This window comes from Lolium rigidum, chromosome 2 (genome assembly GCF_022539505.1).
Source record: "Lolium rigidum isolate FL_2022 chromosome 2, APGP_CSIRO_Lrig_0.1, whole genome shotgun sequence".
NCBI lineage: Eukaryota > Viridiplantae > Streptophyta > Magnoliopsida > Poales > Poaceae > Lolium > Lolium rigidum.
The window spans coordinates 192176124-192248212 of NC_061509.1; the positions used below are offsets into that span (position 1 = coordinate 192176124).

General features: G+C 42.3%; 4 long non-coding RNA genes across 4 annotated transcripts; 3 read left to right on the forward strand and 1 right to left on the reverse strand.

Moving 5' to 3' along the window:
- Positions 1-12770: 12770 nt before the first annotated feature.
- LOC124687895 lies at positions 12771-14598 on the reverse strand. Its single transcript, XR_006998342.1, has 2 exons — positions 13862-14598; positions 12771-13040 (listed from the first exon to the last, which is right to left on the reverse strand). It is a non-coding gene; the product is annotated as an uncharacterized LOC124687895 (long non-coding RNA).
- A 6868-nt stretch (positions 14599-21466) lies between these two features.
- LOC124687896 lies at positions 21467-23327 on the forward strand. The gene is made up of 8 exons (XR_006998343.1): positions 21467-21561; positions 21728-21775; positions 21961-22018; positions 22145-22225; positions 22330-22507; positions 22716-22773; positions 22870-22941; positions 23141-23327. It is a non-coding gene; the product is annotated as an uncharacterized LOC124687896 (long non-coding RNA).
- Positions 23328-23554: 227 nt separating this feature from the next.
- LOC124687897 lies at positions 23555-27356 on the forward strand. Its single transcript, XR_006998344.1, has 3 exons — positions 23555-23928; positions 25419-25535; positions 27038-27356. It is a non-coding gene; the product is annotated as an uncharacterized LOC124687897 (long non-coding RNA).
- Positions 27357-28482: 1126 nt separating this feature from the next.
- On the forward strand, positions 28483-30111 carry LOC124687898. Its single transcript, XR_006998345.1, has 2 exons — positions 28483-29240; positions 29810-30111. It is a non-coding gene; the product is annotated as an uncharacterized LOC124687898 (long non-coding RNA).
- Positions 30112-72089: the final 41978 nt, after the last annotated feature.

Sequence of the window (72089 nt, forward strand, 5' to 3'; positions counted from 1 at the left end):
ACCATGTTTGTACATGCTAGGCTCGTCAAGGCAACCTTAGTATCCGCATGTGCAAAACTGGCTTGCACCCGTTGTATGCACATGTAGAATCTATCACACCCGATCATCATGTGATGCTTCGAAACGACAAGTCTTAGCAACGGTGCATACTAAGGATGAACACTTTATTATCTTGATATTTAGTGAGAGGGATCATCTTATAATGCTACCGCCGCGATCTAAGCAATATAAGATGCATAAAAGGATTAACATCACATGCAATTCATATGTGATATGATATGGCCCCTTTGTCTTTGCGCCTTTGATCTTCATCTCCAAAGCACGGACATGATCTCCATCATCAACGGGCATGATCTCCATCATCGTCGGCGTAGCGTCAAGGTCAATGGCGCCGTCTTCATGATTATTCTCCCATGTAGCAACTATTACAACTACTTTGAAATAATACTCAACATGAAATTTAAAGACAACCATAAGGCTCCTGCCGGTTGCCACAATACAATAATGATCATCTCATACATATTCATCATCACATCATGGCCATATCACATCACCAAACCCTGCAAAAACAAGTTAGACGTCTCTAATTTGGTTTGCATATTTTACGTGGTTTAGGGTTTTCGAGTAAGATCCAATCTACCTACGAACATGAACCACAATGGTGATACTAGTGTTGTCAATAGAAAGAGTAAATTGGATCTTCACTATGGTGGGAGAGACAGACACCCACAAAGCCACTTATGCAAAACAAGTTGCATGTCGAGCGTGGAGCAAATCTCATGAACGCGGTCATGTAAAGTTAGCCCGAGCCGCTTCATCCCACCATGCCGAAAGATGCAAAGTACACGAACTAAAGACAACAAAGCATCAACGCCCACAAAACAATTGTGTTCTACTCGTGCAACCAATCGATGCATAGACACGGCTCTGATACCACTGATGGGATTCGTAGCATAGAAAACAAAAAATTTCCTACCGCAAGAACGAAAACCAAGCCAAGATGCAATCTAGAAGATGGTAGAAACGAGGGGATCACGAGACTAACCCTTGAAGATTTCCAAAGCCTACGAGATTAGATCTCGTTGTTGCAGAAGATGATCACTTGCCGCTTTCAAAAGCGCGTAGAAGATCTTGACGGTGCTACAGTCGGGCAGCACCTCCGTACTCGGTCACACGTTTGGTGTTGATGAAGACGTCCTTCTCCCCGTTCCAGCGGGCAGCGGAAGTAGTACATCCTCCTCGGAATCCCAGCAGCACGACGGCGTGGTGGCGGTGGTGGTGGAGATCTCCGGCAGGGCTTCGCCAAAGCGTATGCGGGAGAGGTGGAGGAGGAGAGGCGGCTAGGGTTTGGGGAGAGGGGGGCGCCGGCCACTAAGGGGTGCGGCCAAGGAGGCTTTTGTGTGGCCGGCCCCCTCCCCTTGCTCCTCATTATATAGGTGGAACCCCCAAGAGTTTGACTCAAAGTCTTCGAATAAAACCCCAACTCAAAACTTGCCATAAGGATGAAACCTACCCAAGGTGGGACTCCTACTCAAGGTGGGACTCCCACCCCTTCCTTGTGGGGGGTGGCCGGCCACCATGGGGTGGAGTCCACCTGGGACTCCTCCTCCCTTAGGCTGGCCGGCTATGCTAGGTGGAGTCCCGAAGGGACTCCACCTTCCATGGTGATTTCTTCCGGACTTTTCTAGAACCTTCCATAAGTGCACCGGATCATTTTCAAACTTAGAAAATGACTTCCTATATATGAATCTTATTCTCCGGACCATTCCGGATCTCCTTGTGATGTCCTGGATCCCATCCGAGACTCCGAACAAAACTTTGAACTCCATTCCATATTCCATATCTACTTAAACGACATCAAACCTTAAGTTCTTCACCCTACGATTCGTGAACTATGCAGACATGGTTGAGACTTCTCTCCAACCAATAACCAATAGCGGGATCTGGAGATCCATAATGGCTCCCACATATTCAACGATGACTTAGTGATCTATTGAACCATTTACATACGATACCGATTCCCTTTGTCACGCGATATTTTACTTGTCCGAGGTTTGATCATCGGTATCTCTATACCTTGTTCAACCTCGTTGATACGTCTCAAACGTATCTATAATTTCTTATGTTCCATGCTAGTTATATGACAATACTCACATGTTTTATATACACTTTACATCATTTTGATGCATTTTCCGAGCACTAACCTATTAACAAGATGCCGAAGCGCCGGTTCCTGTTTTACTGCTGTTTTTGGTTTCGGAAATCCTACACAGGAAATATTCTCGGAATTGGACGAAACAAAAGCCCACGGTCTTATTTTCCATGGAGCCTTCCGGAACACCGAAGAGGAGACGAAGAGGGGACGCGAGGCGGCCACACCATAGGGGGGCGCGGCCCCACCCCTGGCCGCGCCGCCATATGGGGTGGGCCCCTCGGGCGCCCCCCGACTCTGCCCCTTCGCCTATTTATTCTCTCCATCGCGAAAACCCTATGACCGAGAGCCATGATACGAGAAAAATTACTGAGACGACGCCGCCGCCAATCCCATCTCGGGGGATTCTGAAGATCGTCTCCGGCACCCTGCCGGAGAGGGAAATCATCACCGAAGGGCTCTACATCACCATGCCCGCCTCCGGACTGATGCGTGAGTAGTTCATCCTTGGACTATGGGTCCATAGCAGTAGCTAGATTGTTGTCTTCTCCTCTTGTGCTATCATGTTTAGATCTTGTGAGCTGCCTATCATGATCAAGATCATCTATTTGTAATGCTACATGTTGTGTTTGTTGGGATCCGATAATATGGAATACTATGTCAAGTTGATTATCGATCTATCATATATGTGTTGTTTATGTTCTTGCATGCTCTCCGTTGCTAGTAGAGGCTCGGCCAAGTTGATACTTGTGACTCCAAGAGGGAGTATTTATGCTCGATAGTGGGTTCATGCCTCCATTGAATGCAGGACGATGACGGAAAGTTCTAAGGTTATGGATGTGCTTGTTGCCACTAGGGATAAAACATCAATGCTTTGTCTAAGGATATTTGTATTGATTACATTACGCACAGTACTTAATGCAATTGTCTGTTGTTTGCAACTTAATACTGGAAGGGGTGCGGATGCTAACCCAAAGGTGGACTTTTTAGGCATAGATGCATGCTGGATAGCGGTCTATGTTCTTTGTCGTAATGCCCTAAGTATATCTCATAGTTGTCATCATGATATGTATGTGCATTGTTATGCCCTCTCTATTTGTCAATTGTCCAACTGTAATTTGTTCACCTAACATGCTATTTATCTTATTGGAGAGACACCACTAGTGAACTGCGGACCCCGGTCCATTCTTTTACATCTGAAATACAATCTACTGCAATCATTGTTCTCTGTTGTTCTTTGCAAACAAACATCATTCTCCACACCATACGTGTAATCCTTTGTTTACAGCAAGCCGGTGAGATTGACAACCTCACTATTAAGTTGGGGCAAAGTATTTTGATTGTGTTGTGCAAGTTCCACGTTGGCGTCGGAATCCCTGGTGTTGCGCTGCACTACACTCCTTCACCAACAAACTTTACGTGGCCTTCATCTCGTACTGGTTCGATAACCTTGGTTTCTTACTAAGGGAAAACTTGCTGCTGTACGCATCACACCTTCCTCTTGGGGTTCCCAACGGACGTGTGCTTTACCGTCACAAGCAACTCTTTTTCTGGCGCCGTTGCCGGGGAGATCAAGACACGCTGCAAGGGGAGTCTCTCACACCCAATCTCTTTACTTTGTTTATTGTCTTGCTTTACTTTATTTTATTTTCTGTTTTGTTTGCTTTCTTTACATCAAAAACACAAAAAAATTAGTTACTTGCATTTACTTTATTAGTTTACCTTTGTTTATTTCATCATGCTTTTCCCTAAGTTTACTCTGAAAGATATATCGGTAGGGCATGGGTCCATCATTGGAAGAGATAATATAGAAGAATTTTCACTCATGTTAGTACGGTAAAAGATTTTGAAGATAGATCCTTGATGGAACTTGTTCCTAATTATGAAAGTGCTACTGCCTCTTTAGTGCACATGTTGGAAGCTAGATTTGTTAATCTTAATCCTATAATGCAACATATGTTTCTTACACTCTGTGATATGGAAGAAGGAGAAAAGAAAGATTTTGTTTTAGAAACCCTTCTTAGAGAATTTGGAGATGTAGCTAGAGAAGCTAGGAAAGTCTTTATTAAACATAAGATGCTTGGGTGTTTTACCAATTTTGCAAATACCCTTGAAAAGATGGAAAAAGATAGGCTAAACTATACTAATAAAACCAATTGTGAGGGGGAGATTAAAATACCAATACCTAATAAACTCAGAGGAATGCATGAGGCACTAGAAAAGAATTTTGCTTGGATTGTTCCTGAAAATTTGTTTGAGGAGGATAGTAAGCCTAATAGTAACGAAAGAGGAGTTTCTTACATAGATAAGATACAATGCATAGTTGAAAAAACTCCAAACTCCTCTGTTAATGCTTCTTCTCTTGATAATACTTGATTTGCACTTTCGCGCCTAGGCTGAAAGGCGTTAAAGAAAAGCACTTCTTGGGAGATAACCCATGATGTTTTTATTTTACTACTGTTTTGTTGTGTCTTGGAAGTTGTTATTACTGCAGCAACCTCTCCTTATCATGTTTATTTCGTTGTTGTGCTAAGTAAAGTCTTTGATAGTAAAGTTGATACTAGATTTGGATTCCTGCGCACAAACAGATTTTTACCTGTCACGAATTTGAGTAGATCTCTCTGTAGGAAACTCGTAAAATGCTGAAAAAATTCATGCGTGATCCTCAGATATGTACGCAACTTTCATTCAATTTGAGCTTTTTCATCTGAGCCTGTTAAGTGCCTTGAAAAAATTCGTCTTTACGGACTGTTCTGTTTTGACAGATTCTGCCTTTTATTTCGCATTGCCTCTTTTATTGTGTTGAGTGGACTTCTTTGTTCCATTAACTTTCAGTAACCTTGGGTAATGTCAAGAAGTGTTAAGAATGATTGTGTCCTCTCTGAACATGTGAATTTTTGATTATGCACTAACCCTCTAATGAGATTGTTTTGAGTCTGGTGTGGAGGAAGTTTTCAAGGGTCAAGAGAGGAGGATGATATGATATGATCAAGAAGAGTGAAAAGTCTAAGCTTGGGGATGCCCCCGTGGTTCATCCCTGCATATTTCAAGAATACTCAAGCATCTAAGCTTGGGGATGCCCAAGGCATCCCCTTCTTCATCAACAACTTATCAGGTCACCTCTAGTGAAACTATATTTTTATTCCGTCACATCTTATGTGCTTTACTTGGAGCGTCTATTTGTTTTTTTATTTTTGTTTATGTTTGAATAAAATCGGATCCTAGCATTCCTTGTGTGGGAGAAAGACACTCTCCGCTTTTTCATATTGAACACTGGTGTTCTTAGCTTTACTTTAATGTTCATGGCGAAGTTGAAAGCCGCTTCGTTGATTGCTATTTTGTTGGAAACAGAAAATGCTTCATGTGGTAAATGGTATATTGTCTTGAATAATTTGATACTTGGCAATTGTTTTGAGCTCTCAAGTAGATCATGGTTAAGCTTTTGCATCATGTAGTTTAAACCTATTAGTCGAGAACTACTGTAGAGCTTGTTGAAATTTGGATTGCATGATTGTTCTCTCTAAGGTCTAGATATTTTCTGGTAAAAGTGTTTGAACAACAAGGAAGACATCGTAGAGTCTTATAATGCTTGCAATATGTTCTTGTGTAAGTTTTTGCTGTACCGGTTCATACTTGTGTTTGCTTTAAACAACCTTGCTAGCCAAAGCCTTGTACTGAGAGGGAAAGCTTCTCGTGCATCCAAAACCTTGAGCCAAAACTCATGCCATTTGTGTCCACCATAACTACCTACTATGTGGTATTTTTCTCGCCATTCCAAAGTAAATTGCTTGCGTGCTACCTTTAAAATTTTATTCCTTGTCTTTGCAATACATAGCTCATGGGAAAGTAGCATAAAAACTATTGTGGTAATGAATATGTCGCTTATGTATCTAAGTTCTTATAAGTTGCTTGTTGAGCGGTAATCATGTTTCTGGGGACGCCATCAACTTTTTAAACCTTTGTTGAATATCATGTGAGTTGCTATGCATGTTCGTCTTGTATGTAGTAAGGGAGATTTCTCATGATTAAATGGTTTGAGTATGCATATTGTTAGAGAAGAACATTGGGCTGCCAACCAAAGCCATGTATCATGGTGGAAGTTTCGACTTGGACATTAATCCTCAATCTCTTATGAGAATATTATCTGTTGTTGAATGCTTAAAGCATTAAAGAGGAGTCCATTATCTATTTTCTATGTTGTCCCGGTATGGATGTCCTTAAGTTGAGATCTATCAAAATTGAGAAATCAAATGTGATCTATCTCCTTGGACCTTTGTACAGGTGGCATAGAGGTACCCCTTTGTGACACTTGGTTGAAACATATGTAATGCAATGATAATCCATGGAAGTCCGAGCTAATTAGGACAAGGTGCAGGCACTATTGGTATTCGATGCATGAGGCTTGCAACTTATAGGAGGTTTTATGCATAACACATATGAATTATTACTACCGTTGACAAAATTGTTTCCATGTTTTCAAAATAAAAAGCTCTAGCACATGAGTAATCCATGCTTCCCTCTGCAAAGGGCATTTCTTTTACTTTATGTTGAGTCGGTTTACCTACTTCTTTCTATCTTAGAAGCAAACACTTGTGTCAACTGTGTGCATTGATTCTTACATGTTTACTTATTGCACTTGTTATATTGCTTTATGTTGACAACTATCCATGAGATATACATGTTACAAGTTGAAAGCAATTGCTGAAACTTAATCATCCTTTGTGTTGCTTCAAAACCTTCTATTAAGAATCTATTGCTTTATGAGTTAACTCTTATGCAAGACTTATTGATGCTTGTCTTGAAAGTACTATTCATGAAAAGTCTTTGCTATATGATTCGAGTTGTTTAGTCATCATCTTTACCATTGCTTCGAATCACTTCATTCATCTCATATGCTTTACAATAGTATTGATCAAGATTATGATAGTAGCATGTCACTTCAGAAATTATCCTTGTTATCATTTACCTACTCGAGGGCGAGTAGGAACTAAGCTTGGGGATGCTTGATACGCCTCAAACGTATCTATAATTTCTTATGTTCCATGCTAGTTATATGACAATACTCACATGTTTTATATACACTTTACATCATTTTGATGCATTTTCCGGCACTAACCTATTAACAAGATGTCGAAGCGCCGGTTCTCGTTTTCTGCTGTTTTTGGTTTCGGAAATCCTACACAGGAAATATTCTCGGAATTGGACGAAACAAAAGCCCACGGTCTTATTTTCCACGGAGCCTTCCAGAACACCGAAGAGGAGACGAAGAGGGGACGCGAGGCGGCCACACCATAGGGGGGCGCTGCCCCACCCCTGGCCGCGCCGTCATATGGGGTGGGCCCCTCGGGCGCCCCCGACTCTGCCCCTTCGCCTATTTATTCTCTCTGTCGCGAAAACCCTATGACCGAGAGCCATGATACGAGAAAAGTTACTGAGACGCCGCCGCCACCAATCCCATCTCGGGGGATTCTGAAGATCTCCTCCGGCACCCTGCCGGAGAGGGAAATCATCACCGGAGGGCTCTACATCACCATGCCCGCCTCCGGACTGATGCGTGAGTAGTTCATCCTTGGACTATGGGTCCATAGCAGTAGCTAGATGGTTGTCTTCTCCTCTTGTGCTATCATGTTTAGATCTTGTGAGCTGCCTATCATGATCAAGATCATCTATTTGTAATGCTACATGTTGTGTTTGTTGGGATCCGATGAATATGGAATACTATGTCAAGTTGATTAGTGATCTATCATATATGTGTTATTTATGTTCTTGCATGCTCTCCGTTGCTAGTAGAGGCTCTGGCCAAGTTGATACTTGTGACTCCAAGAGGGAGTATTTATGCTCGATAGTGGGTTCATGCCACCATTGAATCTGGGACAGTGACAGAAAGTTCTAAGGTTGTGGATGTGATGTTGCCACTGGGGATAAAACATCGATGCTTTGTCTAAGGATATTTGTGTTGATTACATTATGCGCAGTACTTAATGCAATTGTCTGTTGTTTGCAACTTAATACTGGAAGGGGTGCGGATGCTAACCCGAAGGTGGACTTTTTAGGCATAGATGCATGCTGGATAGCGGTCTATGTTCTTTGTCATAATGCCCTAATTAAATCTCATAGTAGTCATCATGATATATGTATGTGCATCTCTATTTGTCAATTGCCCAACTGTAATCTGTTCACCGAACATGCTATTTATCTTATTGGATAGACACCACTAGTGAACTGTGGACCCCGGTCCATTCTTTTACATCTGAAATACAATCTACTGCAATCTCTGTTCTTTGTTGTTCTTTGCAAGCAAACATCATTCTCCACACCATACGTTTAATCCTTTGTTTTCAGCAAGCCGGTGAGATTGACAACCTCACTGTTAAGTTGGGGCAAAGTATTGTGATTGTGTTGTGCAGGTTCCACGTTGGCGCCGGAATCCCTGGTGTTGCGCCGCACTACACTCCTTCACCAACAACCTTCACGTGGCCTTCATCTCCTACTGGTTCGATAACCTTGGTTTCTTACTAAGGGAAACTTGCTTTTGTACGCATCACACCTTCCTCTTGGGGTTCCCAACGGACGTGTGCTTCACGCGCCATCAAGCATTTTTTTGGCGCCGTTGCCGGGGACCTGAAGAAAAGTTACACCACAAAGATTTCTATCTCCCACGTCAACTGCACGCCAGCAAGCATTTTTCTGGCGTCGTTGCCGGGGAGATCAAAACACGCTGCAAGGGGAGTCTCTCACATCCAATCTCTTTACTTTGTTTATTGTCTTGCTTTACTTTATTTTATTTTCTGTTTTGTTTGCTTCTTATATCAAAAACACAAAAAAATTAGTTACTTGCTTTACTTTACTTTATTTAGTTTGCTTTACTTATTTTTATTACTGTTAAAATGAATACTCCTGAGAACACTAAGTTGTGTGACTTCACTAGCACCAATAATAATGATTTTATATGCACTCCTATTGCTCCACCTGCTACTACAGCAGAATTTTATGAAATTAAACCTGCTTTACTAAATCTTGTTATGAGAAAGCAATTTTCTGGTGTTAGTACTGATGATGCTGCTGCCCATCTTAATAATTTTGTTGAACTTTGTGAAATGCAAAAGTATAAGGATGTAGATGGGGATATTATAAAACTGAAATTGTTTCCTTTCTTCTTATAAGTGGAAGAGCTAAAGATTGGTTGCTATCTTTGCCTAAGAATAGTATTGATTCATGGACTAAATGTAAAGATGCTTTCATTGGTAGATATTATCCTCCTGCTAAAATTATATCTTTGAGAAGTAGCATTATGAATTTTAAGCAATTGGATAATGAACATGTTGCCCAAGCATGGGAAAGAATGAAATCTTTGGTAAAGAATTGCCCAACCCATGGACTAACTACTTGGATGATCATCCAAACCTTCTATGCAGGATTAAATTTTTCTTCGAGGAACCTATTGGATTCAGCTGCTGGAGGTACTTTTATGTCCATCACTGTGGGTGCTGCAACAAAGCTTCTTGATGATATGATGATCAACTACTCTGAATGGCACACTAAAAGGACTCCTCAAGGTAAGAAGGTAAATTCTGTTGAAGAAACCTCTTCTTTGAGTGATAAGATTGATGTGATTATGTCTATGCTTGTTAATGGTAGATCTAATGTTGATCCTAATAATGTTCCTTTAGCTTCATTGGTTGCTCAAGAAGAGCATGTTGATGTGAACTTCATTAAAAGTAATTTCAACAACAATGCTTATAGGAATAATTTTGGTAACAACTATAGGCCATATCCTCCTAATAATGGTAATGGTTATGGTAATTCTTATGGTAATTCTTACAACAATAGTAGGAATACACCCTCTGGTCTTGAAGTCATGCTTAAAGAATTTATTAGTACACAAACTGCTTTTAATAAATCTGTTGAAGAAAAGCTTGGTAAAATTGATATTCTTGCTTCTAAGGTTGATAGTCTTGCTACTGATGTTGATCTTTTAAAATTGAAAGTTATGCCTAATGAAGATAAAGATATTAAGTCATTTGCTACAGCAAACTCTATACAAGTTCGAATTAGTGACAATATTAGATTGATGGCTGAATTGCATGCTAGGTGGGAAAGAGAAGAAAAACTTGCTAAAGAGAATAATGTAGCTAAAGTTTGGACTATTACCACCACTAGTAATGTTGATGCTTTACATGTTGCTAAACCTCCTACTATCAATGGTAAAATAATTGGTGTTGGCAATGTTTCTACTCCTACTACAAAGCGTGCAAAATTGCTCGAAACTGCTGAAACTGTTTGTGATAAAAGTGCTGAAATTTTTCAGAATGCTGTAGATCATAATGGTTTAGATTTTGATAATTGTCATATCACTGAAGTTATTAAGTTCTTGCAAAAACTTGCTAGAACTAGATTTAAATGTGCGCCTTGGCGCACGATCCCGTGAAGGTCTTGTTGATGTTTATTTTTTAAAGTACGATAAATAGTTTTGTAAATCGTGCCTTTTTTTTATTGTAGTCTCGTTGGTGGAGGAAAGTTCTTTTATGAGAAGAAATGATTCACACAATGGTTTTTGAACAGAAGCATGGTCTTAAGTTATGCATTAGGATGTTGCTAAACAAAATCAGAAGGTAATATCAGATTTAACATTGATGAACAAAAACACAAAATGCATCTAATTTATTAGAGGGGAAATATCCTAGAGAGGAACAAATGTTAGATAAAGATTAGGTACACACAACTTACCGCATACAGATATAGAACTAAAAGAAAAGAAAAAAGAAAAAAGAAACCAGAGGGAAACGAAGGAAAACGGGCCGGCTGGGTAATTGCACTTTTTATAACAATCATTTTATAAGAATTATAAAAATTGGGTGGGTAACATGTTTTCTTTGGTTTGACAAATGAAGTTAATAGAACTTTAGGCGTCGCGGCTGTGGTGCTATATGTGAGGCGGTGATCGGGTTAAATAATTATATAAAATTAAACTATACAGAATTAGTTAGCGAGCTTTAACAGCTTGTGGGGTGCTGTGGTTGAACTATAGCTATGAAAGGACTATCATCCGTGATTTAAATAAAAAAATGTTGATCAACAGGGAAGATTGATTCTCTTGGCTATACATTGTTAGATAGATGATGAGATCTCTTCAGTAGCACATTTATATACGCTAGATAATACCTCGTTTAATTTGGTTCCCTTAGAATTTGAATCCGGGTGAGCTAGCTGCGCACCAAGTCTTGCCATTGAGCTAGCACTCAGTTCTCATCAGTTATTTAAATAGATAGCAGTGCAACATATAAACAGGCACGGGTGCAAAAAGAGATTGTTACATAGTAGATTCTTTTGCAATGAATTATTTAAATGGTTTTGTTTCATTACATATCAGAGTATTCGTGGCCATCTAAACATATCTGGTTCTATCTAGTCTAGTGTTTAATTATAGCAGGAGAGTACATATGATAGCATTGGTTACTTTACGGGCAAACAAAAGTGGATCATGTATTCATGTCTATATATGGGCTACTGTTTTGGCGTGACGGCCTACTGGTTCTAGACTTCTAGCTATAGTGCTCTTTTGGTATTACCTAGTGGAGACAGACTTATTTGTTTTTGAGTGGTACCTGGCGGAGACAGTCAGACAAGTACTCTGGAGAGGAACCTAAAGATTCAGAGCGGTGAAGGTGAAGACAAACAGAGAAAAGAAAAACAAGTGAGCAATTAGTGAGAGAAAAATGGTGAGGATCTTGTGCACGGGAGGTGTAGAAGGGGAACGGAAACAATCGGACCGGCCGGCCGTGAGGCTTCTGGGCAGCATACCCTCCGCTCATTTCTTCTTCAACCCCAGTGCCGCCTCAGGTAGGACGCCGGATCCGGACTCTCCGCAGCTGGTCGGGGCTCCACTTTGCGGGTGCCGAGGCTGGCCTCCGTCAGCGTAGACGCCTTCTGACTCGGGGTGGATTTTGGTGCTGGAGTTGCTGTGTACGCCCTCGTCCGTTGCGGAGCAGCCAGCGAGGCTAGGAGCGCTATTTGAGCGAGGCCTTGTGTCGGGGAAAAAGAGGCATGTAGTTGCAAGCATTTGGGGATGAGCACGAGCCAGCATGGATTGAGCCGTCACTTACTGGTATGTTATCTTTTCCTGTAGCGTATCAAGATCTCTGTTCATGTTTGCTGTACTTAATGGGTAGATCCGAATCAAGGTTGTCGGGCCAAAGAAATTGAAGTGAAAAAGATAGAGGGAGAAAGCAGTTATAATATCTTTGGAATATACCATACCGTGGTTGCGAACCGAAAACTGAAACAAAAAGGTTCATTTGGGTGAAATTACACGCTGGTACCGCGGTTGCTAACTGAGATCCGAAGCAAAAAAAAAAAAAAAAAAAAAAACTATGCAGTAGCTTAAAATCTATCAGTCGATAATTAACTGACATACATGTAATTTGCTTTATCAGTGGTCTCTCCATCACAGTCTCCCTACCCAGAATCTGTAAACTAAATTAATTAGGTGGTTTTAGTCATGTAGATGGCCTGAAATTGAGAGATCACAACCGTGAGGCGTAGATTCATTGAGCTGAACCCTAGCGTTGCCGTGCCATGGCACATATTTTCAACAACAATGGTAACAGCATAAAAGCAGGGTACAGGAAAAAAATTATATACTCGTGCAGTGTACACATGATAACACAATATAGAACAAATAGCTGGAAGGAGTGGTTCTCAGGTATATGCCTTTTCTGTCGCTTGAAAACTGACAGAGAGCTAAGCATTGGCCATATACCCCTTCTATTTAAACAGAGTGCATTAAGCGACTTTAGCTCTTCAGCTCCAGCATATAACTTTTGAATGGACTAACCATTACCGTGAGCTGCAGATTTTTTTAGTTAAGCTCCTGAATACGACCTTGGACCTGCAATTTGCTTTATGTGGTTAGCTCTGAGCTCGTGCGTTTTAATAGAAATAATCAAGCAAAATCGATTCTGAGTAGTTACCATATAGAAGTACTTAAATAGGAAGAGTTTCATTTATGATGGCATCAATATATAGGAATAGATGCAGCACCGTCAACTTGCACTTGCTATCCTGATATATCTGGGATCAGCTACATGCGATGGTACAACCATAACTTGCAGCATTTTTTTTTCTCGAACACACGCCTAGACGTGCATCATTATATATTAGAGAAAACCGCTGAGAAGGCGGGAGCATACAAAGTTATAGAAAGGCTACCCGAATTTGAGAGAAACAAAACGAGAACTATACAGGTGACTACAAGCAGCTAACTTTGGTACAACCTTAACTTGCGGCATTTTTTGTATAGCTTGAACAGCAACACACCATGCGGCGCACTTGTAAGAAGTAACCGTATTTCCTAGGTTTGATGAACTGTAGTTCGTCACCGTAGCATGAGGTTTTAGCAAGGCAAACTGAGCTAGGATATACTCGATTATTGGCACTGTATTTAGGTTGCAGGGCAAGCCAGATATCCTCACCAAGTGAGTAGCGGCAACACTTAGACTTAACATATAACCACCCAGTGTGAATCCAAAGCACACAACACAAAGGGGACATATGACATGGAAACTTAAAGATAAAGCGAACCCCCTGGTGACAAAAGCACAAAGAATAAAAACATTAAGCAACAGGCTAAAACAATTTCTACATAGAGAACATAAGAGCTAAGAAAATAAACACACACTGAAAACTTGAAAAGTAGGGAAAAATAAGTACCTATCTGAAAACACGCGCGTGTAAGGAGCAACGTCTACAGATGGGTAAGCACCTCTTGAACAATCATTCCCTGTACTTAAGTTGGTCTCAAGATAATTTAGGGAAGAAAAGTAAATCATATACCTCAGAATCTTAGGTAAAAAAGATAATTTGCATGAGGTGTCTCAGTTTAGCAACGGCAGCCTGAATGCATTTTTTGAGTCAATTATAGTAGGGGGAAAGGAGAAAATATATTTGCATTAAACCAAGTGATAACCTGTCACCTCGTCGACACAGGTATATCTAGCTTGACTTTACTCCCACATGTTAGAAACCAAGTCAGAGAAATAATACATGCCTTTGAGCATGGCATACAAAGAAATATGATGTCCCGAAAGCATAGTATAGCATTGACATTATATATTCTTGACATGTAATACACAACATGCAAGATTGTACAGAAGAATTAGTCAGAAGATTTTTCTTGTACTAAAATAGGAAACAAATACCAACCACTTTGTGAACTTAAACAACTAATCATGCTTACGTAACCAGGGTATATACTCATCGCAAAAAATTATATGAAGTAAACCAATAATGTATTCATGGTGCTTGGTAACATTTTGGCCCATGTAGATCAACGTAAAAATACTTAGTATATTGTACGACATACTGTCTGTGATACCACCGATAGCTGAAACTTGTCTGTCTGTGCCGATCTGCTGAGTATATCAGGTGTAAACCAGAAACTCTATGTACCTGGGAAATGTATGCCCTGAAGCGTCTCCAATAGAGTAACAACACAGAACATGTAGGTGAGAAAGAACCCGACTGATAGAATAGAAACCACACAATGCAAGGATGAGGTTCAGCTGCATTAAACACAAAACATACTCGAGCAAGGACCTGCTCCCCATCCTCACCGCGGCCAGCTGCTGCCGATCGCATGCTTGCCCAGGTGTGGCGAGCAGCGGGGGCTACGAAGTTAAGATTGAATTGCTGCCCCAAGAAATTGCAATCAAATGGGATAAGTGGCGACAACACACAATGAATTCCTTGATCCTATTGTATCAATTTTTTATCACATTAAGCAAATACTCCAATGACATGAATCTGAACATTGTAAGCTTGTGAAGAAATAGAATGCACACACCATCAAACTTCACTGAATCAGCCTCTATGCTCTAATACATGTTCACAATAACCTAATACCAATAGCAGAAGTTTGGTTCACTATCTCCTTATATTTCTCTACACTTGCAGCTCAACAAAACTCCTCTGAACTCAGCTCGCTGATAATTAGCAAGGGAAAATTAGCTCGCCTAGTAAAATTGTGCCATAAATGTGAAGACGTAACACGTAGCTGGCAAGATGGGGCTACAGACCTTCAATGATCACATGGCAGAACGGAGCACGCAAAGCGGAAGGACCAGTCTAAGCCAATGGTGGCATATCTCCAGACTCCAAGTGTGCCACTCAAGTCTACCTCTGTCAACAACTGAAGGCTATAATTAACTAAAGGTTTATCAAATATATGGATCAACATCAAGGGAATACAACAATTAACTAAAGCTTTAGCAAATTTGTGCAGCTATGATTAAATCAAGACATCACCAAAACAAAGCTTCAACACGGCTGCACTACACATATTTGTACGGCTATGCCCGAACTGAAACATTACTAAAACTTGTATTGATAAAGACGAAGACAAAGGTAGGCGAATGCAACACAGGAGGCAAAAATAGGCCATTGGAGCTATCTTTGTTGAGACGATGGAGTCCAAAGTGTGTGGCAGCTGACCATGTAAAGGAATAATATAATAAGACAAAGGCAGGCCAAAGCGCCCGAAATTAAAAACAAAAAATTTCCTTATTTAGTGCCAGTGTAAATCCAAATGCGAGCCTTATTTTATGAACTTTTTAGTTTTCAGGTGGAGTAAGAAACTGAACCCTGTATCCCGGGGCTAGAGGAAGATCCATAGGTAAACCAAAAAAAAAAAAATCATTTCCACAAGCACCTTCTGCTAACTTTTTTAGTATATCTGTACAAATAATAAAAAGAGGTACCAACTACTCATATTGTTATTTAGTAAAGAACCATAGAGGCAACTACTCATATTGTTCAAAGTTAAATTTTAACACTGGAAATGTAAGCAAACTATTCAAGTATGCAGAAATCAGAACCATCATCAAATACAAGACATGAGGCAAGACTGGAGCAAAGCTACAAAATAAGAGATGCAACACATGAGGCAAGAGTGGGCCATTGGAGATACCTTTGCTGAGACGATGGAATCCAAAGTGTCGGGCAGCTAACCATGAAAAGGAAGACTGTAATAAGAATAATGACCATACTTTCAGTTTGAAATATTAACAAAATCACCTAAAACGATAGAGAAATGGAAGATCCATCAGTTCAGTATTATCCAGTTGATAGAGCCCACATTTATGTATGATCTAGAACACAAACAATCAATGATTTTGGCAACCAATAATCATATCTAGGTTACAACCAGGTAAATCAGGACTGAAAATAACCTGAGATGAGGGGAATGGTGAAAGAGATGTGCTATTTGTCTTTGCAGTCAAGGGGGACAAAAGGTTGGGGAGCAACGATGGCGAGAGAGGCGCAATTAACCCCAAATACATTAGATACCAAACAATAATAAATGCATCTTTTTCCTCCAAACACACCTGAACCAAAATAGACAGAGAGTGAAATTAGATCGACATGAATTTTATCTTCAAAAGAATATTCAAATTTACATTATAACACACACGCCATCACGTGTGGGCCGTGTCAACAGATTAATGGAGGATCTTAAATCTCATGAATTAGTATCATATAGTTGGAACACTTCTAGAGGTAAAAAAGCTTTTGAGGTTATTTACCTTGAACATCATCGACTAAAATTTGTTGGTGTCCTTGAGCATGCTTTACTTTGTTTCTTCCATGCAAGGAATATTGGAAGATGAACCATGACCCGCATAGAATAAATTGGAGAAAAAAGAAATTGATCTCCATCTGCGTGACATAGTTCCCTACCTAGAGATGCCCTACCTCACGAGTTAATCATCATAGTTGCGAGGTACATCAACCTAAGTAAGTAAACACTCACGAGAGGTTTGCAAATAGATGTTTTTTTGTTTTTGAATATGAAGGAATCAAACTTCATGTAACATCAAGGCAACTTAATCAACCTTAAATTTTGCAACCAAGCTGATTCAAGTGCTACTTATTCTCAACTAAAATTCAAACTAATGCGAGAGCTACTTATTTATATGAACCAGATCAAGAGAATTTATATGCTTATTCATATTTTCAAAACTAAGAACCATTATGTGTACAAAGAAGTAACCGACGTGGAATGGGGAACTAAAAATATCCTTCACCTGAGCTTGATTCATGCACAACTTGGTCCTGATCAGCAACCCCTCACCTCCCTTTTGACCTCCTGCTACATCGATGACAATTATGATTATCCTCCAACATCGCTAATCCTATTAGACTGTAAAATGTACAAACAAGTCAGAAATTGTTCTAGTAACAAACTACAATACAGAGAGCCAGCATATAGATAGGAAGAGCTCATAAAGCTCGTAAGTGAAGAAATAATAACATAAAAGTAAAATTATAATTAGGTAATTTCTGAACATAACCATTCATTGTAATTCTTTTTATGCCCCTGAAAAAGAAAAATAGGACAAAGAAGTTTCTCAAAGGGGATCCCCATAAATTGGAGAATGCAAAACTTGTACAAAATAACAACCATGATTCACGAATCTTAATGATTGAATTACCGGATTGTAATTCATGTTATTGACCAAACTTAAACATTCATATAGATGTGCATGCTCTCATCTACTGTCTATACCTGACCATACTGTAATATAAACTTCAGAAATATAAGTTCAATCTTTGTCAGAAGGCCTTGATGCAAACATCAGCAGAAATAGAGAGAATATGTCAGGTATAGACATTATATTTCTGAAACCATATAAGTACATGTCAGCAGGTCAGAAGGCCTTGGCAGATCATTGATTGGAGTTAGAGCATACATTCATTGGGGTAGTCCATGAGGCTATCATTGATCTCCTGTGCAGATGTGTATCTGCCATATCCAGTACAGAACATATTACATAGTGAAAAATATTTAACTATATTCAAGGCAAATTATCACTTTGGAGGGAAAATTTCTGGAAAAATCCTTCACATAGAGACAAAGCATGATAATGCAAAGGTGAAGAACTGCATTTCTTAAGAAAGTATTCATAGTAGAGGTATCTGGACAACCGTCTACCTTTAGGCATATAATGTAGTGCAAGGATGGGTATAATCGATTGGGAATCAACAATATACATGGTCTCCTCAACTAACCTTACGTGGCCATATTGTTCACATGAAGAAAGGATAGCTATGTGAACTCTGAAGTAAAAAATTCAGTAACACGGAAATAGAAGTAGAACAATAGTGAAAACCCGTACCAATCAGGTTTATTGGTGACAGATAAAATCCCTCAGCGACATCAAAGGTGGGGTTTGCCGCACGAATCCCTACCATGGATACCACACCTGCAGTATGTGCCCCTTCGAGATCTTGGGTACCTTGCTATTCTTCCATCGACTTTGGGTTCCTTGTGTGACTAAGCTGCGGGTCGATATGAAGAATGCATTAATTAATAAAAAATTATACTGAAGGTAATTGATACAAATGCTACCAGCACTAGTGGCAGCTTGTTTTTTCCTTTCTTTAGTTAGCGAGAACTATTATATATCTATCGACATCCTAATTAAAACATTTTATCTACTGTTTCAAGTTTTATAGAAACCAAAAGGCAAAATAGACATGACCCGCTGCAATTAAATGTTGGCAACTATAGTTCTTCTGGTACCTAGAAACATGGATACGTTCAATCTAACAGCAGAAACAAGATTTGTCCGTGAAAAAAATATCTAGTACTTACTAAAACCCATAGGTACATGAAAAATTCAGTAGATGAAACTGCTTAAATTTTAAACCTGTTTTATGATTGACAAACGAAGGGCACCTGCAAATCTGGATGGTAGTTGTTGGAAAACATGTAGCCGCTTCAAATCACGTCTTGTTGAATCGTTGGCTGAAACCATATCATCCCAAAATTAGCAGCTCCAGATCATCTCCCACGGTATTGATTTCATAAACCTAGTGTAAAACATGACGTGAGTGCTCAAGTTTGGTTGAATTGGAGCCAAGCAGAAGGGTGATGTATAACTAACATGTATCCATGTCTTGGAGTGCCAGTGGAATTTGCACCGTGGTTGGTTTCCTCAGTACCTTGTGCGCCGGCAGGGATGGAGGGAGAGCAGGCCAAAAACTGCAAGAAATCCACAATACCTTGTGAGCCGGCTGGCAGGGAGGGAGAGCAGGCCAAAAACTGAAAGAAACACACAAGTGCATGCCTACAAACATGCATAAATTGACTCTTTGAATATAAAGAAGCAGTTCATATGTGATCAAATAGAACATAGATTTTTTAAGATCTTTCATGATATATAAACAGGTATGTAGACAAATACAAATATTTCTGAGAAGCTACAATATGTACATATGCAATTTGCAACTATTTCTCAAAAACAGACAAGAACCAATCATGACCAGATAGCAACCAATCTGATGGGAGGAGTAATATACTGCAGGTTCTGGCCAGAGTCGGGTAGACTGCCATGTGCTTCGTGTCCTCCATATCTTTGAAATCTCATATGCGTTGAGGAAAAACCAAGAGGTGAATCAATTCGATTCCAGCCTCGTGAACAACAGAATCATCTAGATCCAATAGGGGATTAACAAAAAAAGGCTTTACCTTCATCTATCACCTCATGTGGAGTACCGACACGCTCCTCCGGGCGACAAGACAGCGCGTGGCGGCAGCTCCAGGAACAGGCGACACTACTGCCGCAGGCCATCGTTCTGCTGGCGGGCTTGACGTCGAGGATCAGCAGTCCGTACTCCTCCTGCCGTGGGGGCTCGACGTCGTGGCGTAGCAGGCCGTGCTCCTCCCGCCGGGCGGGCTCGGCGTCGTGGCGCAACAGCTCGTGCCCCTCCCGGCGACGCCCGCCGCAAAAGAGGAGCGCCGTCCGCCGACGTCGCCGGTCTCATCTTGCCGCTGCACGATGAGGACGGACGTGGCTGGAAGAACCGGTCCCCAGCCGACTATCACTCTTGACAAGGAGAGAGCCAAACATGGTGAAGGCACGGGGAGGAGAGAGGGGCGGAGGAGAAGGAAGGTGGCGGCGATGGGAGCTGGGAGATCGGTGGAGGAGGGGATTGGGCATGGGCAAGAGGCAGGGGATTGGGAAGTTGGACTGCGCGAGGCGATTGGGGGTTAGTGGTTAGGAAAGGCCTACTTTACCCCTACAGATGGAGATATTTTTCAGGGGCTGATGCCACGCCTGACCAAACCAACCAAATCCCACCCACAGCGACCGACGAGCGGACCCGACCAAAGGTGGGACCCATAAGCAGTCTCAGCGGGTAACATATGGCCATTGCATAACTTTATCTAGGAGGAGAACCAACTCAGCTCAGAACGCACGGACGAGATGTGTTTCATGGGAAGATCCGACGGCTCAGAAGCTTAGATCGCTGTGAGAGCCCCATGGGGGTGCAACAATTATACCTTTAGAGTCCTAATGCTAGTGCTATAAATTTGGTCTTTACAAAACATCTAAAGTTATATATGATGCCCCCCATAGGGGGCCTCACAGGGCATCCACGTTCCGCCACAAGGCAAGCACGGGCTGGGCAGTTGCCTCTTTTTGTTTCCACCGATTGGGCCACTTTCCATGTATTTATTGGTTCAGCTGTGGGAAAAAAAAATAGGAAGAAGGGAAAAAAGGTCACGACCATCCAAACCCTAGCCAATCCCCTACCTGCAGCTTGCATCACGATTTATTCCTCCCCTTCTCGCCGCCGCGCGGCCACCACTCCATGAGCTCGCCAGGGCGTCGCCGGTGGAGCGACGAGGCGGGAGAGGCGCCGCTGGTGGAGCGCAGCGCGCAGGGGAGGCGCACCGGTCGAGCGCGCCACGGGCGCGCAGGAGAGGCGCCGGCGATGGAGCGCAGCACCGGGGGAGCGGCGCGCCGGTGGAGCGACGACGTCGATGGAGCTGAGCACCCCGACGATCGTGGCCAGCGGCGAGGCGCCCTTGCGCTATACGGCCACGACGGACAACCGGGTGCCACCAAAGAGATGGAAACGAGGACGACCTGATGAGGTACGGCACCGCTGATTCGTGCCCAGATTTTAATGGGTTGTTGCCATCACTGGAGCCGGCAAGCGGCGGGGGATTTGATGCTTTTGGGCCGTTGCTGCGTTTCTTTCTCCTCACTGACACCCCGATACCCTTTTTGCAGGAAGAACATGGACATACGGCGGTCCGGAGATGGACGAGGACGCCGAGCCGTGTAGAGCCGCCACTGATTCAGCACTCAGGACATCCCTGCGGCCATGCCTCAAGTGATCCGGCAAGGTCCGGAAATGTCCTCCCGCAGTGTTAGAGGCAGGACCTCAATGGTGCATCACTTGGAACTTGAGAGAGCAAGTGCGCCTTCTAGACCTGCAGATTGATACAAACAATTAATTGACTGTGGATGATTTGTGCAATGGTTTGTGGTTACTGGTTTGTATTTCGCTTTCTCACTCAGTCGAGAGACCATGGATGAATTGCAAGAATGAACCAGATGGTGAGCTTGATTTTATTCTATGCGATGTCCAGAACTTTATGGGACAATTAATCGCGTAGTTATATATGTTTTACCCTGTCTTATTTTGGACCAGGATTGCTAAATCTAATATATTCATTGATCATCTATGATGGTCCTTAACACTGTTCTTTTGCTGATATTTCAGGGCATGCTCTTCTTATAAATATGATGACCATTGACAATTATCTCTTGGGTAGGTTATCAGTTTGAATAAAAAAACAATTTATAGCCATGTAGTCAATTTGTCCCTGTAAAAATTCGATTTGCTCAGTTTAACTTGAGGTTGTCCTTTCAAATTAAAATTCTGTTGATTGAAAAATGAACTTCTGTTGACTCAAAATGTGTTACTGTTTCTGTTATTGCTATTGTTTCCAGCAGCTATTCCTATTCTGGTGTATTCTAGATGAAGCAGATTTGATGAAAAAATTATATCCAGGTGATTTGCTTTTCCACTACTCATCTATCCTTATTCTTACATTATTAGTCAGCATAGCAACTGTCAGTAGCTTTTCCACTACTCCTCTATCCTTATTCTTACATGGTACTGTGGGTTCTTCTGTAGAATGTGTTGAGACGCATTATGGAGAATCATTCCGAAGTGCAAGATTGTTTATGTTATGCAATTATAAATTTATAACAGGAGGTATTGCATCGATAAGATCCTTTTTTGTTTGTTCTGCACTACTTTGCATTTAACTACTTCACTTTGCATTTAACTGCTATGTTTGGATCTGTTTTTGTTTGCAGATTTAAGCTTCACGGTTCCAGTATTTCATCTCTTCAATAATTTCCTTTGGACAAATTAGTATCCCTATCTTTCCCCTTCAGTGGCTACTTATTTAAAGAGCCAATGCTGGTAGTTAGTTTTGGCTTTGGGAAAGATCATGTGCCATCGCCACCGCACCTATTGCCAGCGCCTAGCAAGGTACCTTCCCAAGTCCCAAGTTTTGCTCTCCTCATGGTTGCTTGTTGTGTTTGACCATGCGCGCTTCGCTAGCTGCTTGATGGCTGGTGTGCTGATGTTGATATGCTAGCTTTGTTGTAGCCTACTAGGTTGTGATTGGTGTTGCTGGTATTTTACTTGAGGTTGCATGATCCACGATCGATTTATGGTTTGGGTGATCTGGTTATAGATTTTGGCGCTTGGCATACGGAGCACGACCCGCCGCATTTCCATGGCATTGAGACGAGGTGATCCTCTCTTCCTCCTTAATTATCCTTTGACCATATTTTTATTTAATCCCCATAAATCTCATCTATATATGATATTTGATCTGTTTCCACAAGGTGTGTGAGAATAATCCAAAGAGGCCGCACTACACAATTAATCTATGTGATACTTGAATCTGCAAGCTCTAGGTGAGTACCTACTCTATTTGATTTCTTCGTGTGAATTATTGTGGATAGAGCTAGAAGAAATCAAAAACTTATTAATTTGTAATTATGCAATGCTGAAAGGGGAGGCTACAGGGTTCCGCCTCTTCTAACCCAACCCCTCATGGTCAAAGTTGATGAAATAATCTATGCGAGTGTTCTTACCCTGTTTAGGAAACTGCAGGTTGTCAAGGAAGCGATTGTAAAAACTTGGTGGATACGGCGCTGCTAGACGAGAGACAGTTAGGAAAGCAGCCCATTGTCTAAATTTAATAAAAGGAGGCTGCTATGACAGCGGTATCTCTCTTTTCTAATTGAACTATGCAAGCTCAAATATTCGTTTTTTGCTACTAGTGAGTTTCTTCAAAGACCATCAGGATCTCTCTCAAATGTACGGGAAAAATCTAATCTTTGTTTGTGCAGATCCGTTTTAATCTGCTTACAAGGTAATTGATGCATATATGCTCAGGGACTTAAATTTGTTCATGTAACCGAGTCCGGCTGTTCCTACTTTTTGTCTACATATACAAAACAGAGTCACTGATGCCTAGAGTATTCCACTCGACAATCTGCTGCCAAGATAAGTGCCAGGTTGACCTCAAGACAAAAACTTATTCTGAACTGGTTGACTTGAATATCTGGGAACACGAGGTGTGTGTCCAATTTTTTAGGGTCTATCTATTGTCTGTCATCATCTTCTGGGGTGCTTAATCTTGGCATTTCTTTGCAGAAAACTAAGTTTTTCTATACTATTGTCATCACAATATTTAGCCCCGACCAATGCTATTGGTTCTCTTCTTGTGTAACTTGTCGTAAATATCTCCCCAACTACACATTTTTTGTTCTGTACTTGTGGTGTAAAGAAACACTGACATATTGGTAAACTCTGTTGGTAATTTGACTTCAAATTTGCTTATATGGCTTAGGATCAATGCGACAACCTTGGATTCATAAGGTGTGCTCATGTTTTAGGTTTGTACTCTTCTATGATGTTTTTCAGTTATTTTTTATCAACTTCTCCTGGTGCTTCATGTAATTCACATAGGTAACAAATATTCTAAATTCTGAATGATACATATAAGTATCAAATAATCTTATTATCTGGTGTCTTAATTGTGTTAGTATTTACTGAATTTTACTGAATTTTCCGGAGAGTAGCTTTTCTTAGCAAACCTAAAAAAAATTATGCAAGATAGTAAACGCGGTTTATTTCAGTGATGCATATGCTATTTAAGATTCAATCGCTGTGACCTGAAACTGATGGGCTTTATTTAAGTGTTTGGTTTATAAGAATATACTATTTCAGAATCAAGGTAGAGAGATAAGCACGCAGTGTCTGGATTATGCAATTTCCTTTTTTTCCCTTACAAAATGCTTAGTCCTATCCATGATTGTTGACAGTGCAGGTTTGTGCAGGCTGACCGCCTGGTAGTAGAAGGATAGTGCAAATATTTTAATATGGACAATCTTCTCTAGACAGTGGACACATTGTAGATTCTTTCCTCTGTCCGTTCAGATGGAGCCTCAAATTTAACTGAGGCAGATAGTTCAGACCGTCTGTTGGGTGTTGATAATGCAGACTGATCACCTGGTGGTCGAGCATTCTACTTTCTTGACATAAGTGCACTGTAGAAAAATCATAACTCATGCTCGCTGTTAGCGTAGATGTGAAGAGCTCTTTTGGTTTTCATATCTATCTCATTTTGCCTGATTGCCTAGGTAATACAACATTTTCAAACAGGCTTATAACATTTGTGTTATCTTCTCAGTTACAAAGCGTGGAAAACCAGTGATTGTCCCCTATAATCACTCTAGCACAAGAAATTTCTGAGGTTGTTTTCATTAAATAACTTGTGCAATATAACTAAAAGGACCCATTTGGACCAATGGCTAGCTTTCAGGGAAGTTTTTTTTTCTCGAAATGGGGGTTTTAGGGAAGTTGGAGTAATTATTTTTGTTCCCTACCAACGAGGAAATTCCCTCATTCTAATTGGTGAATTAAATGCATCTCTAAATTTTTTTACATGGGTGAGCTCTTCTAGCACAGATAATTTGTTTACCTCAGACCTTTTTTAGTGCACCAAAATCATGTGTTCGACAATTTTAGTGTTTCCCTAGAGGCTTTCTTTATAATTTTACATGATTGCTTTCTTGCTAGATTTTGTTGTTCCATCCCAGTCATGGTTTTAGGGATATTCGTTAATTTTCACTGCTTTTTCTTTATGAAAGTTCAGTATTCATTGGATGGATGATCCCGCTGGGCGCTCTTGCTTATGAGCCAAGCTATGACTGCTAATACTGGTCATGTTAATTTCATTGCATGGATACACACCAGGAGATGTGACCTAAGAGGAACTCGCTCACATATAAGTTTGAGGGCAATGATGCTATCAACATACTATTCTTGTTTTTGTTGTGCTGCAATTGGTTTTCTCACCCCGATTGTTTTGAATTCCAAGCAGGGACAAGCTTTTCGGCGGTGGATTCCACAATGAAGAGAACAACTGGACCATCTCTAATGGTGCGCTCAATGGCAACATGGAGCTTCTACGTCTGATGCGCCATTTTTCCTTACTGAGGTTTGTCTCGATCTGGTTTAGGTCGTATATTGCATATATACATACTATTGGTGTGATCCTTCTTCTCCAATTCTTTTCATGTCAGTAATTTATCTGAGAAGAGCATGTTGTCTTTATGTGTTAGAAACTAATTTCATTACCATTCGGTTTCTTATCATACTCTACCTCAAGCTTAGTTCCTTTCAAAATCTGCTGTCCCAACTTTTGTTCAATTTGTTGTTCCTCTGTGTAATCCTGAGATAAGCACTTTCAAAGTACACCAGTCGATGAAATGAACACTGTAATCTTCCATCGATGAAATGAAAGCTGCACACATGTCTGACTGGTTTGGTTTTAACTTGTGCACATTCAGTTTACAGTAGTTAAGTAGCATGTCAGCCCATACCATTGTATGTAAGTTGATCAGTTTTCTCCTCCACATGCTTACCTTTCACCTAGCTCGTTTTTCTAAATTACAGCTAAGCTGTGTAATAATAATGTCCAGTCTATTGTTTCTTTCACGCATGCAATTTTTATTGTGTGAATCTCAAAGTGATGAACTAATGGACAGTTATTTTCAAAGTGACACCATTTCGATATCTTATCAATTATTTGACACACAATCAAGACACAGACCATCAAAAAGACAAACCCAGAAAAACATGAGTGTTTATATCAAATCAGTAGAGGAAAACGTACCGATCTGAAGGAGGCTGTGGCGGCCATGTCGCCGGTCAAGATGGCCGTGACTGCCACCTTGATGGCCACCGCCGGAAGAGCATGGAAGCCCTGCCGAAGCTGCCCCATCTGCTTAACCACTCCACCGCCTGCAAGTTCACCCTGAAGAAGAATGGGTGCGTTCCGTGAGTACAGCGCGGCCACACTGTCGTCGGCATCCACCACACACATATGCTGCAGCGGAACAAGCAGCACCGCTCTGCTTGATAGTCACTGAGGCAGAGCAGCGAGGGGATATGGTGGCCAACCGCGCGCATGTGCTTATCGAGGAAGAGCATCAAGGGGATCTAGTGGCCAACCGCACCATGGACTGAGGCTCACAGTGGCCATAGCTCTGTTCCAAGCTGGGGTGGAGATGTAGTACGGGGGGAATCATGGAACATGGAGCTTGTCCTTTTGCTCGGGAGAGAGAAAGGGGATGAAATGGAAGGTAGGTGGCGAGAGAAAACACAGAGAGAGGAATCTTCTGTCCTAGACTATCTGAATACTGATATAGACTTCTGCATCGATCAGTGATGCCAGTGAATTATGGGAGAACAAATGGAACCCATTCACCACTGAGTTCATTGGCTTGATCCCCCTTTCTTTCACCCATTTATACTTGCACGTTGGAGTGTTTACAGCTGACGGTTACGGTGCATTATATAACAAGATGACTTTAAATCTCAATTGCAATAAAAGGCCATCCAATATAGTTTGCTGCATGCAGAATTTACATGCAAGATGATTTTTCTCCACCTTGAATACGTATTATTAAGCTTTGCTGATCCTCAAATTTTATCCAGGTTGAAAGATATTTAACCTTTTAAAGGGAGGAGCACGGAAAGAAACTTCTCAATTTGGTATCATCACATTGAGTTTGACAGATCTGGAGAGAGCTTCGAAGGTGCTGCCGTGTTTTTGTTGTTTTGCTAGCTGTTGGCGTTGTATTTCAAGAAAAAAGGAACACAAGCAGAATTTTTATAGTTGAGATTGTTTCTAGATTTTGTTGTGCTGATTTGAGAGAGATATAGAGGATAAAGATATTTGGTAGTTTGGGGAACTCATTAAAATATGTATCGTTGGAATTTGCAGATTCATAAATTTAGTGAGGCCATTGGAGTGGATTATCAGGGGCATCAGCATATACTTTGAAATAGAGAACATTGGCTAAATGTTCTTGGAGCGCTTGAAAGATATCATTTATGCAATTATTATTTTTCTTCAGAATCAAACTATTTTCTGATTGCTGAGTGGGTTCACTAACTTGCTATGCAGCTGGTCGAGATTGTGCTTTCAGCTATGGTTCTATTTATCCTTAGGAAAGTGCCACCAAAACGTGAAATCACACAGTACCATCCTATCCATTAGAGCAGGCTTGGCTTGTACAGAGAATTTTTTTACAGAGTTTATATAGCATGGTAAATACAGGAATGATAAAGTAGAAATCAAGGCGCTTGCCCAGGTTTTATGTGAGGAAGCCTTTAGAATTTAAGGTTACTGTTATGTGAGAAAGAAGGAAAGAAAAAAATTGCAACATCTCTCTCTACAGGTCTAGAAATTGTAAGTTATCTATGTAATAATAATAGTAATACCTTTGTTCTTCTCTGTGCGTAATCTCTATAGCCCTGTACACGTTTCTTTGTTCTTTGACCGCTTTTCCCTGTTCCACCTTTCTGGTGTGTTAGCTGTATTTTAGGAGTCCATGGATGCTGTGTCAGTATGAACCAAACTCGATCATCAGTTATTCGCTGGAGAGCTGCTGCATATACCCAGTACCACACCTGCAAAACTGAAAGTTTGAAAGAGAAAAACATACGGACCGTTTGCTCTGCGTCAGTGGAGTGAACCATTATACATGGCCGTTGTGGTGGCAACCAGGGCGGCAGTGACTCGCGTGGTCGGGATGGATGCCACCTGCTGTCTTGAAAATGCGGTCTGGCTAAGCCACCATGCACGCGATGACCCTCGCCGTGGAGCCGTACTGCGGAAGAGCGGCTGCATATGGAGCAGTGGAGGAGCAGAGCATGGATACACTACAACAAGAACCCCTCTATTGCAATACATACTTAGCAACGGCCTAGATATTCGTTGTAAATTTTTATAGTAGATACAGATGATGTATGCGTTGGAGGTTATTCCGTTGTCTGCTCTACATATTGCAGATGATAGAAATAGAAAAGAGGCCGGCCCACTGACCACGTCTTGTACATAATGTATCTAGTCACCACCCATCAGGGGATCCCCATCCACAAAATCACAACCGCACCGAAAGTTCTGCTCCTCGCCTCCTGTAACCTAGCCGCCTCCCTCCTCTCACACAAGGAGCCATGGCCGAGCATGGTCTCCCTCGCCGGTGACACGGCTCAGGTTTGGACCTCCCACCCCTCGCTTCCCATAGATAGGATTCAATCAAGGACAACTCGATGAGATGAATCGACCACAGGTTCGCGTACCATGAAATTCGGATCAAGAACACTTCCGATGCGGCCAAGATGGATTTGGAATAATCCGCGATGTTGTAGTTTCTAGAAGAAACGTGTCGATGAGATGAACCTGGCGGAGAAAGGGCTCGACAAAGATTCAGGTTTAAGGATTAATTTCTCTATTCCACATGTCAAACCCCTCTCTCATTATCCCTTTGGCTTGATCTGTGTTCGTCAGTTTTCCAGGATTTTTGTCCATCCGTCCCCATTCATGTGGACAGCAGCTCATCATGTGGAGGAATACTTTTCTTGTTTAGATTGGTTAGACGAGGAGCGTCATAGAGTCTTGCAATGTTTCCATCTCGTGGTTTTCCAAGTTAACTGTATTGGACGTGTTAGAGCTGACATTATCGATGCAGGTTAATGGTCACTGACTAATGGAATTTGCCAGATATCTTCCTTTTGCTTGACAGGGTGCGGAACTGCGGAAGAGTCAGCAACAATGGCATAACTTCATTGCTGTGCGGTAGTGCTACCACCAACAAATTTTTGGTCTTATTAGGGAATGTACCAAGAATATGAGGTATAGCTCTCACGGTGATTTCCAATCACCATCTCCCACGTCTTTGTCACTTTCAGTATTCTTAGTGCACCAACTAGACTACCAAATGATAAGTACTCCTTTTCGCTAAATCATACTGTCCCTATGTTTCACTTGATGATTACTTCTGTCAGCCAGTGCCCTGCGATTTATGTACTACTACTTGTATTCTTTACCTCGAGCTACTCCTGTTATCGCAAGCAAGACATGAGTGATACAGTATTGACCATTGTATTAATTAGTTAGTTACGAAATTTTATCCTCTGTTAGATGGACAATCTACTTATACCTATCAGATTAACTGTTTTGCTTTATGATACAGTATTGACCATTCTGCTGATTAGTTAATTAAAAAGTTATCCGCTGCTAGATGGACAATCTACTTAATTAAAATATTTTGATCTTTTCTTTCATTGATTTGTTCAGATCCTTCTTATCTAGTATTTTTTTGTATTTCAACCAATCGGGCAACCGCTGTGACGTGTTGGTCTGATGAGCTATATCAATGAATAGGAAAAAAGCCTTGGGCTAACTTAGCTTTGTATTTGCAGGTCACATACGTCGGCGAGAATTGCTATTTGGATATCAGCACTGGATATGGTAGAGGAAATATAAGAAATACCATATATAGACTAGGGTGGATATGATATCTTGATGTAAGATCATAAATTGTCAAATTCAGACGATTTTGATGTATTGAATGGTGTCCCACAGAGTACATAGGACTATGTAGTGTATCATATTATGATGCAAGATTGTAAAATGATTACTCTTCAGATGATTTTTGTGTATCGAATGGTGTACACTAATAAATATTCAATTATATGTGATGAAATGCATACATATTCTTTTATTTGTGCGTGATGTGGATGGTCTCACATTATTAACTTTGTTCTCGCTGAGAAAATATTTCTATCTTCTACAATGAACCAACCATCTAGTTCTGAGAATAGTATTTTCTGGAACTAAATTTTCAATACATACATGATGCATCTACCAACGGATATAGCTGTTGCTTTGATTTCGTAGCTATTTTGCAACGCCTATCCACATGGTTACCAACGCAGGTATATGCGTTGCATTGTACCTTGCAACACCCAAAAACGCAACGCATTTTTATCCGTTGGTAGAATCCCTAGCAACGCCAATATAGACATTTAGATACGCATATATGTGTTGCTGTAGATGGAGTTTTCTTGTAGTGATAGTGTATACCCGCTCCTCCCCAGTGACGAGACGCTCCTGCTGGCCACCAGCCCAGGTTCCCGCCGCCCTCCTCCTCCCTAGCCGACGATCCTGCCTGCGGACAGCCGAGGTTCCCCGCCGCCCCTCCTCCTCCCAGCCGTCGCTCCTGCCGGCGGCCAGCCCGTGTTCCCCCCCCCCCCCCCATCCAATGCCGCGGATCCGCCCCTCTTTCTACCTCGCCTACCGCTGGTGGCTGCGGTAATCGTCGGCCGAAAAGATCACCGAGACAAATCGCAAGAGAGGGGACAAATCACCAGGTCAAACTGAGGAGACGACATATTCCATGGCAAGCGAGAGAATGGGTGAGAGCAAGAGAGCGAGTGAGAGAATGAGTGAGACCAAGAGAAGAAGACAAATACAAAACACACACTGTTATTCGTGCAGTTTCACCGGATGCTTTGGCCGTTTAAAAGGATGCTCTTTTCTTTTCATATACTCCCTTCGATCTATATTACTTGATGCTAAACTAAAATCTATCTAGATCAAGTAATATGAATCGGAGTAGAGATTTTGGTCATACATGATTTTGGTTCTGGTCATGTACCTATGGTCATGTCCGTTTGTTTTCGTTCATTTTCCACCATCAGATCAGAGTGGATGGACGATTATTAAAAATACCAACCATTGTAAAACTTGAACTAAACTTAAGTGACTCTAAACTAAGATATATTCAAAGATAATACCTCATAATTTTCAACAAAGAATGCACTAAACATTAATTAAGTATGTGTTCTTTCACCACTTATTTTATTTGCCTTCAGCTTAGCCGTTTGTTAAGTTATCTTTTCTTTTGCAGGAATATCGTCTTTTCGTGACGCAACTACCTATTAGGTGTTTATTTCCTGTTGGCCATGCCATGTACTTGAAAGAACATGTTCTTTCCTTAATGATTGGTCTCTACATATGAAGTACATACCTATGCGTGTTGTTTCTACACTTCCTTTTGTAACGACTAGGTGTTGTGTCTTCTACACTTACCACTTAGTCATAATAGATTTTCATACATGGTTAGTATAGTGATTTTTTAATCATTTACAGGTGTGAACTCGGGAAACACACACCAAAGCAAGCCTTAAAATAAGTGTTTTCTACTATGTTTGTAATTTTGTGTACTTTACCTAAGTTCATCCTAAGTTTTATCGTCGTTATACAAAATGTGTATCGACACAAGTTCCACGGATCACACTCCAAGGTGCACCCCTACTGCCTATGTGGATGATGATTTCGGTGTTCCTTCCTTCTTGCTATAATATATTTTCCTCTTGATTTCATGGTTGTATATAAATGGTTGTTTCGCTTTACTATGGTTCGCTACATTTTGTAAAACCTAAAAAGATTTATTATCATTTACCACCTACACACGAGTCCCAAGGTGCAGCCCCCATGGCCTAAGTACGAGGATCATGCTGTTGGAGAAGACTAACTTGTGAGCAAAGTTATATCATATCTTTTTGCATAGTTTCTCCATCCCTCATTCCCCTCTGGCTTGCTATCAAGCTGCCTAGCAGACTCTTTGATGTCTATCTATGTTATCTCATAACCATATCTTCGTACCTACGAGTAATATATTTTCCTACTTGATACTTATAATTTGCAGTGTGTTTAATCCATGATATGTTGTGTTATTTTGCTCCTCTTCATCAACCGGCAATTCTTCCCTGCATCGAGGAAATGAAACGGATTATTATTCACTCTTGATTTAATGTTGCTTATCATTGATGTTTATAAATATCCAAAATAGTGAGCTACCATGGTGGCTAGCTGTGCACGCTCCAGCAGCCGTCCGATATACTGCATATGATACTAGATGTACACTTGAGAGCACAGCTTGCAAACGGATCAAGTTAACGCTGCCTCTCACACAGCTGTCCAGGAGCACACTTTTCAAATTCTGAATCCACACAATTACATGCAATACACTTTGCAATACACATAGTGCTCAGTTATCAAACACTTTGCAATACACTTTGCAATACAATTTGCCGTTCTATGAAACTGCTCAGTCTGGCATGGAGAAGAAAATGCAACGACTAGCATATGAGTTGCAAGCAGAGCCATGGAATAGTGGTTTAGAGTCTTCTTCGTGACAGAATAAGACCACCTCATGGCCATCAAATATCTTAGTTATATCATCATCGATATTCTTTTACCTTGACGGAAATATTCCGCACAGCGCAGATGCAGATTATGCTCAGGTACGGTGCATTCTCAAGAAGAAAGTGGATCTAGGCCTTGCACGTTTTCTTGTATTACAAATAAGCACTTAATTTAACATAATGTTTTCTCTCATATTTGCATTTTCAGTGCGTGCATGTGTGTGTACAGGGAGAAGATGAACGGAGATACGCCGGCAGCAATGATTGACTTCGTCAGCCAGTACCGCGGCGGCTACTCTACGGCCTCCAACTCCCAAAGGTTTGCCGCGATCACAGGCGCCGCCAACGGCATCGGCAAGGCGACCGCCGTGTAGTTTGTTAGGAATGGTGCCAAGGTGATCATCGCCGACATCCAGGATGACCTTGGCTGCACCGTCACCGCCGAGCTCGGATATGATGCCTTTTACGCCAGCTACAATGTGACCGACAAGGCCCAGATTGCTGTTTCAGTCGACCTCGCGGTGGCGTGCCACGGCCGGCTGAAAGTCATGTACTACGATGCCGGGGACTTCAGGCCAAAGGCCATGGACTCCATCGTCTCCCTCGTTCTAGATAGCCAACACGATGTTGGGGATTGTCCCGAGTATCACCTCATGTACTGTATTTCAAAGGCTGCGCTCATGTAAAGTATTTAGTCTCAGTTGCTAAAGATTTAGCATGGTGTCTAATTTTGATCCGAAACAAATATATTGGATGATCCATCAGTTCTTTTCCTCTGTAAAACACATGTTAGTTCATCATAATATCGGCAGAACAGAAAAATATAGCACTTCTTTTTCTATTGCCAGATCTTTGCTTTTAAGAGAATACATATCTAGAGAACACTAAAAACACATGATATGTACCACGTGCCAACGAAACATCCAGTAGAACTGCCGTTTCAGTTGCAATTTGAAATGCCCATACACATGGGGGACTATCTTATCTATTCCATTGTAATACGTGCGGTACAAAGGAAGGGAGCAAGCAGGCATGTCAAAATGGATGCAGTGAGAACCGTAGTTTCAAACGCAGTTTCGAAGGTAATCTCATCCTTGTTGCTATATCATTTTTGTTGGTACAGCTAGCAATGCAAAAACTGTCAAAACGGAATGCGTTCTATATGCAATAGTAGCTATGCAAGCTAAAGAGCCCATCCTCACTGAGAGTGTAGAAAAAAATGTAGAAATCATGTGTATTATCAACCGTATTTATATTGTACTACAGTTGAAGTTGCACTTCACTTATTTGCTCAGATTCTACATTGTAGAATACAGCTTTGCAATTCGGCCAGCACTAACGGCTGTAGATGCCCATTCATATTTCCGTTAGCTCACTCCACTGCTAGACATAGGAATCTTGATCTCTTAATTTTCTTGCACACTATATCCAATGGCTAATGGTGGGTGCATAGCTAGCCACCATGGTAGCAAATCCGCGTCGAATATAAATATATACAAAATAAATATTGACATTAATTTTACGGGATCGTGCGCCAAGGCGCACATCAAAATCTAGTATTACAAATGCTCTCCATAAAGCTAGAGAAGAGAAATTAAAACTTGAAGCTTCTATTCCTAGGAAGTTGGAAGATGGTTGGGAGCCCATCATTAAAATGAAGGTCAATGATTTTGATTGTAATGCTTTATGTGATCTTGGTGCAAGTATTTCTGTTATGCCTAAGAAACTCTATGATATGCTTGACTTGCCACCATTGAAAAATTGTTATTTGGATGTTAATCTCGCTGATAATTCTATAAAGAAACCTTTGGGGAGGATTGATAAAGTTCACATTACGGTTAACAATAACCTTGTCCCCGTGGATTTTGTTGTCTTGGATATTGAATGCAATGCATCTTGTCCTATTATTTTGGGAAGGCCCTTTCTTCGAACCGTTGGTGGTATTATTGATATGAAGGAAGGAAATATTAAGTATCAATTCCCTCTCAAGAAAGGTATGGAACACTTCCCTAGAAAGAGAATGAAGTTGCTTTTTGATTCTATTATTAGAACAAATTATGATGTTGATGCTTTTTCTCTTGATAATACTTGATTTGTACTTTCTGCGCCTAGCTGAAAGGCGTTAAAGAAAAGCACTTCTTGGGAGATAACCCATGTATGTTTTTACTACTGTTTTGTTGATTCTTGGAAGTTGTTACTACTGTAGCAACCTCTTCTTATCATATTTTTGTGCCAAGTAAAGTCTTTGATAGTAAAGTTGATACTAGATTTGGATTCCTGCGCAGAAACAGATTTTTACCTGTCACGAATTTGAGTAGATCTCTTTGTAGGAAACTCGTAAAATGCTGAAAAATTTCATGCGTGATCCTCAGATATGTACACAACTTTCATTCAATTTGAGCTTTTTCATTTGAGCCTGTTAAGTGCCTCTAAAAAATCCGTCTTTACGGACTGTTCTGTTTTGACAGATTCTGCCTTTTATTTCGCATTGCCTCTTTTACTGTGTTGAGTGGATTTGTTTGTTCCATTAACTTTCAGTAGCTTTGGGTAATGTACAGAAGTGTTAAGAATGATTATGTCCTCTCTGAACATGTGAATGTTTGATTATGCACTAACCCTCTAATGAGTTTGTTTTGAGTTTGGCGTGGGGGAAGTTTTCAAGGGTCAAGAGAGGAGGATGATATACTATGATCAAGAAGAGTGAAAAGTCTAAGCTTGGGGATGCCCCCGTGGTTCATCCCTGCATATTTCAAGAAGACTCAAGCATCTAAGCTTGGGGATGCCCAAGGCATCCCCTTCTTCATCGACAACTTATCATGTCACCTCTAGTGAAACTATATTTTTATTCCGTCACATCTTATGTGCTTTACTTGGAGCGTCTGTTTGTTTTTGTTTTTGTTTTAGTTTGAATAAAATCAGATCCTAGCATTCCTTGTATTGGAGAAATACACACTCCGCTTTTTCATATGAACACTGGTGTTCTTAGTTCTACTTTTAATGTTCATGGCGGAGTTGAAAACCGTTTCGTTGATTGCTATTTGCTTGGAAACAGAAAATGCTTCATGTGGGAAATGGTATATGGTCTTGAATAATTTGATACTTGGCAATTTTTTTGAGCTCTCATAGATCATGTTTAAGCTCTTGCATCATGTAGTTTAAACCTATTAGTGGAGAACTACTGTAGAGCTTGTTGAAATTTGGATTGCATGATTGATCTCTCTATGGTCTAGATATTTTCTGGTAAAAGTGTTTGAGCAAAAAGGAGACAGTGTAGAGTCTTATAATGCTTGCAATATGTTCTTATGTAAGTTTTGCTGTACCAGTTCATACTTGTGTTTGCTTCAAACAACCTTGCTAGCCAAAGCCTTGTACTGAGAGGAAATGCTTCTCGTGCATCCAAAGACCTTGAGCCAAAACTCATGCCATTTGTGTCCACCATAACTACCTACTATGTGGTATTTCTCTTCCATTCCAAAGTAAATTGCTTGTGTGCTACCTTTAAAATTTCATTCCTTGTCTTTGCAATACATAGATCATGGGAAAATAGCTTAAAATCTATTGTGGTATTGAATATGCATGTTGCTTATGTATCTTATTTCTTATAAGTTGCTTGTTGAGCGGTAACCATGTTTCTAGGGACGCCATCAACTTTTCACCTTTGTTGAATATCATGTGAGTTGCTATGCATGTTCGTCTTGTCTGAAGTAAGGGTGATTTATCATGATTAAATGGTTTGAGTATGCATATTGTTAGAGAAGAACATTGGGCCGCCAACCAAAGCCATGTATCATGGTGGAAGTTTCAGTTGGACATTAATCCTCAATCTCTTATGAGAATATTATCTGTTGTTGAATGCTTAAGCATTAAAGAGGAGTCCATTATCTGTTTTCTATGTTGTCCCGGTATGGATGTCCTCAAGTTGAGATCTATCAAAACTGAGAAATCAAATGCGATCTATCTCCTTGGACCTTTGTACAGGCGGCATAGAGGTACCCCTTTGTGACACTTGGTTGAAACATATGTAATGCAATGATAATCCATGGAATCCGAGCTAATTAGGACAAGGTGCGAGCACTATTGGTATTCGATGCATGAGGCTTGCAACTTATAAGAGGTCTTATGCATAACACATATGAATTATTACTACCGTTGATAAAATTGTTTCCATGTTTTCAAAATAAAAAGCTCTAGCACATGAGTAATCCATGCTTCCCTCTGCGAAGGGCCTTTCTTTTACTTTATGTTGAGTCAGTTTACCTACTTCTTTCTATCTTAGAAGCAAACACTTGTGTCAACTGTGTGCATTGATTCTTACATGTTTACTTATTGCACTTGTTATATTGCTTTATGTTGACAACTATCCATGACATATACATGTTACAAGTTGAAAGCAATTGCTGAAACTTAATCATCCTTTGTGTTGCTTCAAAACCTTCTATTAAGAATCTATTGCTTGATGAGTTAACTCTTATGCAAGACTTATTGATACTTGTCTTGAAAGTACTATTCATGAAAAGTATTTGCTATATGATTCAGTTGTTTAGTCATTATCTTTACCATTGCTTTGAATCACTTCATTCACTTCATATGCTTTACAATAGTATTGATCAAGATTATGATAGTAGCATGTCACTTCAGAAATTATCCTTGTTATCGTTTACCTACTCGAGGGCGAGTAGGAACTAAGCTTGGGGATGCTTGATACGTCTCAAACGTATCTATAATTTCTTATGTTCCATGCTAGTTATATGACTATACTCACATGTTTTATATAGACTTTATATCATTTTGATGCATTTTCCGGCACTAACCTATTAACAAGATGCCGAAGCGCCAGTTCCTGTTTTCTGCTGTTTTTGGTTTCAGAAATCCTACACAGGAAATATTCTCGGAATTGGACGAAACAAAAGCCCACGGTCTTATTTTGCACGGAGCCTTCCAGAAGTCCGAAGAGGAGACGAAGAGGGGCGACGAGGCGGCCCCACCCTTGGGCGCGCTGCCCTATGGGGTGGGCCCCTCGGGCGCCTCCCGACTCTGCCCCTTCTCCTATAAATTCCCTCCGTCGCGAAAACCCTATTACCGAGAGCCACGATACGAGAAAACATACTGTGACGCCGCCGCCAATCCCATCTCGGGGGATTCAGGAGATCGCCTCCGGCACCCTGCCGGAGAGGGGAATCATCACCGGAGGGCTCTACATCACCATGCCCGCCTCCGGATCGATGCGTGAGTAGTTCATCCTTGGACTATGGGTCCATAGCAGTAGCTAGATGGTTGTCTTCTCCTCTTGTGCTATCATGTTTAGATCTTGTGAGCTGCCTATCATGATCAAGATCATCTATTTGTAATGCTACATGTTGTGTTTGTTGGGATCCGATGAATATTGAATACTATGTCAAGTTGATTATCAATCTATCATATATGTGTTATTTATGTTCTTGCATGCTCTCCGTTGCTAGTAGAGGCTCTGGCCAAGTTGATACTTGTGACTCCAAGAGGGAGTATTTATGCTCGATAGTGGGTTCATGCCTCCATTGAATGCGGGACGAGTGACAGAAAGTTCTAAGGTTGTGGATCTCGTTGTTGCCACTAGGGATAAAACATCGATGCTTTGTCTAAGGATATTTGTGTTGATTACATTACGCGCAATACTTAATGCAATTGTCTGTTGTTTGCAACTTAATACTGGAAGGGGTGCGGATGCTAACCCGAAGGTGGACTTTTTAGGCATAGATGCATGCTGCATAGCGGTCTATGTTCTTTGTCGTAATGCCCTAATTAAATCTCATAGTAGTCATCATGATATATGGATGTGCATCTCTATTTGTCAATTGCCCAACTGTAATTTGTTCACCCAACATGCTATTTATCTTATTGGAGAGACACCACTAGTGAACTGTGGACCCCGGTCCATTCTTTTACATCTGAAATACAATCTACTGCAATCTCTGTTCTTTGTTGTTCTTTGCAAGCAAACATCATTCTCCACACCATATGTTTAATCCTTTGTTTTCAGCAAGCCGGTGAGATTGACAACCTCACTGTTAAGTTGGGCAAAGTATTGTGATTGTGTTGTGCAGGTTCCACGTTGGCGCCGGAATCCCTGGTGTTGCGCCGCACTACACTCCTTCACCAACAACCTTCACGTGGCCTTCATCTCCTACTGGTTCGATAACCTTGGTTTCTTACTGAGGGAAACTTGCTGTTGTACGCATCACACCTTCCTCTTGGGGTTCCCAACGGACGTGTGCTTCACGCGCCATCAAGCATTTTTCTGGCGCCGTTGCCGGGGACCTGAAGAAAAGTTACACCATAAAGATTTCTATCTCCCACGTCAACTGCACGCCAGCACACACCCTTGCGCGGGGGATCGCACTCTCTGGAGGTAGAAGGCAAGTTAGCAATAGAGATAGAGCTTGTACTATTCTTCTTCAACCTCTGGCCAAGGCCAAGTTCATCAATAGAGATACCGGTAATCCATCCGGAGTTCACCCCTGTGTAACCAAAACCCTCCCCCGAATCCTCTAGCGCACATTCGGCCCCAACTCAAGCCATCCCATGGCATATGTCTGTTCACCACGACGACATGCTTGCATATGGACATGGGCTCCCGAGTATTTACTTATCACGATATATTGATCCATCAACTCGAAGATTTCTATTACCATGACGTTGGTGCTGACGAAGGCCATGTAAAACCACCTCGGGAAGACACGATCTCTGTTGGACCACCGTTATTGTGGGTCCAATTTATCTTCCCTTTGCCCACGTCGCGCAAGTGGGACGCACACGTCCTCCGATATTCCCGACGCGCACCCAGTAACTTCCTCATTCCGTAAAAGACTTTTTTACTGCGTGGCCACGTGTAAGGCTCAAGATCGTCCCATGTTTATCCGGTGGCCGAGCTTCATCGTCTTCCAAGTTATAAAGGTTATCCCCTAATGTCATTTCCCCCTTCTACGCCGCACACTCATTCGCTCCTGCCTCTGTCCTTCTTCTTCCTCGAGCACCTCCTGCGCCCATCTTCCTCTTCCTCTCTCTGCTCCGCCGCATCTCCACCATGCCTCCGCGAACCAAGCTCACAAAGAACATCGCTCCCGGCACCGGCGAGCGCGTGGAGAAGGAAAAGGTCTCCGGATGGGAGAGATCTAAGATCTCATCGCAGGACAAGCGGGTGCTCAAGAATCTGGGCCTGTTCAACAAGGAATCGATGCAGATGCCAGGGGATGAAAGTACCCCTCGTCCTCCTTCAGGTTTCCGGATGACCTTTGTTGACTTCCTCATCAGTGGATTATCTGTTCCTGTGTATGAGTTTCTCCACGGTCTTCTCTTTGTCTATGGGATTCAGTTTCATCAGCTGACCCCCAACTCTCTTCTCCATATTTCCATCTTCATCACCCTATGCGAGTGCTTCCTGGGCATCCACCCTCACTGAGGCCTATGGAAACACATTTTTACCTCCGCCGCAACAACTCGAAGAACACCATCTACAATGTAGGTGGTGTTTGTATTTGTGTCCAGCCAGAAGTCGGATATTTTGATTTGAAATTTGTTGACTCCGTCCAAGGGTGGCGCAAGAAATGGCTTTATGTTAAGGACGAATCCTCGGATGCCCAAGAATATGGCGTTGCTCCTTTTGATTCCTTGGAAGACATTCAGAGGTGCAAATCCTGGGACGCAGAGGCCACAACCGAAGAAAAATCGGCCACCGAATCTCTAACTGCTCGTATCCATGAGCTGCAAAACACTGAAGGGGAAGAGCTGTCGGGTGTGCAGAGCATCGCCCACTTCCTGCGGATTCGAGTGCAGCTTCTTCAATCTCGCAAGAATCCCCTTTGGTTATATTCGGGTGTTGAAGATGCTGATAGGGTTTCCGAAGATCTTCCTTTGAAGGACTTGGAGAAACTAGTGCGCCGCTTCACCTCTTTGAGCAAACAGATTGAAGTTCCTTCCTCATGTCGTGGAACCATTCAGTGGTGTCTATGTGCTTCCAGCTGTAAGTGGTTTTTCTTAGAGTTTTACTCTTGCTTTTAACTGTATTTGTTTTTTTCTTCGGGTCTAAAAATTCTGTCGTGCTCTCTATCTATCTTACTGCATGTGGGATCATCAAACTATTTTGTCCCTTCCTCCACTACCTGAAGATAGAGATGTATCCGAGCGGGTCGTCATCACCGACGACTCGCAAGAAACTTCTGTTCGCGAGAGTGAACCCGCGAAATCTGATAAGAGTGCGGGTTCCTCCGACAAAATCTCGGAGTCAGGACAAGCTTCTGACTCTTCTCATTTAAAATCTCATCCTCCTGCTGCTTCTCCGGATAAGCGCAAGAGGAAGACAAACCCCGGCGAAGAAGATTCCGGCGCGTCCAAACTGTCTGAACCAGCCGCCGAAGATTTTTCTCCCGAAGAACAAGGAATCTTCGACCCCTTCAATGCTACTGGCAACGTCAGCTCGTAAGTTGTTCCTTCTTTAATTCCAACTATCTTGTTTTTTGGTTCCCATGTATTGAAATTGCTGCTATATGGACAGGGATGACGAAGAAGAATTGGAGCTCGAAGCTCCTAGGCCAGCAAACACGAGCACATCCCATACGCTAGTTCTTTCCGAGCAACTGCATGTTGCGCCAGAAACTTCGCCTCCACAATACGTTGCTCCAGAAGTGTTGGCTCCAGCGCGCAACCCCCGAGCATCTAAGAAGAAGAGGGCTAGGACGGGTGCCACTGGTAAGAAGGAAATTGCCACCGGGAGTTTATTGACTCCTCTCCTCGATGATGTAAGATATCTTTTCTTGTTTGTCATGTCATTTGCTGGCTCGAACAATTCTTGACTTCTTGATACTATATTTTGTATGCCAGCTATTCTGCAGCCCTTGATGAAGGAGATGGTTGATATAGACTCCCGTTTTATCAGGTTCCGCGACGAAGCTAAATCTCTCAGAGGTAAAGTTTTATTGCACCCAATGCTTTAGAAGTTTCTTTCTTGTGTTGGGTTTTCATTCTTTCTTGAGAGGCATTGTGTCTTGCTGACGAGCGCGCCAATGACTTGGAGAAAAAGCTTAAGGCCAGCGAGAAAGCTCGCCAAAAGGCTGAAAAAGAAGCTGCTGATGTCGAAGGTCTTCACCAAAGACTTGAAGCCGCTGAAGATGCCTTGAGCGACAAAGAAGCTAAGCTCGTCCAATGCGAGAATGACGTAATTGCACGCTTAGATACACAATCTTCCAGATTTTTGAGTAATACCATCTCTCCCTTTGTCCTTTTACTTGCGTTTTCGTGCTAACATTATATCTATATTGAAAAAATCTTTCCTTTCTCCAGCAGGGAAGATTGGTGAGCATTATATCAAGAACCAGGACTTGGATGAAGATCGTCTCCTGGATACTCTTACCGTCCTCGAGTTGAACTCCTTCCTAGCGCGCGAGTGCTTGACGTCTACAAGGACTGCGTTTGGGTGCATCTTCCCTCACTTTTTCCTAAAGACCACACAGCCCAAGAGATTTGACCAACTAGTCAAACCCTTCCTTGGAAAAGATGATCCCACCTTGGCGCATCGCCAAACAAGCTTGAAGACTGGGCGAGGGTTGCTGCTGTCAGGGGCTTGAACAACGAGAAGTGGATGGTTCTGGTGAAGGATGCCAAACTCCACGCGAAGAAACTCATCGCCATTCTTGACCTGAGGTCTTCAGCCTCTGCCAACACTGCTCAAACGGAGGTCAAGTAGACCAACTTGTACTCCTTTTCTTTTGTAGATTTTTTCGCCTTTTGCTGCTCCCGAACATTTCGTAAGCGCCTTACGAGTCGTTTATTATGAAAAACTCCTGTATGTAATGTACTATGGCCATGAATGAAAATTTGCCTTGTCGAATGATTGATTGATTTCGATAATTTTTTGCCTTCCAGTTGATTTTTGACAACTATACCGGGGCTGGATATTCCAACACATGCCCTGTTCCCTCGCACTCTACGAAAATACCCGAAAGTGCTTCCTTGGACATTTCTTCGTGTCCTGACTCGATCAAAAAGGAGGTGGACGATTTGCGACAACAGCTTTAGTAAAAGAAGAAGCAAACCATGATTGCTTTGGAGAAATCGCGGAAATCCTCGGACCAGGAACAAACGGCTCTTCGTCAGGCGCAAGAATCTCATGAGCTGAAAGAAGCTTCCACTGCCAACGCCGCTTGATCTGCTCAACGCGAAAATTATATGCTCGACCTCATGACTGATGCAAGTTAGGATATGGCCGGTATGTTATTTCTGTCTCAACTCTTTCGTATTGTTCTTCTGTGTCTGCCCTTGCTATATTGCTTTTTTCCTTTATCTCTCATAGGTGCGTTTCTGGATACTGCTTCTGGGGAACAGAGGGTAAACTTGCGGGTTGATTGCCTTCTTCGTCTTTCCAGAGCCAATGATATTGATTTTTGGGCGGACGAAACTCGCGGTCGCCGAATTGTCCAGTTTCAGGATCGTGCTACCCAGACTCGAGAGTTTCTAGATTTCTGCAAGAGTACCTTGGCCATGGTATATAATGCCATGTTTCCTCGCAATCCTCAACCCGAGAATCTAACTAAACTTATGGACAAGTTTAAAGATGTGCGTAATATCCACGACTCCGTGAAGGCTCAAATGGTGGCTGGTGCCAAGTTGCCTTGATCTGGCTGAAGATTTGCCATTCAAAGTTGGATCTTGACAAGGTTGTCGATGGTTTTCGTCTCAAGATGTCGAAGAGGAGGGTGAATATTGATTGGCACAATGCGGTCGTGTCACCTGTCACCAAGAAGATGATTGATGAACTCCTGAAGGTGGACAACTCTTTCTTCAAAGAATACCGATACGATGATTCGACACAAAATATACGTGCCTCTAGAGAAAATATAGATAGGTTGATATAAGAATTATTTATATTGCTCAACGCATGAGGTTTGAGCTAAAACGCAATGTTGTGGATATGTACTTGTCATATATCTTGTTTTAAATGTCTGGTCCTTGTGCGGACAATTATTCGTGTGCTATATTGTCATGTCTTATTGTAAAATGTTGCGAGACATCTACAGAGTCAAAGCAAATTCTTCTGGTGTATTGTAATTTTCTTCTTAGCCCCCGAGTATCTGGGGTAACATAAGAATACTATCTTTTCGTGAGGTTTTTGTGAAACCAAAGCGGGTATATTGCCAGGTGTGTCCCAATCGACTATGTTGTAAATTTGCGGGTTCGAGCCCCCGACCATTGCTTGTAAAGAAAAGAGGAACATTTTTCATCACTATTTTTTTTATTTCAACCATGCTATATTGCAGCGTCGCAAGCCCGCCTCATTAAAAACCTTTCAGCCCACTCGGTGCCCTGAAAGGAAAAGAGTGCGTCTGAAAACTTGCGAGCTGTTTAGGTACAATATATGTTTACATGGTTGCTACTATATTGGATTCCTTTGAAGCGTAGAAACATCGTAGTTGTGCAACGTTCCACGGGTTCCCTTCATCTTTGCATGTCTTCTTATCCTTTAGTCGATATGCTCCTCCTGGAATAACTTCGGTACCGATGTATGGTCCCAACCATATGGTGATTCTAGCTTCTCATGACCGTCCTGGTTGAGCCGAAGAAATAAATCGCCGACTTCGAAAGATCTAGGCCGCAAGCGTCGACTGTGATATTTTTTAAGGTTCCTGCTGATATGCACTTACTCTTGAGAGCACCACATCTCTTGCTTCATCAATTGCGTCGACATCGTCTTCAACCGCCTTCTGCGAAGCTTCTTCATCATATTCCACAACTCTGGGAGAGTTATGTGTTATTTCTATTGGGAGTACTGCTTCAGCACCATGAACTAAGAAGAACAGAGTTTCTTGAGTTGTTGTATTTGGTGTTGTTCGTAAGCTCCACAACACGTAGGGTAACTCATCGACCCAAGTATGTCTCTCTTTTTCGAGTCTTGTCAGCAGACGTTTTTTGATGCCATTGCATATGAGACCGTTTGCTTTTTCGACTTGACCGTTGGTTTGCGGATGTGCGACGAATGCGAACTGCAGCTTAATACCTACACCTTTGTAGTAATCTTTGAACTCTCGGGAGGTGAAGTTGCTGCCATTATATGTGACTATGCTGTTGGGGACGCCGAACCGAAAAACAATCCCCTTAATGAAGTTTACTGCTAATGTTGCATCTACCGAAGTTACTGGTATTGCTTCAATCCACTTGGTGAATCTGTCGACTGCTACAAGCAGATAAACGTGTCCTCCTGGCCAAGACTTATGTAATTTTCCCACAATATCTAGTCCCCATTGAGCAAAAGGCCACGCCAAAGGTATTGGCATTAATTCTACTGCTGGAGTGTGAGGTTTAGACGTGAATCTTTCACAAGCTTCACAAGTGTGCACGATTTCCTTCGCACCCTCTATGGCTGTTAACCGAGAAAATCCAACTCGAAAAACTTTGGCTCGCTATTGCTCGACTACTTGCGTGATGGCCACATATTCCTTCATGTATGTCCTTCAATATGACTCGTCCTTCTTTGGGTGTAATACATCTCTGCAAGCACACCCGATATACTTCACTTGTATAGTTCTCCCTTGACCACTGTAAACGCCTTAGATCGTTGAATAACTCTTCGTGCTTCTACTCGGATCTTTGGGTATTTATTTCTTTGTGATATATGCCAAGTATACTTGCATCCAAGGGATTTGTATCATCATGACCTCCTCTGGCTCTTCCTCTTCGTCTGAAATGTGTGATTCTAGGGCTGTTGGAGCCCTCGAGTCTTTCTTGGGTTTGTCCATTTTCTTCTCGCTGCTTCGGCACTGTCGTTTTCTTTGACTTGGTTGATCTCTCACTAATCTCCTCCCAAAAATCCAGGTGGTATGGGCAAACATTGCGACCCGATGTTTGCCAAAACTCCGGCTTCATTATTACTGAGTCTGCTCACATGATTTACTTTGCAACCATCGAAGGTTTTTTCGAGTTTATTGTATACCTCTTTGTATGCTATCATGTTGTCATTGACTGCATCACATTTGTTCATCGCCCGTTGGGCAACCAACTGAGAGTCTCCAAAGATTTTGAGGCAAGTAGCGCCACATGCTTTCGCCATCTTCATCCCGTGAATAAGAGCTTCATATTTTGCTTCATTATTTGATGCATTGGGGAAGGTCATCCGCAATATATACTTCATCTTGTCGCCCTGCGGTGACAGAAGTACTACGTCTGCTCTAGCTCCTTCTAGTCTCTTGGACCCGTCGAACTTCATATGCCAGGTACTCGACAAATCTGGAGGCCCTGTGTTTTGGAGTTTCATCCACTCTGCAACAAAGTCCGGCAAAATTTGCGACTCTATTGCTTTTCTTTTTTCGTATGTGATGTACCGAGGGGAAAGTTCGATTCCACAAAGGGAGACACGACCTGTAGCTTCAGGATTGTTCAAGATGTTCGAGAGCGGCGCCTCATTTACCACTATTATCGGGTGTGTCGAAAAATAGTGTCTTAGCTTTCTTGCTCGACATGAAAACACCATACGCCAACTTATGATAATGCGGGTAACGCTGTTTGGACGGTGATAAGACTTCGCTAAGCAAATATATTGGTCGCCGGACTCCATGGATTTTTCCTTCTTCTTCTCGCTCTACCACGGGGACCGTACTGACCACTTGAGGTGTGGCCGCAATATATAACAGCAAAGGTTCTTTTTCTCGTGGTGCCACCAATATTGGCGGTGTCGAAATTGTACGCTTCAGATGCTCAAAGGCTTTGTCTGCTTCCTCGTTCCACTCGAACTTTTCTCCTTGTTTGATGAGCGCGTAAAAGGGCAGCGTTTTTTCTCCCAACCTTGCGACGAATCTGCTCAAAGCTGCGACTCGTCCAGTTAGCTTTTGTATCTCTTTAAGCTTGGTTGGTTTTCGCATCGTCAAGATAGCTTGTATTTTCTCTGGATTGGCCTCAATTCCTCTAGCCGACACCAAGTATCCGAGGAGTTCTCCCGCAGGAACGCCAAAGGAACATTTTGTCGGGTTCAACTTGAGACGGAACTTATCGAGGTTGTGAAAGGTTTCTCGAAGATCATTAATGAGGGATGCCCTGCTTTGTTGTGATGACTATGTCGTCAATGTATACTTGGACGTTTTTGCCGATTTGTGTGGCGAGACACTTCTGCATCATTCTCTGATACGTAGCTCCTGCGTTTTTTAACCTGAAAGGCATTGTCCTGTAGCAGAATACGCCATACGGTGTTATGAAAGCTGTTTTGACTTCATCTTCTTCTTTTAGACGGATCTGGTTGTAACCAGAATACGCATCCAGGAAGGAAAAACGTTCGCAACCTGCCGTGGAATCGATAATTTAATCGATCCTCGGGAGGGGGAAGTGATCCTTTGGACAATGTTTATTGAGACACGTTAAATCGACGCACATGTGAAGGACTTCGAGTGTTTTTCTTCGGGACCATCATCGGGTTAGCGACTCATGTGGCCTCACCGTGTAGTTCTTTGATGAAACCCGCTTCTTTGAGTCGACGAATCTCAGATAACACAGCTTTGCGGTTCGGCTCGGAGAAACACCGCAAAGGTTGTCCAATTGGTCTGGCTCTTGGATCTAAATTAAGAGGATGCTCGGCAAGTTCCCTCGGTACTCCTGGCATGTCAGCTGGGCACCATGCGAAAATTTCCCATAGCTCACGGAGGAACTCGATGAGTGCACTTTCCTATGCGCTATCCAAGATGGTCGCGATGGATGTTGTCATTTTAGGATCTGTCAGGTGGATCTGCACTTCCTTGGAATCCTTGGAGGTGTCGAAAGCTTGCTCCTGCAAGGATCTACCTCCGTTTGGTAACACGTCGTAGTTGGTGGTAAGCTTGGATGCCTCGTATTTGCATTCCAAATGTTTCAGAAAGCTTGTGAAAGTCCTTGTCGCACTTATCCGCCAGGGCAAAACTTCCTTTTACTGTTATTGGGCCCTTAGGTCCAGGGATCCTCCATAACAGATATGTGTAATGCGGCACAGCCATAAACCTAGCATATGCGGGTCATCCCAAGAGGGCGTGATATTGTGATGGCCAGTCGATGACTTCAAATTCCAGCTTCTCCTTTCTGAAATTCTCTCTTGTTCCAAACTGCACGTCAAGTGCGATCTTGCCCAAAGGATAATTTGGCTTTTCGGGTGCAATGCCGTGAAAATGTGTGTCCGTTGGTGCCAGGTTTGCCGCCGAGATGTTCATCTTCCGCAATGTATCCGCGTATATGAGGTTTAGACTGCTTCCTCCGTCTATGAATATGCGAGAGACATCATACCCCTCGATAACCGCTGGAAGTATCATCGCTGAATGTCCTGGCCGTGGAACTTGGGATGGGTGATCTTCTATAGTGAATCCTATTGGCTGTCCCGACCAATTGAGGTACTCAATAGTTGGTGGAGGTGCCTTTTCTGCCAAGTACACCTATCGAGAAATTAACTTCGTGCCCTATTCGAAGGTCTACCTTTACGTATCATTGATACTCGCTCCTCTTGTGCTTGTGAAGTCATCGTTGGCACCTGGAGGCCCCGTAATTTGCAATTGATGTTGGTTTGCATTAGTAATTGCGGGTGGTGGTAGAGGTACATGTACTTAGCTCCTTGGTCCTTGCACGTATCCTCTCGCTATCGCTTCCGCGTTTGTGCTCTCTATCGCCATTTCCAAAGCTTGGAAAGTTCGGCAGTCCTTCTGGAGGTGACCCGACTGTCTCGGTCCATCATTGTTGGCGTACATTCAACAAATCTTCGGGTGACACATTGTATGGCCTTGGAAACCTCGGCCGATTATGTTGCCTGCTGGAACTCGATGCATCTATGTGATCACTTCGTTTGTCATTGCTCATGTGATAGTCATCACGATGATTTCCTCCACTGTTTCCTCGGAAGCTAGCCGCTATTTGCCCGGGACCGTCATATTCCGCAAAATTACGGAAACATCGCCTGTTCTGGTTGTTGTTTCTATTGCGATCTTCTTCTGGTGACCTCTGCCGTTTATTATGAACATCATCTTCTCCGTCGGCCCAGCGATTCGCTATTTCCATGAGTTCTGCTATTGTCCTTGGGTTGGACCTCCCCAACTCTTCGACTAGATCTCTCCTTCGGATCCCTACAACAAACGCGTCGATTGCTCTTTCATCGGACACGTGCTCAGCCGAGTTTTTGATGATACTCCACCGCTGAAGGTACGTTCTCATTGATTCATCCGGCTTCTGCTTTAAAGTCCTTAGCTGCTCTATTGATGCTGGTTTTTTGCAAGTGGGCCGGAAATTTCTCACGAACAAGTCTTCGAAAGTTTCCAAGCTATCTATGGATCCCTCCGGCTGCTTCTTCATCCAGGATCTTGTGGCTCCACTGAGGTGGACCTGAGTGCTTTGCATAGCCGTTTCTCTTGTTCCACCCATCAACTTTACTATCTCCGGATAATCGACTAACCGATCCTCTGGATCTTGCAGCCCGTCGAACTTTTTATAGTTGTCGGGTAACTTGAAGCTAGTGGGCACTCGAGTTTTGCGAACCCTTTGGGTAAAGAAGGGAGTCCGCACAAGTCCTCATCACTATATTCTGGTATATGCCGATGTTCACGTGTTCTGTTTTCTCGACTTCTCTCCTCACGTGCTCTATCAACTCGAGCTTGAGCTACTGTGTTTTCATCAGCTTCAGGGTCGGTGACACCGTCATATAGATCGGCGAAGACCTCCCTACTAGCAGTAGAGTTGTTGGTGTTGGTGAAGTTGAAGTTGGTGAAGCCAAAGTTGGTGAAGCTTTTCGAGTCGCTATCCATATCAGTTTGTGTGAACGACCCGAAAGTCATGTCACCGAATAGATCAGCGAGTGCCCCGCCATTGGCGGGCTTGGTGAAGCGTGGCGGCAAAACTTCTTCGTCGCCTGACTCGACAGATGATGTTGAAGATCCCGAGAAATCGGGCTCGACCGCCAACGGTCCCGAAACAAACGGTGCCGCGAGACGATGCGATCCTTCTTTCCCGACGAGGAAGCAGAAGCTCCCGAACATCATCTCCATCGACTCCTCCAGATTGGCATATGCATGCAAACGGGCGGTGACAAGGTATCGACTTGTCAATGCCTACAGATTGTAGACTAGGGTTTTCAGGGAAGTAAAGGGCAAGTAGATCTGGAGGGTTCAGCCGGAAAAGTACTCGACTGCTATGAAACTAGTGTTCTGTTGACAATAGAATCGATGCTTTCTTTGTCCCTCGACTCCCCCTTATATAGGAGGTGGAGTCGAGGGTTTCGTGATGTACAAGTTACAAAGTCCGGGAGACTATTTGAGTTCGTCCCGTAATAGTTACAAGTTAATATTCCTAATACAATTCTATCTTTCCAAACTATCTCCTGACTGGGCTTCCGGGCTTCATAAACTTCGGGTCGTGGGCCTTCAGTAAACCACGGGTACCATCTTCGGCAGGCCCATTGGGAATGCCTATGTCAGTAGCCCCCGAGATTTTTCTTGAATCGAAGAATCATGGAAAATATCCAACTTTACAATTACCATAAAACTTCTTCGGGTCAACACATAACTTTAATAAAACATTCGTATATTGTACAGGGAAAACGGTAATTGGGGCTGGTTCATCTGACGGATCAGGTACCAGTTAACTGCTCTCGTGGCAATCCACCAAAACTTACTGCAAGTTCACGTCCCTGGACATGATCCCGGGATACCGGTGTAATTCGACATGCGCCGCTTAAGGTCTTACCAAATGCCGAATTCCAGTCATGTTTTATCGGGTACCTAACGCTTCCGTTAGGATTTTTCTTCAGTATCCGTTGATACGGAAAAAGTAGCAAAGCGCCGTCGAGGCGGTGCCACGCCGCACAGGACGGATCCCGTGGACTTACCTTCGCAAAGTATTGCGGCATTCGGAGATTAATTCGTGATCGAGGCGCTCCGAGAATATATTGTCGAGTGCTTTTTTCGGCTGCTTGGAATAGCACATTTATTCGAGTCACCGGGATGACTTGTATATTTTTATCTTGTCCTCCCGATGGGAGTATATGAAGAGTTATTTGTATAACTCGAAATATGCTCACCATGCCTTTTATAATTTCATCGGGCACGCGAACAGCGTTCCCGATGGGAGTAGCCCCCGAGGCTATAGCCAAGTGCTTGTACTTGGTTGTAGGCTCACCTTTTTAACATCTTTTGTCGCTATATTGTCATCTTTTCAAGTTCTTCCATCTTTATCAGGTGCGCGACCAGCGCTCCCGATGGGAGTAGCCCCCGAGGCTACAGTCGAGTATTTATACTTTGTTGTAGGCTCAACTTGCTTTACTGGTGAAGCATTCTATATTTTATCATCCGTGATTACCTCTTATCAAAAGGATAACGAATACTTCTGATAAGAGTATCCCCCGATCATATGAACAAATGCTTATATTTGATCATAGGCTCTTGAAATTATCATTATTCCTTCTCTGTCGCCAATCCTTGTAACACCGTAGTCGAAAATTTTCTTTCAAAGTGACATCAGTGCTGACGGTAGCCACGACCACTGTATCGGGAAAACGCGAGTTCTGTCCTGTCACTGACCTGTGGACCCAAAATCTGCGGAACTTTGACACGTTACACAAGTGGGGGACACACGTCCTCCGCTTTTTCTGGCACGCGCGCTGTAGCGCCTGTCCAGGTCCGTCGCAGTAAAAAGACCTTATTACCCATAGAGACACGTGTAGGGCATCAAGCCCATTCCTCGCCGCATCCAACGGTACGTCGATTCGTAGGTTTGCTATAAGGGATCATCTTCTTCCTCCGTTAATCCCTTCGCTGCGCCGCACCTTTGCTCTTTCTCTCTCCAAAATCCCCCATTGTCACAACAAAGCTCCTGTGCCTTTGCTCGCTCCCTCATCACAATCAACCCATTGAATGCCACCGCGGTCGAGGCTCTCCAAGCACACCTCCCCAATGGCAACAGAAAACCTGAGGTTCTCGGAGTGGGAGAGATCCAAGATCTCCAACCAGGACGCGAACCTTCTCAAGAAGCTCGGGTTCATGAAGCAGGAGAAGACGCTGATCTTCCCCGGCGAGGAAAGCTTCCCCGCACCGCGCATTGGATACCGGGTAACATTTGTTGACCACCTCATCCGCGGTTTGTCTACTCCTATTCACGAATTTCTTCGTGGATTGCTCTTTGTTTACGGGTTACAGCTGCACCAGCTCACCCCCAATTCCATCCTCCACATCTCTATCTTCATCACCCTCTGTGAATGCTTTCTCGGGACCCCTCCCAATTGGGGCATGTGGAAACGCATATTCCTTGTCCGCCGCAATAGCTCCCACAACACCGCCTATAATGTAGGTGGTGTTGTTATTTGCGTCCGCTCAGATGTCGAATACTTCGATGTCAAATTCCCTGAATCTGTTCAAGGGTGGCGCAAAAGATGGCTTTACATCCACGAAGAGAACATCGACTCGCAAGAGTACAATGTCGCTTCTTTTGATGGTAGCGAAAAAATCCTCCGGCGTCGGTCATGGGACACTGAAACTACTGATGAAGAGAAGACGGCGACAGAGGCGCTGATGAAGCGCATCCACGAGCTCCAGAATACCCGCGGCAAAGAGCTGTCGGGTATTCAGATTACCGCGTATTTCCTCAGGATCAGGGTGCAGCATTTACAGGCTCACAAGAAAACCCTCTCTGGATGTATGCTGCCGACAAAGACGTGGACCGCTTCTCCAAGGATCTGTCGGTGAAAGACCTTGAAAATCTTGTCTGGAAGATTTCGTCGCTGAGCAAAAAAGACACCATTCCGACCTCATGTCGCGTGGAGCCGTATAGCAGCACCAACGCCCTCCCCAAGGTAAACTATCTTTGCCCTCGACGAATTTTAACTTTGTCGACTACTATTTTGCTGAATTCATTGGTGTAACTTGCCGTCTCTATCTTTTCCTTCTGTAGAAACATCAAATTTTATCCTCCCTACCTCCCCTTCCTGAAGGCGGGGAGGTCGAGGAGCGAACCATCGTCACCGATGATACCAAGGGTACTTCTCGCCCTGAGAGTGAAGTTGCGGGTTCTCACAAATCCGCAGCTTCCTCTGAAAGAGATGCTGAATCCGAGGCTTCCGAGTCTGTGCACTCTCTCCCTTCCGCTGCTTCCCCAAAGAACAAAAGGAAGAGGGGTGAGGTTGCGGACTCCGGCACCTCCAAAGCCGGCGAATCGCCTGCCGAAGAAACTTCCCCCAAAGAGGAGGAAGCCTTCAACCCTTACAATGATGCGCTCGTTAGCTCGTAAGTCTCTGTCGTCTTTTTCATTCGATATATTGCTTTTTTAGTATTCTCATACTATTTTTAATGCACAGTGGCGACGAAGAAGAAGAACCCACTGTTAATGTGACTGCTCCCACGAGTACGTCATAGACTTTAGTTCTTTCCGAGACTCGCCCTGCTACAGAGGAAACCTCGCCTCCTCAGCGGGACATAGGAAACCCGACTCCTGTCGGCAGCCCCCGTGCCCCTTCGCCGAAGAGAGCGAGGGTTGAACTTGGCAAAGAACCAAGCCTTTTGACTGGGAGTTCGGCGACTCCTTCTATGGACGATGTATGAACCCTTACCATTCTTTTATTTACTGTCGAACTTTTCTCCTTTTTGACCTTCTCATCCCCTTTCTATTTTCAGCTTCTGATGAAAGAATTCATTCGTCTTGGTACTCAATTTATTGGGTATCGTGACTATGCTGATAATTTGAAAGGTATTCCTCTCTTATCTCTTCATGTCGAGTAGATTTTCCTTTGCTATTTTGTCGTAACATTGTCATCCTTTCTTTTGCTAGAGGCTCTCGCCAAAGCTAATAAGCGTGCCAACGACCTTGCCCTCGAGCTGGAGCAAAGCGAAAAAGCTCGCGAAAAGGCTGAACTAGATGCTGCCTCAGTCGAGAGTCTTCGAAAAAGACTCCATGAAGCTGAAACTGCTTTAAGCGAGAACACAGCCCAACAAATCGCTCGTGAGGGGGATATCATCGCCCGCTTGGAGTCGCAAAATCGGCGCTTTGTCAGTAAGTTCGCCAATCACTTTGAACGAGTTGCCTCTAACATTAGCTTTTGCGTATACTTGTTGATAACCCGAAATTTGTTTCAGCAGGGAAGATGAGCCAGGATTTTGAACTTGAAAAACCGAAGATGACCGTCTTCTCGACGCTCTTTCTCTCCTTGAGATTCATGGAGATGAAGTGCGCCATAGTATCTCTGATGCTAAGACGGCATTTTCGCGCCTTTTCCCGTACTTCTTCCCAAAGAAGGAACAACCCGACACCTTCGCCGCTCTTACCAAGAACTTCATTCCCGAAGAGGATCTTGGGCTAACCCTTCGGCAAGAGAATTTGAAGATTGGCGTTGAAGGCACCATAGCTTTGGTCACCGAAAGCCAACAAAGCATCGACTCGGGCGAAGGTTGGTGAAGTGAAGAAGATGGAGACAAAGAGGTGGCAATCCTTGATTAGGGCTACCAAGCCGCACTCGAAGAAAATCCTCTCCTTCCTCGGATACAAACCAACTCCTTCCGCTAGTTCTCCAAAGCCGGAGGTCAAGTAGACCATCTTGTCCCTGCTTTTTTTTTCTTTTGTTGCTGTCGCCGTAGTAGTTTTTGCGACAGTCTGTCATTGGTTCACTAGGAACCTTCTCTTGTAATGATCATGTAAATATCCAAATGAATTAATGGAATGCTATTTTGCCAAATTATTGATGTCGAGATTTTCTTTCCAGCTTGGTTTTTGACAACTATACCGCGGCTCCTCGTTCCTCGGACGCCTTGCCCGCTTCCTCCTACTCGAGGAAAACTTCCGCCGATAATCTCAACGAAGATTCTTCGAGCGATGGTCCAAGACAGGATTTGAACGAACTTCGACAGCAACTTCAGGCGATGAAGAAGCAAGCACTTATAATAATGGAGCAATCTCGGAAGTCATCCGAGAAAGAGAAAATTTCCCTTCAGCAGGCCCAAGAAGCCGTAGCTTTAAAGGAGGATGCAGTCGCCAAAGCTGCACAAGCTGCTTCCCGAGAAAATTACATGCTTGAGTTGATGACCGACGTCAGTCTGGATATGGCGGGTACGCTTCCTGCCTTTGAAATTCCTTTACTTACTTGTTTTCCCTCTCTTACTATAATGCATTCGTCGAATAGGTTCCATTTTGGATACTACTGCTGAAGACCAACGAGTGGATGCGAGATCAAACCTTCTTGTCAAGCTTGCTCTGGACCATGGATCCAACTTTTGGGACACACCAGATCGCACCCGAGGAATCGTTAGATTTCAAGATCGCGCGGGTCAAGTCCGTGATTATCTTGATTTCTGCACGAGGACGTTAGCCCTGGTTTACAACACCATGTTTCCTCGATACTCTCAGCCGAAGACCCTTCCTGATCTGATGAACAAATTCAGAGATGCTCCTCGAATCCATGACTTTGTGAAGGCCCAATTGACCGCTGGAGCTAGGTTTGCTATGATCATGTTGCAAATCGTCTACCCGAAGTTGGATCTGACCAAGATCGTTGAACTTTGCCATGCCAAACTGAAGAGACGAAGGAGGAATATCGACAAAATCAACGAAGATGTCACACCCGTGGCCGAGGAAATGATGGATGATTTACTTCGGATGGATGCTGAGTTCTTCGTGAAGGGTAACTATGCTGATCATATGAGTGCCGCTGCTGACAATGAAAGAGTAAACATAGATGACCTGATGGGTCGTGAATAAAAGTTTGTTTTTTCTGCCGAAATTTTTCTTTATAAGAGGACCGTGTATAGTGTAAACACTATGTATGTTGTAAAATAACTTGTCTATTTTTCCTTCCTTCTAGCCCCCGAGCATTTCGGTGGCTAGTATTTTTATTTTATTGGTTTGCGAGGTGTTTTAGACCACGGCAAATAACTTTTGTAGATTGTATATTGTAAAGACTTGTGTATATATATTATATTTGCGGGTTGCAAGCCCCCGAGCCTGTCGAAGATAAAGATGTATATCACCAATATCTTTACTATATTGCAGCATCGCGAGTCCGCCTCATTAAAAACCTTCCAGCCCCACTCGGTGCCCTGAAAGGAAAAGAGTGCGTCTGAAAACTCGTGGGCGTTTCAGTACATTGTATGTTTACATAGAGGACTATATTTCGAATTAGGCGTAGAAACGTCTAAGTTGCGCCATGTTCCAGGGATTTGGCTCGGCAATTCCTGTCTTCTTGTCCTTTATCATGTATGCTCCTCCTTCAATTACTTCTGTGATGATGTACGGGCCTATCCATGGCGACTCGAGTTTCTCATGGCTATTTTGCGTAAGCCGAAGAACTAGGTCGCCTACCTGGAAAGACCTTGGTCGCAAACGTCGACTGTGGTAGTTTTTCATATCTTGCTGGTACTTGGTGACCCTTGACAACACCTTGTCTCGAGCTTCGTCGAGTGCATCAACGTCATCTTCCAATGCCTTTCTCGAGGTTTCTTCATTAAATTCCGCCACTCTCGGGGAGTTGTGTTCTATCTCTATCGGAAGCATTGCCTCAGCTCCATGGACTAGAAAGAACGGAGTTTCTTGTCTCGCTGTATTTGGTGTCATTCGTATACTCCATAGCACGCTAGGCAACTCCTCTGGCCATGTGTGTCGAGCTTTTTCCAATGGTGTTAACAGGCGTTTCTTGATTCCATTGCAAATGATGTCGTTCGCTTTTTTTAACCTGACCATTGGTTTGCGGGTGCGCAACTGAGGCAAATTGTAATTTGATGCCTACCTCTGCGCAATATGCCTTGAATTCCTTGGATGTGAAGTTGCTGCCGTTGTTTGTGACGATGCTATGAGGAACTCCAAATCGAAAAACGATACTCTTGATAAACTTGATTGCCGATGCTACATTTGGTGAGTTTGTCGGCTTCACCTCGATCCACTTCGTGAACTTATCGATAGCTATGAGCATATACTCGTATCCTCCTGGCCACGCCTTGTGTAATTTTCCCACCATATCAAGACCCCATTGAGCAAAGGGCCATGACAGTGGTATTGGCATCAACTCTGCTGCCGGAGAATGAGGTTTTGCGGCAAACCTTTGACACGCATCACAGATACGCACTATGTCCTTTGCATCCTCGATTGCTGTTAGCCAGTAGAATCCTGCTCTGAAAACCTTGGCTGCTATAGCTCGACTGCTTGCGTGGTGTCCACACACTCCTTCGTGCACATCCTTTAAGAGTGATCGACCTTCTTCGGGTGTAACGCATCGCTGCAAGACTCCCGATATACTCCGCTTATACAGCTCGCCCTTAACGACGGTGAAGGCCTTGGATCGTCGAATAACTCGCCTTGCTTCTACTGGATCCTCAGGTATTTCTTTCCTTAAGATATATGCGATGTAACCTGCATGCAAGGAACTTGCAATACCATCACCTCATGAGATTCTTCGTCGTCTCCTGATGCGCTTGCTTTCGATACTGCTAGAGCCCCCGAGTCTTTCTCGACCTTCTATTTTTTCATTGTTTGTTTCTTTGCCTTAGTCGACCTTTCGCTTATCTCCTCCCAAAATACTCCCGGTGGTTTTGCTAAGTGATACGTCTCCGACGTATCGATAATTTCTTATGTTCTATGCCATATTATTGATGATACCTACATGTTTTATGCACACTTTATGTCATATTCGTGCATTTTCTGGAACTAACCTATTAACAAGATGCCGAAGTGCCGGTTCTCGTTTTCTGCTGTTTTTGGTTTCAGAAATCCTAGTAACGAAATATTCTCGGAATCGGACGAAATCAACGCCGAAAGTCTTAGAAATACGCGAAGCTTCCGGAGCACCGAAGAAAGGTCGGAGGGGTGCCGGGGGGCCCCACACCGTGGGCGGCGCGGCCCAAGGGGGGCGCCCCCCTATGGTCTGGGCAGCCCAGGCCCCCTCCGACTCCGACCCTTCGCCTATTTAAGTCGTCGTGACCTAAAACCTCGACACCAATTGACGAAACCCACGAAACCTCGCCGAGCCGCCGCCATCGCGAAGCCAAGATCCGGGGACGGGATCTCGTTCCGGCACCCTGCCGGAGCGGGGAAGTGCCCCGGAAGGCTTCTCCATCGACACCGCTGCCATCTCCACCGCCATCTTCATCACCGCTGCTGCTCCCATGAGGAGGGAGTAGTTCTCCATCGAGGCTCGGGGCTGTACCGGTAGCTATGTGGTTCATCTCTCTTCCATGTACTTCAATACAATGATCTCATGAGCTGCTTTACATGATTGAGATTCATATGAGTTTTGTATCACAATTCATCTATGTGCTACTCTAGTGATGTTATTAAAGTAGTTCTATTCCTCCTGCACGTGTGTAAAGGTGACTAGTGCGTGCACCGTGTGGTTCTTGTCGTAGGCTATGATCATGATCTCTTGTAGATTGTGGAGTTAATTATCATTATGATGGTATTGATGTGATCTATTCCTCCTACATATGCATGAAGGTTACGGTGTGCATGCTATGCTAGTACTTGGTTTAGTCTCGTTGATCTATCTTACACTTAAGGTTACTAAAACATGAGCATTATTGTGGAGCTTGTTAACTCCGGCATTGAGGGTTCGTGTAATCCTACGCAATGTGTTCATCATCCAACAAAAGTGTAGAGTATGCATTTATCTATTCCGTTATGTGATCGATGTTGAGAGTGTCCACTAGTGAAAGTGTAATCCCTAGGCCTTGTTCCTAAATACTCGCTGAGTTACTACTTGCTTGTTTACTACTACTTGCGTTACTCCTCTTGCGTTACTACTGCTTGTTTACTGTTTTACTGCGTTACTATTGCTGCAATACCACCACCATCAACTACACGCCAAGCACTTTTCCGGCACCGTTGTTACTTGCTCATACTTATTCATACCACCTGTATTTCACTATCTCTTCGCCGAACTAGTGCACCTATTAGGTGTGTTGGGGACACAAGAGATTTCTTGCTTTGTGGTTGCGGGGTTGCATGAGAGGGATATCTTTGACCTCTTCCTCCCCGAGTTCGATAAACCTTGGGTATCCACTTAAGGGAAACTTGCTGCTGTTCTACAAACCTCTGCACTTGGAGGCCCAACACCGTCTACGAGAAAGGAGGGGGAACGCAGACATCAAGCACTTTTCTGGCGCCGTTGCCGGGGAGGAAAGGTAAAAAGGCTCTCATACTACGGTCCGAGGTAAAGTATTTTTCTGACGCCGTTGTGTGTGTGCTCGAAGCTATTTCCTTTAGATCCTGCAATTGCATCTTTTTGTTTCTTGTTTACACTAGTTTGGCATAATGTACAAGAATGAGCTTCTTATTCTATTTCCTGATTTAAAACATGGATTGTTTGATGCGAAAATTAAAAAACCTATGGAACCTTATTTGCATGCTAGTAGCGATGTTATTAGTATGAATGCAATTACTGCTAATGCTATGAAGAAGTCTAAGCTTGGGGAAGCTAGTTTTTGTGGTCTTTTTAGCTTCCCATCTTTAGGGAGAAAATTTGTTCGATAATGCTTTATCTCCCATATGCGATAACTCTAATAATGCTTCGATATTTTAAATCCACCTGCTGAAAGTATTCCTTATAAAATACCCATGAAAATTATTGAACGTGTTATGGACAATCACTATAAAGGGGATGGAACTGTCCATCCTAGAGATCATTCATTGTTTTTGCACGAATTATGTGGGTTATTCAAGTGTGCAGGTATCTCTATGGATGAAGTGAGGAAGAAGCTATTCTCTGTTTCATTTGTCCGGTAAAGCGGCGCATTGGTATAAATTGTTGGAGAATAGGCACTCTCTTGGTTGGGAGGAAATTGCATCTCTCTTTTATTCTAAATTTTATCCTCCGCATGAAGTGCATATTGATAGGAATTATATTTATAACTTTTATCCTCGTGATGGAGAGAATATTTCTCAAGCGTGGGGAGATTGAAATCTCTAATGCTCAAATGTCCCATTCATGAGCTCCCCGTAATGTTATTGTTAACAATTTTTATGCGAGACTTTCAGGACAACACAAGGACTATCTGGACGCGTGTTCGGAGGGATCTTTCACAAGCAAGGAGGTTGAAGCTAGGTGGGATCTCCTTGATCGGATTGAGGACAACGCTGAAGGATGGGAGAACAATGAAGGTAAAGAGTCAGGTATAACTTATGATTATGAATGCATTGAAGCTTTCATGGATACCGATAAATTTCGAAATATGAGTGCCACTTATGGTCTTGACTCTCAAGTTGCTGCAAATCTTTATAAAGCCTTTGCTTCTCATTTCGAATTGCCTAAAAATAATTTTGATAAGTATCATGAACCTTTTAAAGAGGCTTGCATGAAGAATGAAATTGTTGTTAATTATTGCAATAAGCATGCTCAAACTCCTAAGAATGCTATTTCCTATAAGCATGTTAATTTTTGTGGAATACATAGACCTTGTGGAATTAATCAAATCAAAGATGAATATTGCATCCATCATGCTAATGAAAAAACTAGAAAGTGGTTTAGGGCTCTAGATGATCTTGGTAAAAAAGTTTGTGCCCTCTATCCTTTTATTTGTGAAGTTTGCCATGAAGTGGGTCATTTTAATTTTCAATGCTCCTCCAGTGATATTTTGAACCCAATGAGTGCTGCAAATTTGTATTGTGATGATGAAATTACTCCTAATCAGCATGATGAACTTACTTTATTTTTGGGGTGTGAAGAACTGTCGAGAAAAATCTCTTTGTTACATATGAGTGATCTTGATATTGATGATGTCCTGCATGGGTGTTTTTCTTATTGCATTGATAATAGCCATACAAATACTTACATACAAAATATTTTAGAAGATGACACCTTGCCAAAATATGATAGGACCGCTGTGTGTTTTCAACTAATTAACGAAAAGGAGGGATCCTCCCAAGTTTCTTCTATTGTTTCGAAAGTAAATCAGGTTATGCGGACAAGCCACCCTTCAAGCCTCTTCTTCCCGAAGAAGGGAACGAGGAGAAGGAAGAGAAAAAGAAGAAGAAGGGAATGAAGAAGAAGAAGAAGAAGAAGAAGGGAATAAAAAGAAAGAGGTAACATCATATCCCCGCGTATATGAGATAACAATAGGTAACCGTAAGTATGTTGCTCCTAATGATTATTGTGATAATGAATCTGAATATGATGATCTTCCTATGCCCTTTACATACGTTAGCAATCATGATTCGAATGAGCACACTACTTTTGATATTGCAAATCTCTGGGAAACTAATTCTGAAAATGATGAGGATAATAATTGCCATAGTGTCAATACTATCCATGCTTCCTCCCATAATGATATAGAACGCTCTAAGCTTGGGGAAGAGGTGTTTTCAAATCCTTTAGCTACTGGTCATTATGTTCTTGATATATCTCCTTCTAATAACAATAATGGTGTGGACACAGATAAACCGATTGTGAAGGATAACTATTCTATTTCTTATGATGACACTATGCCTCCGATCTCTAATGATTATTATAAAGAATGCTATGATATAGGTTCTAACTATCCTTATGAAACTTGTCATAGTCATGATTGGATTACCAAAAACAATCCCCTTAATAGGCAACTTGTTTACCATGTTCAAATTCTTGATAATAATCTTGCTCCAATTACTATTAATGAGAATAACTCTTCTTATGCCAAATTTAATGATACTTCTATGCATATGAACCATGATAAGAATGTTTTAAGTGATGGGTATATTGTGGATTTCATCAATGATGCTACTGAAAGTTATTATGAGAGAGGGAAATATGGTTATATGCATCTTAATAATATTAAGTTTCCCCTCTTTATGTTGAGAATCTTGAAGTTACTCGTGTTTTATCCTCTTATGCTTGTCACTTTGTTCTTCATGAATTCATTTGTGTACAAGATTCCTCTTCATAGGAAGCATGTTAGACTTAAATTTGTTTTTAATTTGCCTCTTGAAGCTCTCTTTTGCTTCAAATACTATTTCCGCGAATGGATTATTAAAACTGCTGAGCCCATCTTAATGGCTATAAAGAAAGAACTTCTTGGGAGATAACCCATGTGTTATTTTGCTACAGTACTTTGTTTTTATTTTGTGTCTTGGAAGTTGTTTACTACTGTAGCAACCTCTCCTTATCTTAGTTTTGTGTTTTGTTGTGCCAAGTAAAGTCTTTGATAGAAAAGTAAGTACTAGATTTGGATTACTGCGCAGTTCCAGATTTCTTTGCTGTCACGAATCTGAGCCCACTGCCTTGCAGGAAGCTCAGAAAATTATGCCAATTTACGTGCATGATCCTCAGATATGTACGCAACTTTCATTCAATTTGAGCATTTTCATTTGAGTAAGTCTGGTGGCCTAATAAAATCCATCTTTACGGACTGTTCTGTTTTGACAGATTCTGCCTTTTATTTCGCATTGCCTCTTTTGCTATGTTGGATGAATTTCTTTGATCCATTAATGTCCAGTAGCTTTATGCAATGTCCAGAAGTGTTAAGAATGATTGTGTCACCTCTGAACATGTTAATTTTTATTATGCACTAACCCTCTAATGAGTTGTTTCGAGTTTGGTGTGGAGGAAGTTTTCAAGGGTCAAGAGAGGAGGATGATATACTATGATCAAGGAGAGTGAAAGCTCTAAGCTTGGGGATGCCCCGGTGGTTCACCCCTGCATATATCAAGAAGACTCAAGCGTCTAAGCTTGGGGATGCCCAAGGCATCCCCTTCTTCATCGACAAATTATCAGGTTCCTTCTCTTGAAACTACATTTTTATTCGGCCACATCTTATGTACTTTACTTGGAGCGTCTGTTTGTTTGTTTCTATTTTTGTTTGTGTTTGAATAAATTGATTACATCATGCTTGTGTGGGAGAGAGACACGCTCCGCTGGTTCGTATGAACACATGTGTTCTTAGCTCATAATATTCATGGCGAAGTTTCCTCTTCGTTAAATTGTTATATGGTTGGAATTGGAAAATGATACATGTAGTAATTGCTATAATGTCTTGGGTAATGTGATACTTGGCAACTGTAGTGCTCATGTTTAAGCTCTTGCATCATATACCTTGCACCTATTAGTGAAGAAATACATAGAGCTTGTTAAAATTTGGTTTGCATGAGTGGTTTCTCTAGAGTCTAGATAACATCTAGTATTGAGTTTTGAACAACAAGGAAGACGGTATGGAGTCTTATAATGTTTACCATATGTCTTTTATGTGAGTTTTGCTGTACCGTTCATCCTTGTGTTTGTTTCAAATAACCTTGCTAGCCTAAACCTTGTATCGAGAGGGAATACTTCTCATGCATCCAAAATCCTTGAGCCAACCACTATGCCATTTGTGTCCACCATACCTACCTACTACATGGTATTTATCCGCCATTCCAAAGTAAATTGCTTGAGTGCTACCTTTAAAATTCCATCATTCGCCTTTACAATATATAGCTCATGGGACAAATAGCTTAAAAACTATTGTGGTATTGAATATGTACTTATGCACTTTATCTCTTATTAAGTTGCTTGTTGTGCGATAACCATGTTTACGGGGACGCCATCAACTATTCTTTGTTGAATATCATATGAGTTGCTATGCATGTCCGTCTTGTACGAAGTAAGAGAGATCTACCACCTTAATGGTTGGAGCATGCATATTGTTAGAGAAGAACATTGGGCCGCTAACTAAAGCCATGATTCATGGTGGAAGTTTCAGTTTTGGACACATATCCTCAATCTCATATGAGAATAATAATTGTTGCCACATGCTTATGCATTAAAGAGGAGTCCATTATCTCGTTGTCCATGTTTTCCCGGTATGGATGTCTAAGTTGAGAATAATCAAAAGCGAGAAATCCAAAATGCGAGCTTTCTCCTTAGACCTTTGTACAGTGCAGCATGGAGGTACCCCATTGTGACACTTGGTTAAAACATGTGCATTGCAAAGATCGGGTAGTCCAAGCTAATTAGGACAAGGTGCGGGCACTATTAGTATACTATGCATGAGACTTGCAACTTGTAAGATATAATGTACATAACTCATATGCTTTATTACTACCGTTGACAAAATTGTTTCATGTTTTCAAAATAAAAGCTCTAGCACAAATATAGCAATCGATGCTTTCCTCTTTGAAGGACCATTCTTTTTACTTTTATCTTGAGTCAGTTCACCTATCTCTCTCCACCTCAAGAAGCAAACACTTGTGTGAACTGTGCATTGATTCCTACATACTTGCATATTGTACTTGTTATATTACTCTATGTTGACTATTATCCATGAGATATACATGTTACAAGTTGAAAGCAACCGCTGAAACTTAATCTTCCTTTGTGTTGCTTCAATGCCTTTACTTTGATTTATTGCTTTATGAGTTAACTCTTATGCAAGACTTATTAATACTTGTCTTGAAGTACTATTCATGAAAAGTCTTTGCTTTATGATTCACTTGTTTACTCATGTCATTACCATTGTTTTGATCGCTGCATTCACTACATATGTTCACAAATAGTATGATCAAGGTTATGATGGCATATCACTTCAGAAATTATCTTTGTTATCGTTTTACCTGCTCGGGACGAGCAGAACTAAGCTTGGGGATGCTTGATACGTCTCCGACGTATCGATAATTTCTTATGTTCTATGCCATATTATTGATGATACCTACATGTTTTATGCACACTTTATGTCATATTCGTGCATTTTACGGAACTAACCTATTAACAAGATGCCGAAGTGCCGGTTCCTGTTTCTTGCTGTTTTTGGTTTCGAAATCCTAGTAACGAAATATTCTCGGAATCGGACGAAATCAACGCCGAAAGTCTTAGAAATACGCGAAGCTTCCGGAGCACCGAAGAAAGGTCGGAGGGGTGCCGGGGGGCCCCACACCGTGGGCGGCGCGGCCCAAGGGGGCGCGCCCCCTATGGTGCAGGCAGCCCAGGCCCCCTCCGACTCCGACTCTTCGCCTATTTAAGTCGTCGTGACCTAAAACCTCGACACCAATTGACGAAACCCACGAAACCTGCGAGCCGCCGCCATCGCGAAGCCAAGATGCGGGGGACGGGATCTCGTTCCGGCACCCTGCCGGAGCGAGGAAGTGCCCCGGAAGGCTTCTCCATCGACACCGCTGCCATCTCCACCGCCATCTTCATCACCGCTGCTTGCTCCCATGAGGAGGGAGTAGTTCTCCATCGAGGCTCGGGGCTGTACCGGTAGCTATGTGGTTCATCTCTCTTCCATGTACTTCAATACAATGATCTCATGAGCTGCTTTACATGATTGAGATTCATATGAGTTTTGTATCACAATTCATCTATGTGCTACTCTAGTGATGTTATTAAAGTAGTTCTATTCCTCACCGCACGTGTGTAAAGGTGACTAGTGCGTGCACCGTGTGGTTCTTGTCGTAGGCTATGATCATGATCTCTTGTAGATTGTGGAGTTAATTATCATTATGATGGTATTGATGTGATCTATTCCTCCTACATATGCATGAAGGTTACGGTGTGCATGCTATGCTAGTACTTGGTTTAGTACTGTTGATCTATCTTACACTTAAGGTTACTAAAACATGAGCATTATTGTGGAGCTTGTTAACTCCGGCATTGAGGGTTCGTGTAATCCTACGCAATGTGTTCATCATCCAACAAAAGTGTAGAGTATGCATTTATCTATTACTGTTATGTGATCGATGTTGAGAGTGTCCACTAGTGAAAGTGTAATCCCTAGGCCTTGTTCCTAAATACTTGCTGAGTTACTACTGCTTGTTTACTACTCTTGCGTTACTCCTACTTGCGTTACTACTGCTTGTTTCTTGTTTCTTTGCGTTACTATCTGCTGCAATACCACCACCATCAACTACACGCCAAGCACTTTTACGGCACCGTTGTTCTTGCTCATACTTATTCATACCACATGTATTTCACTATCTCTTCGCCGAACTAGTGCACCTATTAGGTGTGTTGGGGACACAAGAGATTTCTTGCTTTGTGGTTGCGGGGTTGCATGAGAGGGATATCTTTGACCTCTTCCTCCCTGAGTTCGATAAACCTTGGGTATCCACTTAAGGGAAACTTGCTGCTGTTCTACAAACCTCTGCACTTGGAGGCCCAACACTGTCTACAGGAAAGGAGGGGGAACGTAGACATCACTAAGCATTGCGATCCAATGTTTGCCAGAACATTGGCTTCATCGTTGCTGAGTATGCTGATGTGATTCACTTCGCACCCATCAAAGAGCTTCTCGAGTTCGTTGTATTCCTCCTTGTATGCTATCATACTATCATTGACTGCGTCACACTGATTCATCACCTATTGAGCTACCAATTGGGAGTCGCCGGATTTTTTTAATCGGGTTGCACCACAAGCTTTCGCCATCTTCATCCCATGTATCAGTGCTTCGTACTCTGCTTCATTGTTGGACGCGTTGGGGAACGTCATCCATAGTACATACTTCATTTTATCTCATTGAGGTGATACTAATATCACGCCTGCTCCGAGCTCCTTCTAACCTTTTGGACCCGTTAAAGTTCATAGTCCAACCAAGTTCTCGATAAGTCTGGAGGCCCCGTATTTTGCAGCTCCATCCACTCTGCGACGAAGTCTGGCAAGATCTGCGATTTGATTGCTTTTCTTTTTTCATACGTGATGTCCCGAGGGGAAAGTTCTATTCCCCAAAGGGAGACACGACCCGTAGCTTCCGGGTTATTCAATATATTGGACAAAGGCGCCTCGTTGACCACTATTATCGGATGTGCCGAAAAATAGTGGTGCAGTTTGATACGTCTCCAACGTATCTATAATTTCTTATGTTCCATGCTTGTTTTATGACAATACTTACATGTTTTACTCACACTTTATAATGTTTTTATGCATTTTCCGGGACTAACCTATTAACAAGATGCTTGAAGCGCCGAGTTCTCGTTTTACTGCTGTTTTTGGTTTCGAAATCCTACACAGGAAATATTCTCGGAATTGGACGAAACAAAATCCCACGGCCCTATTTTCCACGGAGGGTTCCAGAACATCGAAGGAGAGTCGGAGGCGGCCAGCAGGGGGCCCACCCCATAGGGCGGCGCAGCCAGGCCCCCAGGCGTGCCAACCTATGGGGAGGCCACCCCCTGGCTCCTCCGAGGCCGCCCTTCCGCCTATATATTCTCCCCGTCGCGAAAACCCTAAAATAACAAGTCATATTCCATGAAGAGTTCCGTAGCCGCCGCCATCGCGAAGACGAGTTTCGGGGGACAGAAGTCTCTGTTTCGGCACGCCGGCGGGACGAGCAATTGCCCCCGGAGTCATCTCCATCGACACCACCACCATCTTCATCGCCGTTGTTGTCTCCCATGATGAGGAGGGAGTAGTTCTCCCCCGAGGCTGAGGGCTCTACCGGTAGCTATGTGGTTCATCTCTCTCTCCCATGGTGTGATCTTTATGTGATCATGAGATTTGTATCACTATTAATCTATGTGCTACTCTAGTGATGTTATTAAATTAGTCTATTCCTCCTCCATGATGTAAAGAGGACAGTGTGTGCATCATGTAGTACTTGGCGTAGGTTATGATTGTAATCTCTTGTGGATTATGAAGTTAACTATTACTATGATAGTATTGATGTGATCTATTCCCCCTTCCATAGCTATTGTTGACAGTGTGTATGCTATGTTAGTACTTGGTCTAAATTGCAATGGTATTATCTTGGATTATGATTTGATGAGGATATCCCTATGAGTGGTGTTTGTCAAGTATTTGATGAACTTTGAGTGGAGCTTTTGTAGCCGCTACGTGATGATTAGTGATTCTAATAGGAGAGTAATTCAGAGTAGCACAAGTGAAGAGAAGTTATCTAATTATCCAATTATGTGATCATTGTTGAGAGTGTCCACTAGTGAAAGTATGATCCCTAGGCCTTGTTTCTAAGCATTGAAACACCGTTTCCAACAAGTTCTGCTACATGTTCGCTTGCTGCCATTTTTATTTCAGATTGCAATTACTTATTATAATCATCCATATTACTTGTATTTCACTATCTCTTCGCCGAACTAGTGCACCTATACATCTGACAAGTGTATTAGGTGTGTTGGGGACACAAGAGACTTCTTGTATCTTAATTGCAGGGTTGCTTGAGAGGGATATCTCCGACCTCTACCTCCCCGAGTTTGATAAACCTTGGGTGATTCACTTAAGGGAAACTTGCTGCTGTTCTACAAACCTCTGCTCTTGGAGGCCCAACACTGTCTACGGGAATAGAAGCGTGCGTAGACATCAAGCTATTTTCTGGCGCCGTTGCCGGGGAGGTAAGGTAAAAGGTATTCACATCCTCCGACTACTAAGCTATTTCCTAGCACTGTTGTCGGTGTGTGAGTGCTCGAAGCTATCTCCTTTAGATACTGCAATTTTATCTTTTTGTCTCTTGTTTTTATTTTCACTAGTTAGGCTTAATGGAAAACAACAAAAAAAAATAGAGATCTTTATGAACTTTATCTTGAGTTAGGACATGAGGTGTTTGAAGAGAAAATTAAAAAACCTATGGAACTTTATATGCATGCTAATGGCAATGTTATTAGTATGAATGCTTTGAACACCATTGCTTCTAATGCTATGGAAAATTCTAAGCTTGGGGAAGCTGGTTTTGATGAGCATGATATTTTTAGTCCCCCAAGCATGGAGGAGAAAATTTACTTTGATGATACTTTACCTCCTATATATGATGATTACAATGATGACTATCATATTTTCAGTCCACCTACTATTGAGGAGAAAATTAATTATGATTACAATATGCCTCCTATATATGATGATTATGGTGATGAGAATAATAATGATAGCTATTTTATTGAATTTGCTCCCACTACAATTAATAGTAATGACTATGCTTATGTGGAGAGTAATAATTTTATGCATGTAGCTCATGATAAGAATGTTTCATGTGATAGCTATATTGTTGAGTTTGTTCATGATGCTACTGAAAATCTTTATGAGAGAGGACAATATGGTTGTAGGGATTTTCATGTTACTAAAACACCTCCCTTTTGCTTGAAAATCTTGAAGTTGCGCTTGTATTGTTTTCCTATGCTTATTGCATTATGCTTACATGACTTGTTTATTTACAAGATTCCTTTTCATAGGAAGTGGGTTAGACTTAAAAGTGTTTCTTATTTGCTTTTGATGCTCTCTTTTGCTTCAACTCTTATTTCTTGCGAGAGCATCATTAAAATTACTGAACCCATCTTAATGGCTATAAAGAAAGCACTTTTTGGGAGATAACCCATGTTTTTATTTTGCTACTGTTTTGTTGTGTCTTGGAAGTTGTTACTACTGTAGCAACCTCTCCTTATCATGTTTATTTCGTTTTTGTGCCAAGTAAAGTCTTTGATAGAAAGTTGATACTAGATTTGGATTTCAGCGCAGAAACAGATTTTTTAGCTGTCACGAATTTGAGTTGATCTCTCTGCAGGAAACTCGTAAAATGCTGAAAAAATTCACGCGTGATCCTCAGATATGTACGCAACTTTCATTCAACTGGAGCTTTTCCATCTGAGCTTGTTAAGTGCCTCGAAAAAATTCGTCTTTACGGACTGTTCTGTTTTGACAGATTCTGCCTTTTATTTCGCATTGCCTCTTTTACTGTGTTGAGTGGATTTCTTTGCTCCATTAAATTTCAGTAGCCTTGGTTAATGTCCAGAAGTGTTGGGAATGATTGTGTCCTTGCTGAACATGTGAGTTTTTGATTATGCACTAACCCTCTAATGAGATTGTTTTGAGTTTGGTGTGAAGGAAGTTTTCAAGGATCAAGAGAGGAGGATGATATGATATGATCAAGAAGAGTGAAAAGTCTAAGCTTGGGGATGCCCCCGTGGTTCATCCCTGCATATTTCAAGAAGACTCAAGCATCTAAGCTTGGGGATGCCCAAGGCATCCCCTTCTTCATCAACAACTTATCAGGTCACCTCTAGTGAAACTATATTTTTATTCCGTCACATCTTATGTGCTTTACTTGGAGCGTCTGTTTGTTTTTATTTTTGTTTTTGTTTGAATAAAATCGGATCCTAGCATTCCTTGTGTTGGAGAGAGACACGCTTCGCTTTTTCATTTGAACACTTATGTTCTTCGTTTTTAATATTCATGGCGAAGTTGAAAGTCGCTTCATTTATTGCTATTTGGTTGGAAACAGAAAATGCTTCATGTGGTAATTGGTGTATTGTCTTGAATAATTTGAGACTTGGTAATTGTTTTGAGCTCTCAAGTAGATCATGTTTAAGCTTTTGCATCATGTAGTTTGAACCTATTAGTGGAGAACTACCGTAGAGCTTGTTGAAATTTGGTTTGCATGATTGGTCTCTCTAAAGTCTAGATATTTTCTGGTAAAAGTGTTTGAGCAACAAGGAAGACAGTGTAGAGTCTTATAATGCTTGCAATATGTTCTTATGTAAGTTTTGCTGTACCGGTTCATACTTGTGTTTGCTTCAAACAACCTTGCTAGCCAAAGCCTTGTACTGAGAGGGAATGCTTCTCGTGCATCCAAAACCTTGAGACAAAACCTATGCCATTTGTGTCCACCATAACTACCAACTATGTGGTATTTTTCTGCCATTCCAAAGTAAATTGCTTGCGTGCTACCTTTAAAAATTTCATTCCCTGTCTTTGCAATACATAGCTCATGGGAAAGTAGCCTAAAAACTATCGTGGTAATGAATATGTCGCTTATGTATCTTAGTTCTTATAAGTTGCTTGTTGAGCGGTAACCATGTTTCTGGGGACGCCATCAACTTTTAACACCTTTGTTGAATATCATGTGAGTTGCTATGCATGTTCGTCTTGTCTGAAGTAAGGGAGATTTCTCATGATTAAATGGTTTGAGTATGCATATTGTTAGAGAAGAACATTGGGCCGCCAACCAAAGCCATGTATCATGGTGGAAGTTTCAGCTTGGACATTAATCCTCACATCTCTTATGAGAATATTATCTGTTGTTGAATGCTTAAAGCATAAAAGAGGAGTCCATTATCTGTTTTCTATGTTGTCCCGGTATGGATGTCCTCAAGTTGAGATCTATCAAAATCGAGAAATCAAATGCGATTTATCTCCTTGGACCTTTGTACAGGTGGCATAGAGGTACCCCTTTGTGACACTTGGTTGAAACATATGTAATGCAATGATAATCCATGGAAGTCCGAGCTAATTAGGACAAGGTGCGGGCACTATTAGTATTCGATGCATGAGGCTTGCAACTTATAGGAAGTTTTATGCATAACCCATACGAATTATTACTACCGTTGACACAATTGTTTCCATGTTTTCAAAATAAAAAGCTCTAGCACATGAGTAATCCCTGCTTCCCTCTGCGAAGGGCCTTTCTTTTACTTTGTGTTGAGTCAGTTTACCTACTCCTTTCTATCTTAGAAGCAAACACTTGTGTCAACTGTGTGCATTGATTCTTACATGTCTACTTATTGCACTTGTTATATTACTTTGTGTTGACAAATATCCATGAGATATACATGTTACAAGTTGAAAGCAATTGCTGAAACTTAATCATCCTTTGTGTTGCTTCAATGCCTTTTATTAAGAATCTATTGCTTTAAGGTTAACTCTTATGCAAGACTTTTTGATGCTTGTCTTGAAAGTACTATTCATGAAAAGTCGTTGCTATATGATTCAGTTGTTTAGTCATTATCTATTTGTTAGCAAACTATAGACCATTGCTTTGAGTCACTTCATTCATCTCATATGCTTTACAATAGTATTGATCAAGATTATGTTGGAAGCATGTCACTTCAGAAATTATTCTTTTTATCGTTTACCTACTCGAGGGCGAGTAGGAACTAAGCTTGGGGATGCTTGATACGTCTCCAACGTATCTATAATTTCTTATGTTCCATGCTTGTTTTATGACAATACTTACATGTTTTACTCACACTTTATAATGTTTTTATGCATTTTCCGGGACTAACCTATTAACAAGATGCCGAAGCGCCAGTTCCTGTTTTCTGCTGTTTTTGGTTTCAGAAATCCTACACAGGAAATATTCTCGGAATTGGACGAAACAAAAGCCCACGACCCTATTTTTCACGGAGGGTTCCAGAACATCGAAGGAGAGTCGGAGGCGGCCAGCAGGGGGCCCACCCCATAGGGCGGCGCGGCCAGGCCCCCAGGCGCGCCAGCCTATGGGGAGGCCACCCCCTGGCTCCTTCGAGGCTGCCCTTCCGCCTATATATTCTCCCCGCCGCGAAAACCCTAAAATAACAAGTCATATTCCACGAAGAGTTCCGTAGCCGCCGCCATCGCAAAGACGAGTTTCGGGGGACAAAAGTCTCTGTTCCGGCACGCCGCCGGGATGGGGAATTGCCCCCGGAGTCATCTCCATCGACACCACCGCCATCTTCATCGCCGTTGCTGTCTCCCATGATGAGGAGGGAGTAGTTCTCCCCCGAGGCTGAGGGCTCTACCGGTAGCTATGTGGTTCATCTCTCTCGCCCATGGTGTGATCTTTATGTGATCATGAGCTTTGTATCACTATTAATCTATGTGCTACTCTAGTGATGTTATTAAAGTAGTCTATTCCTCCTCCATGATGTAAAGAGGACA